Below are 72089 nucleotides of genomic sequence, written 5' to 3' on the forward strand. Positions count from 1 at the left end.
GTTTACCCTTTGAGCTTATGTGTGATACTAGTGCATATGCTATAGGTGCAGTCCTTGGACAACGGAGGAATAAATTGTTACATGTTATATACTACTCTAGCAAAATTTTAAATGAGGCACAAGTAAATTATACCACCACTGAGAAGGAAATGCTAGCAGTAGTATATGCATTAGACAAATTTAGATCTTATCTGTTGGGGTCCAAGGTTATTGTGTTTACTGACCACTCTGCTATCAAGTATTTAATGAATAAGCAGGATGCAAAGCCTCGGTTGCTCAGATGGATGCTCTTATTTCAAGAGTTTGACTTGGAGATCCGAGATAAAGCTGGAGTGGAAAATAAGGTGGCAGATCACTTGTCACGAATTCAGGAAAAAGAATTACAAGATGGTCCTGAGAGAGAAATAAATGACCATTTTCCTGATGAGAGAATAATGGCTATATTTGTACCTCCTTGGTTCGCAGATATTGCCAATTACAAGGTGATAAAAGAACTGCCTCCCAACCTCACTAGGCAACAGCAGAAGAAGTTCCTCAGAGATGCAAGGAGATTCCATTGGGATGATCCGTATCTGTATTTTCAGTGTGCTGATGGAATAATAAGAAGGTGTGTGCCAGAATTTGAAGTTCATGAGATCCTGTGGCATTGCCATGCATCAGACTATGGAGGAAACTTTGGTGGAAATAGAACCGCTCAAAAAGTTCTACAGAGTGGTTATTATTGGCCTACGATATTCAAAGATGCAAGGGATTATGTGGAAAGATGTGATAAATGTCAAAGAGCTGGAAACATTTCCTGCAAGGATGAAAAGCCTCTAAATAGCATATTAGAGGTAGAACTATTTGATGTGTGAGGGATAGATTTTATGGGACCATTTCCTTCATCGTTCTCCATCCAATACATCCTTATTGTTGTTGATTATGTCTCCAAGTGGGTTGAGGTTGTAGCTCTTCCCACTAATGATGCTAAGGTGGTTGTGAACTTTTTACGGAAGAATATTTTCGCACGATTTGGTGTACCTAGAGCTATAATAAGTGATGGAGGCACTCATTTCTGCAACAAGCAGTTTGATAGTTTGCTTTCGAAGTATGGAGTAAATCATAGGGTGGCTACATCTTACCATCCTCAAACCAGTGGACAAGTTGAAGTGTCCAACAGAGAGTTGAAGAGGATCCTTGAGAAAACTGTTGGGAATTCTTTGAAGGATTGGGCAGGAAAGCTCGATGATGCGCTTTGGGCATACAGGACTGCATTCAAGACTCCAATCGGTATGTCTCCATATCAATTGGTTTATGGGAAATCTTTTCATTTGCCTGTAGAGCTGGAACATAAGGCTTTATGGGCTACTAAATTCTTGAATTTCGAACCAACGAAAGCTCTTCAGAAAAGATTGCTGCAGCTGAATGAGCTAGATGAGTTCTGATTAGTTGCTTATGAGAGTGCCCGAGTTTATAAAGAGAAAACCAAGAAGTGGCATGATAACAAGATTATACACAAGGAATTTGAGCCAGGACAACAAGTGTTGTTGTATAATTCTCGCCTAAGACTGTTTCCGGGAAAGCTTAAGTCCAGGTGGTCTGGTCCATTTGTGGTGAAGAAAGTATTTCCTTATGGATCAGTTGAGATATCTCCCTTAGATGATGATAGACTTTTCAAAGTCAATGGAGCTAGACTCAAAGCTTATCAGGGAGGACTCGGGAAGAGAGACACTGAGGTTTTGTCTCTCATAAAAAATTGAAATTTCAAAGAGGTAACCGTCAGGCTCGTGACGTTAAACACGCGCTTATTGGGAGGCTACCCAACGTAGAAGTTGTTGTATCTAAAAAAAATAAATAAATAAAATAAACAGCGCCACTGCGCGCCAAAGCGGCGTCAGTGGGCACCGGGGCGCGGTCTCGCGCAAGGGCGCGGACCAGCACCGACGAAAAAAAAAAACATCACATTTTTTTCCCACCGACACCCTCATCTCAAATCCCTATTTCTCTATCTCTTTTTCCCAAAACCTCATTCTCTCTCTCACGCCCCTTCTTCTTTCTTCTTCTTCACATCACACACATCTTTTATCCACACTCATTCCCTTCTCATTATATTTTATTTGTTTTATTTTTACTTTCTTAAAATACTACAAGATCCTCTCACCACACACTCCATTTTCATGGCGCCCAAGGTAAAGTCTTCATCTTTTTGAATTTTTATTTTGGTTTAATGAACTGAGAGCAAGACTATATCTGAGTATTGTTTGATTTGATGATATATCTAGTATGATGTTTTGTGTATGGGGGGGTGTATTATGTATGTGTGGGGGTAAGCCATTCATGTGAATCTCTAAAAAAAAAAAAAAAAAAATTTGCTTTTATGGTCATATCATATATGTATGTGTAGATAGACATTTTGAGTCTTGTAACGTTGAATCTTTTGCTCGGTATTTTATTTGCGAGTAAATTGGGTATATTGTTGTGATATAATCTGAGATAAATCTGGGAATTATCGCTGTGTTATGGGCTAATTGTGATATTTTATATACCCTTTGCACTGGATTACTTTTCTAATTTTCAGATCTTTATGGGTAAAGAACCAGCGACAAGTGGTAGTAAAAAGAAGCGAAAAGTTTCTCAGCTGGATGAAAGCAGATTTGTGAACATGGAAGCCTAAAAGAGATTCTATGACCTTTATGAGAACAAGGGCTTCATTCATGAAAGAACCATTGATATGGATTTTCCAGAAGATAATCCCATTATGCGAACCATCCAAAGAAGGAAATGGGAGGTGCTGGTAAGTTATGTTGAACCAGCCTCAAGCTCAATTGTTAAGGAGTTTTGTGCCAATGCCGAACTGGAGGATTTAGATACCACTAGAACTTCATGGGTTAGAGGAGTTGTGGTTCCTTTTGATGCAGCCACCATTGAGTCCTACCTGCTGACAGCTTTCAGGAAAAATACTTCTTGTGAGTATACCTCCTTGTATAACAGAATGTTGCCTAGTATGGGGCGCAGGCTGTACCGGGATGAATTTTCTTCTTTGACAGAAATGGTAAGGAAAAGGATTACTCAACCATTCTCCAAATGGGACACTAAAACTGGTGGTATCCAAGAAAAGTTATGTATGAAAGGGCTGACTGGTGAATGCCATTTTTGGCATTGTTTTGGGAATGCTAATATCTTGCCCTCTTCTAATCTATCAGATGTGAATATTGAGCGGGCATCTCTGTTATACATTCTTATTGGGCCAGAAAGATTGGACATTTCTACAGTGTTATCTGATAGAATTTATCATATGGTAAAAGGGAGTAGACAGAAAGAACATTTGGGTTTTGCTTCTCTTATTCTCCACTTGTGTACCAGGGCAGGAGTGCTTATAGCTGCGGATGAGGAGTTTGATATTCAACCTGCATCTATGCTGACTTTTGCTACATACACAGATCAGTGTAATAAATCTGAGGTTGAGTTCAGAAGCAACAGCCAAAAAGCTACTAGGCCTCCATCTCCACGTGTTCCACGTATGCTTATTCAACCTCAGGTACCTGAGCCAGATGCTCCTGAAGCACATTATGATCAAGCAGCTCCAGTTGCTCCACAGGGACCTTCTCCTACTTTTGATTTTTATGGAATGCAACAGCAGCTTTCACGGCTGTCTATTCAAATTGAGAAGATTATTATGCAGGGAGAATATTTTCAGCGCTTCCTGGAGCATGCATATCCTTCTGTCCCGTTTGAGACATTCCAGCCTGTGTACCCAGAGGTTCCTCCTCCCTATGTGTATCAAAACCCTTATCTTGCTCCAGCTCCAGCTGATGTTCCCATGCCATCACAGCCATTTATGGACCCACAACTGTATCGTCCTATTCCTGACCCATTCCATGCTGCTAGGAAGATGGTCATGGAGGAGAGTGACGATGAGGATGATTGCTGTCTCCTTGCTGATGGAGAACTTGTATATTAGTTAATTTTTCTTTTCGTATTTTTTTTCATTTAGTTACTTTGTGTTAGTATATTTTTCTCTGATGTTTTAATGTGCGCATTATAGTTTCTTCTATATTCCACTGTTTGTTCTATTGTGCAGGTTTTTCTTCTTTCTTGTGGTTTAATTATTGCTGAGGACAACAATTCTCTAAATCTGGGAATGGTAGGCAGGCTTGCACTTGAGAACTGCAATTCTTCTATCAGGGGAGATACTCTAACTCTTTTAATTTTCTTAGTTATTTTTATAGTTATTTTGTGTGATATATATATAAAAAAAAATAAAAAAATTGAACATGTTTTCTGAGCAAGTCTCAGGTTTAGATATGCTTTCTCTAGTTAACTTGTCTGATTCATCCTAGGAAACATGTTTTGTATGAACTTCTGGCATGATATTGTATGGGCATGAGTAGACTTCATGATTGCTCGTTTGTCTGAATTTTGTGTTTGAATGATTAATAATGCCTGATGTTTCTTTTGGAAGTCTAGCTTGACATCATAGTTGGTGAGGTTTTGTGCTTAAACCCTTATTTTATTCTGAGAGACCTCATTGTGATAGCATTCTAGAACTTGCTCTGTTTCTCTAAGATGCATGCATTGATTGAAATGATTAAGGCAATTTTATTCTGTTAGCCATGGCCAGATAGCCCACCTGTATGAATTTTTTCATTGCTAACCCCTTTGAGCCTGAGCCTTTTTGTTCATAATTCCTGCTGATTGCTTAGCCTATATCCATATAACTTACCTTGATTGAGATTGAATTACTGATGTGTTGAAAATAAACAAAGAAATTGAGATAAGCTCCATAGAGGTCAAGTAATTAGAGGAGGAAAAATTTCATATATTCCCTTAAAACAAAGGTAGAAAAAGAAAAGAAAAAAGCAAGAAAAAGAAAAGGATGAATGTAAAGAAAAAGTAGTTGATATGAATTAATTCCCGAAATTCTGCAGGAATCTGAGTGGAGAAACTCCATTGAGTTGAATAATGTTAAAGTGAAATAATACCAGTTTTTCAATCTCATTGTTGTTTGAGCTACTAACCATAAATTCCTACCCTTAAGCCTGGCCAAGTTACAACCTGTGAAGTCCTTTTGATCAATTATGCATGTGTTAATGTTCCTCATCTTTAGGAACTTGAGAATATGATCAAGCTTATGGTAATGTTATTGCTGTGATGGATTGAGTGATTGTTACTCCCTTAAACACTTGAGTTCTGAGCGTTATATGATTATCTTGGTGAGGGGTGTTCAAGCTAGATTCTGACATGTTCATGAGAATAGAAGGCATTGTTAGGAGTTCTTTGCATTGATTCAGTCATGCTTAGCATAGTGATCTCTTGATTGTCTGTAAGATGTTGTATTGGAAGAATTAATTGTTTCCTGGATTGAGTCTTGATCCATTCACCTCGCATATTGCTAGCTCCATCATAGCCTTGTCCTCGAATATTTTGAACGTCAAGATTATGGTGGCGAAGAGTGTTGAGTATTCCTTATTTCAAAGTCTTAGCACTTGTATCTTCCACATGTACAAGACCGAAAAATCTTTCTCGTATAAAACCATCTTTATCTACGAATCTCAAAACAATAGCCATATGCTCCTTTTTAGATACATCACTAGCTTCATCAACAATAAGACAAAACTTGGCATTGGAAATTTCTTCTCGTATTGTTTTCTTTACCTTTTCAGTGAAAACATGAAGAATTTCCTTTTGAATTTGAGGGGAACTATATGATGCATTTTGAGGATCTTTTTCTAAAACAACTGCTGCAACTTCTTGATTATAGGAAGCTAAAAACTTTATCATCTGAAGAAAATTACCCCGATTAATTGAATCTAAGCTTTCATCATGACCTCTAAAAGCACATCCTTGAAGAGCAAGCCATCTTGTCACGTCCACAGAAACTTGTAGTCTCAAACAATTAGTTGTAATCTCCTGAGTAGTAAGTTTTTCAACCAATATCTCAGTATGTTGAGATAGGTTCATAAGATCACAACTTGAACTCACAGCATTTTTATGCATTGAGATAGCATTTTTCCCAACATGGCGTAGAAAAGCACAATTTTCTCCTTCATTAACCTTTTTCCAATTTCTAAATCCCTCAACAACAAATGTATTAAGTCCAACACGACCACTACCACCTGGTTTACTAAATAAATAACAAGGCAAACAAAATGCGGCATCTTTACTTGGAGAATACTCTAACCAAGATGGAAAAAAATCAAACCAAGAAGAGCAAAAATGACGTCGATTCCTATCTGGCCCAGAAAAAGGATAATTTTGAAGCTTGCATTGAAATGGACCAAGTTTAAGATAAGCATGACGAATTTCATCTTGTTGATTTATAGGATATTTATAATGGAGGGCATAGTGCAGGATCTCTTTCCAGTGAAGCAAAATCAACTTTAACTACCTCTTTATTTTCAATTCTAGGAAACTTTGAAGAAAGAGTTTCAATATTTGACAATGCAACATTAGGAGTAGATGAGGGCAAAGACTCATTATTCTTTCTCTTAAAATAAACATCAATAGTAGCCCTCTTTCCCATAATAAATACCTACAATCTTTCATGTATAAAATACAAAATAAAATCGTAGTCAGCAAACAAGCTACAAACAAGCAAATAAAATATAAATACCTACGATTCACATAAAGAATGAAATAGAAAAAATCCTAAAATTCCTAAAGTTGGATGATATGCACAGATTTCAAACTATAAAAAATAAAATAAAATAGAACAATTGTTTGATGTCTTTTATAAAATAGAACAATCAAATAGGCGTAAAGATACAGATAAAATAGAACCATTGTTTGATAGTCAGGAAACCTACAATAAAATAAAATAGACTCACCAGTACCCACCCAAAAAATAAAATAAAAAGAACAATTGAAAAAATAACAAAAATATGGATGATATGCACAGATTTCAACTATTGTTTGATGTCTTTTATAAAAAAAATGCAGATTTCAAAATAAACGGATAGAGAATTTGCCTAAGCATTTTAAATCTTTCATCCAGTGTCACGAATGCAGCTTCAGGTGCTACAATACCAGTAGTCCCAGCTTTATAGAGCAATACAATACTAGCCCCCATATCAGGTCCATGGAGTTTCCCAGTCAGCAGAAGTCGGAGTGGCATAAAAAGTGATACAGATACAGATAGAGAATTTCATAAAAAAACAAAAAAATAGAGATAGAGAAAAACCTCTGAGGAGATTTAATGGCGTCGTTGGGGTCCATGGGGTTTGTATATAGGTAATGAGAGTTTGTTAAAGTCGAGAGAGAGAAAAGTGGGTTGGGAAATAAAAATAAGAATAAAAAAAGGTTGAGTGTAGTGTGATATTGATAATGTAATGGAGAGTAATTTTATATTATAAAATTTTTAAAACAAATAATTTATTAATATTATTTAAATTTTATTTTATATATATATATATATATATATATATATATATAAATTCTTGAAATTGGGGGAGCGGTGGCCCCCCAACCCCGCCTCTGATTTCAAGCCAAACACTGTGGGATAAAGATAAAAAATGATGTAGAAAATAACGTCTGACTCAAAAGCGTTTGTCACTTTTTTTTTTGGTAAAAAAAAAGAAGAGAATATAAGTAGAAATTAAAAAGAGAATATAAGTAGTTTTTGTTCATTACCTTAGTATAAAAAGGATTTGGATTAAAAAAAATTGGTCATTTGATCATATTATTTAATCACAATTACTTATTTAAAATTATATTTTTTTTCTTTTATCTCATCATCAATAAATAAAAATAAATTATTATGATCAAATAATATAACTATATAACCAACTTTAAATCTATATAAAAGAAGGACTTTACTTCTTTCGTGTAATATGAGAGAAGTTATCGTATGTTGTGAGATAAATAAAGTAGAACCCACTAATTTAAAAAAAAATATATATTTTTATGTAAATGTAACATGAGAGATGAATTTCATGTAATATAAGAATATAATTTTCCGAAAGTCTGTAACGTTTGTATTTATTATCACTTAGCCAGAGCTCTGAAAAAGGTACCTCATCATCTTCTCATGTTTTTGTTTCATTTTTCTATTCTCATTTTTATGATTGTGAGTTAATCATTACAAATCAATTTTTTCAGGAGTTTGACAGAGCATGTGGTCCAGCGTGGCACTATGTGATAGGGACAAATTTCGGATCCTTTGTGAGTCACACGAGTGGCGGGTTCATCACACCACCACCTTCTTCTTCTTCTTTTTTACTATTATATTACACGTTATATTTAAGATTTTATTTCTCTTGTGTCACATTAACTAAGATCTTTTTTGTTCTGGATAACCCAACCCCCAAGAAGCCCAACAACCCTCTCTCCTAAACAGCCCAACCTCATAAATAGTCCAACAGCTTGGGCTCAAACCCTCTCACCACATACACGTCAGCCCTAGCATGCTTCGAGTGCTTGTCCTGAGGCGGCTCGCGTTCCTAAGTGAGACACTAAAATGTCTCACCTAAGAACCCAACCCTCTGCAAGTCGCCCCAGATACCATAAGAGGTAATCGCCCCTCTGTCGCATGTTGTCATCGCCAGGAGCAGGCACTGTATGCCTGTATCGCTGCCCACTCCTGCTATGACAGCTCTTGATAGCAAACCCCAAGAAGCGTTGACCTCCACAAGAGGTCCCTAAATCGACCAGCACACAGGGCCTCTATAAATACCACCCTCCACATACAATAGAGAGATCATCTTTTATGTACTGTTATTATGCCCATTTGTATTAAGTCATATTCTTACTCACTTATCTGCCATTGTGAATTGCTTGCTTTACACTTGGAATAATACCTTCTAGTCTGGTCTTTACCTTAACTAGAGGTACCATCCATACAACAACATTACCTCCAATGGATACATAGTGGACTTATAGATTCCAACGGTACATTTTTTAACTTTGGTAATTTGTGGTTAGCATCCAAAATCAACTAGTACATTACGGTAAAATAATAAAATCGACCCTTTTTCTCTGAGAAACTTGCACTAATCATAGATCAGATAATTACATTGATTTTTATTTTTTTTAAAAGTAACTTTTCTTTTGAAGCTATGGTCAATCTGACAAAAAAAATAATGCATTCGTTACATTATTATAATAAAGTCAAAGCATAACGGATGATGCTCGACCATTAGGGTGTAGGGGAGTAGGGAGAAAACTGGAAATTACCAAAACCAGCTAAAACAAACTTACTGCATTTACATTGCAATAAATTAACATATCCTCAGCTTACCAAAAAAAAAAAATTTAACATATCCTCGTTCTCGCTCATTCTATCAACTTTTTCTTTTTTTATGTTGGTTTTTGGTTTCGAGTAAATTCTTTAACAAAATTGGACAACTATAGCATCAATTTAGAACAGTTGCTATGAACCTTCCGCTATGCATAGGGTTGAACCTGTAGGAATCTCACTAGAAATGCGGAAGCGCATCGAACCGACACGACGAGGGAAAAGATTAACCTTCATCGTTTTGATTACCTGGAAGGGCATAGTTATGTGACCACGAACAATAGTTGTTCCCTCTATGATCGATCTTCCAGACTATCTCTCGAGGAGGATGAGATGATTGTTTGGGCAATAGTTGTTTCTGATGATCTGTTCACCTTGGAGGCACAAGAGGAGAAAACTATGAATATATACGCTTAGGTCCTAGACATAACTCAACCCTAAGCCTCATGGGCTCAAGTGTCACTGAAGCTCAATAGGACTTTAGTGACCAAAAGAGCATATATCCAACAATCTCACACTTGCTCTTGAAGATACAAACTTGAGTTCGTAAACCCAAGACCATGTAGCCCATAAGCTGTCATCATCTGATAATATACCTCATCCCTTGTCTCGAGCTAGCCTGGGGACCTACCATTTGTCATTGATCAAGGCTCCTGATAATCTTTACAAGATTATCTAATTCAGTGCTACTCCACTAAAAACCCGAACGTGAACTCCAAGAATAATGACATTTATAACATTAATATGCATTGCCCCTTTATAGAATGTCTATAATTCATTGATTAGTTTTCTGTAACCCAATCAATTATTTATTCCCTTGACTTTGATAATTTCTCTAATGGATTACATGCACTGGCCAGTGTCTTTAATATCCAAGTACCGAAATATATCAAGGGGACATTTCCTATAAATTCCTTGTTTTTTATCTCATAAATACTGATAATCAAATAATCTCACTCCCAAAACACCGAGTTATTGGCCGTCAAAAGATCGGACCTCACCCGTTGGTAAATCAAAGAATGAAGACTATTTAATTATTTATTTAAAATAAACACAGGATTAAGGGCAACTACATAACTATAGTTATCTGGAAATTTGATTCCTTATGACAGAAAGAACAACCTTAATCAAATCTCTCCTTGATCCTTTCAATGTGAATGTTAATTCACACCAATATTTTACAATGATTCGGACAAAATCATTTCATAAAATATTGCAGCCTGAATAAAGTGCCCAACTTTATTTAACGATTGTGACTCCATTCATCAATTGTGAGAACCTATGATCATGTCCTCCATGAACGTATCCATATGATCATATACTCCACAATTTGATCAGGACCTTTATGTTTGTAAATAGTGCGCAAAATAAATAAATAAAACCTTATTTATGAAATTCAGAAAATTATTTTATTGTTTCATCGTCTTACTCCAAGAGCGCAATGAAACCAATAACTCCCACTTGCTTGATGCAAGTCTGGGATCCTCCTAAGACCCAAAGAAGTAACATGCCTCTCGAACACAAATTCAGGGAAACTCTTAGTAACTGGGTCTGCAAGATCCACCTCTAATGATATCTGAGTTAGTGAAAAACTCATAGCTCGAGGTTGATTTTCTTGAGTCAATATCCACTTGAAATAACTGAATTTTTGAAAACTAAGCTTTTCAAGACTCCCACTAGAATATACCAGCATATAATCTCTCGTTCTCCAAAGATACTTGAGTACATGCTTAACAATAATCTAGTATTCCTCTAGGTTAAAAATGGTACAATCTCACTACTCCCACTGCGTGACAGATGTTTGGTTTAACGCCCAACATGATATGCATGAGTCTACCTTTGCCAAAGCATTAGATATCTTGCTCATGCATTCTTCCTTCTTAGAAGTCTTTGGTCACTCCTTAGGAAGATGAATTCCACATCTGAGAATTATAATTCTTCTCTTAGAATTCTCATGTTGAATATTGGCAAGAGTTTTGTCAATGTAAGTAGCTTGAGGTGATGCCAACAACTTATTCTTCCGGCCTCATAAGAGTTTTATACCAATAATATAATTGGCTTCCTCAGTACTTCCATACCAAAACACTAACTTAGCCAACTCTTTATGCTTGATATTACCTCCACATTATTTCTAATAAGGAGCATATCATCTACATAAAGTACCAGAAAAGCTAATGTCTTCCGTTGTATCCATTACATACAAATACACATTATTCATCAAGGTTCTCTCAAAATCAAAATTTTGATAACCTGATCAAAACTGATGTTTCAAGACCTGGATGCTTGCTTAAGTCTATGAAATAGACTTTCACAACTTGCATACCGTGTGTTCCTACTCATTTGCTATAAACCCTTTTGGTTGTTGTATGTAGATATCCTGACATCCAACTCCCAAAATGAAATCTCATAATTTAGACTTATAACAACTAAGAGAATCTGGATAGATTCAAGCATGGCGTCTGGCAAAAAATGCCTCCAAGCTAGCTTTGAAGGTTTTCACCTTTCTGTCCATCCTCTCTTTGCCTTTTATGTCCACATGCACCTTGTGGGTTTTACCCCTCTTGGTGTCTTTACTAGGACCGAACAGAGTTGAAATACAAGTCTCATTGTTCATAGCCTGAGCAACACTTGATCAACAACATCTTCTAGTGCATTATCGTAACTAGTAGGATCAATATCACTCAACAAGAGACAACTTGAGAGTTAACAAGGTTCTCTCCCACTATGAATGTACTGCACTAGACCTTGTGTATTTATAGGTAAAACAAAGAGTGGGTCAAATGATGGATCTTCAATTTCTTGAGGATCCGCTTATCCTTGATATTGTTCCTTTACATGTGATACTAATATTTCTACTAGTTTCACTTATATATTATCATGTTAAATTTCCAATCATGGTTCTCTTGTTTGTTCACTTAGAGATATATATATCCCCTCTTGAACAATCAAGGGAACAGTGGATGAAGCTTCTACAGATTCTGAAAATTCTTGATCTGAGATAAATCTCATCAAGAATAACCTAATTTAAGAGCTTATAATTTCTTATCTAGTCCTCCTTTAAGAAAATCATGTGAGTGCTCACTTAGATTATCTTGTCCTTAAGACTAAATAAGAAATCATCCCTAGTTCTCTTAGGGTAGCCAAAAGATATGCACTCTTCCATACAAGATTCCATCTCATTTGACTGCTGTTGTAGGACGTGTGCCGTAGCACCCTAAATCTGAATATGGTTTGATCTGGGCTTGCACCCCTTCCATAAATCTTTAGGTGTCTTTTACAACAAACTTTGACGGAACCAAGTTAAGAAGGTAGATTTCCTTCTCTTAGGCATCTCCCTTGAACAACATTGGCAAAGATGAATAACTGAACATGATCTTCACCAAGTCTAGAAATGTTTGATTTTTGCATACTGCAACTTCATTCAACTAACGTGTTCTTAGAGTTGACAGTTACAAAAACTATCCCCTCCTAAATCAGGTAAGACCTGAACTTACCAGACAGGTAGCCAACACTTTAGTCAGACCAAAGTGTTTTTGATTTGAACACCTATATGCTTTTCTGCCTCAGACTAAACCTCTTGGAATTTCCAAAAGCTTTAGACTTATGGTGCACTTGGTTCATCTGTCCAAATCCAGAGTAAACATTCATATAATGAAGTACTCATTACCTCTTCTGGTTTGAACGCTAATTGGTCCACATACATTAGTATGTACCAGTTCCAGTTGAATAGTTGCGCAAACCTTTTTGGCCCTTGTAGGATTGCTTGGCCACTTTACCTTCCAAATAGGACTACCATGTAGCTGTTAGTTAAAAAATTCTTGAACTTTCAGTCTCTCTTTTAACTAAAACATATTTTCTACTTGAGATAATGTGATTCAATCACAAAGGCCAAAGTTATGTTTCATTTGAAACTTTTATTTCTTTGGTGAAAATCCTTGTTCATCATCCTTTCCATTCAACACAAAAATTTAGGGGGTATAGGACAAAGGTAATAAAGACTATTTAAACAATGTACCAGAAAAAACAAGACGAAGATGAACTTCGAAATGTAACTGAGGAATCAATTGCATTGTCAACCCATGTTTTAATCAAAACAACTAACAATAATTGAATTCCTCTTGAAATCTGGAACAAATAAACAGTCACCCAAAACCATAGTCTTATTAATAACTTGTCCTACTGCAAATGCAGACACAAGTTCCCAATTTCAAGCTTAAAATATTTATGTCCATTGCTGACAGGTATGCCATGTTTGAACTACTACAAAGAGTAACAAACATAATCAGTGATTCCTGAATCAATAATTCATTCACTGATCAGGCCTTGATATGCCCATGTCAGGTTCTTTTCATCACCTCTGGACAATTTTTCTTTCAGTATCCCTTCAGTCTGCACTTGAAGAACTTGCCTTGCGGCTTCTTCATAGCAACTGGTTTGACAACTGATAACTAAGTTATTTTATTCTTGTTACCACCCTTGGGTTTTCCTTTGGATTTAACAAGACTCTTAGCAAAACCTGCACCGACTGCATTCTGTCTAGCAGAGCTGCTAGACGCATCAAACATGTCATTAAGAGTCTGAAGCATTTCTACTCCACTCTTAATCATGTACACTTTCTTCTGCAAGTATTTGGAAAGACTGACAATAATATAGCAGCGAACTACCATATCTGCTATTTCCCAATCTGAGAAATGCATCTTAGTTTCCTTAGACGCATCCTCTGCAGGTTGCTATGGCCCTTGCATTGTCAGGACAAATTTTAGCTTCCATGTTTTAGAACAATATCAAAGATTTGTTTTTCACTTATTCATAGTTGGTACCATCTAGAGGTTTTCGACTCAAAATTATTTCTAAGATATTTTCTGAAAAAACATATAAAACACACAATTACAAACAAATAATGCAATAAACAAACGAAGTGCAAGTAGATTCTCATAACTACTCTTGTTTATTGTTAACAATCCTTCAGTTTATCTTTACAAGGCTTATGATGGGCAAGTAACTTGTAAAAACCAAAATTGTTATTTGGGCCTTCAGTGCCATTGCCAGAGCCTCGATGGGAGGGTTAACAATTTTACCAAAGTTGAATGTAATTAACCATTGTTTAATTTCAAAATTATCCTTAGTGTATAAGCATTGCCGACGACGGTCCGTACAATACTTTACTAAAATTTTGAAATTATTAAGATTTAATCTAGTGAAATCTGATTATCCTTATTCGTTGGGGCTTCAGCAATAATCATTTCACTAATAAACCCACAAATGGAGCCCGCAGGTTTTAAAATTAATTAATTTTTAAAACCTTCACCCATTCAACATTTTTTGTTTGAGAATTTTCATAAGCCCTGTCGAATTCATTGTTTAATTTCAAAGTTATCTTTAATAACTTAGTATTATCGACGATGGGCCGTACAATACTTTATTAAAATTTTGAAATTATTAAAGCCCAATAAAATCCAATCATGCTAATCCGTTGGGGCCTCACATGATTATTTTATTGATAGGCCCACAATGCGCCTGGAGGTTAAATTAATTTCTTAATTTAAATCTCCTCCCATAATTATTTAGGTCCAATCTAATAAAATCCAATCATGCTTATTCGATGGGACTTCACATGATATTTTATTAATGGTCCTTATAATGCGCTTGAAGGTTAAATTAATTTCTTAATTTAAATCTCCTTCCATTCAACATAAGCAATATTTTCCAAATTCCAAGAATTATTTAATTGAGAGTATCCTTTGTTTGATTTCAAAAACTATGTAAGCAAGAGCGCCGATGAATGGTGCATCACTTAACTTATCTGAATTTTGAAATCATTAAGGTCCTAAAATCCGATCATGATAGGCAGCGTGTGCTTCACACAATCATGATACATGATTGTGGTATGCAGTGTGTGTTTAACACATGACCATTTTAGTAGACCCACAAATTACTCGCAAAATAAAAGAATTCTCTTAGGAAATTTTCTTACTAATTGTCTTGATTTTAAACTCCAAAAATAATCAATTTGATTATTCTAGATTTTACCAAAACCATAATAATTAAATTAATTTTCAAAATTAATATAACCATTAATCTAGATTTTGTTTCCAAAATCATAATAATCATAATTTTATTTTACCGGAATATTTAAAATCAAAAACTACGCGCATAAACTATCATACTAGTCGGTTCAAGACATAATAGCTACTATGCAGAAATGACATGTGATCATGCAACAATATGGCATCTTCCTATTCTATATGACATGTTATTTCATACATCATGTTTAATCGCACATATAATTCATACAATTCAATTAAAGCATTAAATAATAAATAAATAACTTTAATCTATGGCTTTCCTATAATAATCAATAAATAAATAAAATTACAACTTTGAAATTCCTTTTCCGTCCAGCCCCTAGTATCTGTCTCAAGCCCCTTTAGGGTATCTATGGGCCCACAAGCCCAAAGACCCAATCCTTTGCTAGAAACCCTAGGAGACAAAAAGGAACCCTAGCCAACTGTTTTTCTGCGCCGTCAGCCGAAGTCATCTCAACACGAAAATCCAGGGGAAGGACCGCCACGGGAAGACGAGAACACGGCCGCCGGAACCACCCAAAAAGCGTGTGGCACGCGCCCCCACGCGCCGTATCTTTCCCGGAGAGTAAAGCCCACTCTCAGCCACTTGTGGTGGCGAGTGGCGGCGCGTGGAGGCTCTACCGACCGCGATCCACCCGTCATTTTGATCGTCTTTCCGTCCTCTTTCCAACCATATATGGATCGTCCAATTCCGAGGTCCAGAGGTCCACGAAAAGTCTCGGAGAGTGTTGAATCCTCATGTTCGCAGTTTCTTGATCTCCAATTTTTACAGAAATTCAAAAAATACATAGAAATTCCAAAAAAAAAACAAAAAACAGCAAGGAGGAAACCTAATCATATGGGATTAGCATCCTTGTTACAAATCAAGAAATACACGAGAGAATCTAACCATGGATTAAAGCGATTAACCGATTAAAATTAAAAGCAATATCGAATAAGAATTGTAAACGAATGATCACCATGAAATAAATAACAAATATAGAAAAAGATGCCATATTTTCAAAAAATAATTTTCAAAAATAATCACATGAATTTATTTCAAAACTGGTTTTTTTCCTCATCGCGATCCGGCTCTTATACCAATTGTAGGAATCTCACCAGAAATGCGGAAGCGCATCGAACCGACACGACGAGGGAAAAGATTAACCTTCATCATTTTTGATTACCTGGAAGGACGTAGTTATGTGACCACGAACAATAGTTGTTCCCTCTATGATCGATCTTCCAGACTATCTCTCGAGAAGGATGAGATGGTTGTGTGGGCAATAGTTGTTTCTGATGATCTGTTCAACTTAGAGGCACAAGAGGAGAAAACTATGAATATATACGCTTAGGTCTTAGACATAACTCAACCCTAAACCTCATGGGCTCAAGTGTCACTGAAGTCCAATAGGACTTTAGTGACCAAAAGAGCATATATCCAACAGAACCATTGTATTACATTGCATCAATGCAAGAGTGTGTGATTCAATTAATTGAATATCTGACCTAAGCCACATGACGAGAGCACCTTCCAAAACCATAACATTAATGTGTAAAGAAATTTAACAAATTATGGATGTGATTCCGAATTTCTGATATGCTAAAGGCACGCCTCGGTGGCCAGACATAAAGCTCACACCTTGGGTCATGTGATAACATTAGTCTCCAAATTTGCCTTTACGATTGTGCTGCCTTTCTTCCTAAACTTTTGAATCCGTGATCAAATTACAGTCCCCAAGCATTTATTCCTAAGAAAATCAGCACCTAGCCCCGTGTGTGCATGACTGCATGGAGCATTCAATTCGGTTTTAAACGGTTGATTTTCAAACCGAATCCTTTTTTTTTTTAATATAACCAATTTTTATTTTTTCCAAACCGGTTTGAATCTAATTTCAAAATCGATTTATGGTTTATAACTGATTTTAATTTCAAACCTAACCGGTTTTAATTCAAAATCAATTTTAAATCAAAATCGATTATGAATCATAAACCAGTTATAAAGTTCACAACCAGATTTATAACAAATTCAAAATCAGTTTTTAATGAGGTGTGCTATTTTTTTTTTGAATTAAAATAAAAATACCTTTATTTATTTATTTATTGCAAGAAATATGTGAGCTATTTTGATTAAGAAAAAAGTGTGTCATTTAAAATGACACAAATTATATCATTTCATAGACACTGCATATTTGATGCATAGTATAGGATAAGGTCTGATAGTATAAGACCTGATAGTATAAGGTTTGATTGTATAAGACCTGATTGAATTTTAATACTATCCAGCGTTTGCCATGATATTGTATAAAATAATATATTATATAAGATAATATCATCTAATATTTGATAATGCACTATATTATACTATATAGGATAAAAATAAATATTTTTAATAAAAATATCATTTAATAAAGAATTTATATAAATCTTTAAAAAATGTCATATGATATTAATTTTTATAAAAAATTATTGATCAGTATGTCCAAAAAATAAATTAATTTTTATAAAAATAAAACTATTCAATATTTTAAAAATTAATATATTAAAAAATTAATTGTTATTTTAATATATTAATATTAAAATAATATATTAATTTTTTTAGAATTGCACTGGTCAACAATGTTAATACACTAACCTCTTATCAGGCCTAATCTCTCTCCTTAGGCCGGATTAAGTTATATGTCGTTTTGATGTATTAAGGGATTCTGCTGTATAAGCTTATACTATACGATGGTCACACCAAACAACTGAAAATGTCATAACGTATAGTATAAGCTTATACTATCATATCTTATATTATGATGCCTTAAACCCACAAATATTATGTCTTTACTTTTTTTTATTGGAATCCACACTTTTTTGTGTCTATGAAATGACACACTTTCCCCATTGATTAATCATGAGAAGACACTATTGATGCCATCAATCATGTATTCGTCCATATGGCAATGATCCTCACAACCACGGAAATTATTATTTTACCATAAACTTGTCATATGAGGTTATGTTACCAGATAATAGTAAAATTGCAGAATAAGATACGCTCGAAGTTATTATCATTTCCTATAAAATACGCATTTGAAAGTTAAGTCTATCTCTCTCTTAAAATGACATAATATATATCATTTAAAATAACAAACATCAAACCCGTATTTTTATGTATAAAATATAAATTTTTATATACTAACCATAGTATGTGATTCAACAGGTAACCAGACCCAATACCCGGCCAGCTCAATGACCGGGTCGGGTCTTGCTTCTGACTATTATTTGTGTTTTTTTTTCTGCTTGTTTCCCGATTAATAGACTCTTGCATTACACAGCACATGTTATACAAATTCGTTCAATTTGAATTGCCATATCATTTTTAAATATTTTAAAGTAAAATCTCACTCTTTGAAAATAATGCACGTTTCATATGACTATGAAAACGACTTCCAGATTACGAACCAAATCTTCAATATTTATTTACTATAAGTCAATATTGTTCAGCACCGATTGAATTCTACATAATTCCAACCTTCCTTCTGACTCGACTTGTAGTTTGCGGTTAGCATCCAAAATCAACTAGTACATTATGGTAAAATAGTAAAATAGACCCCTTTTTTTTCAGAAAAACTAGCATTGATCATGGATCAGATAGCCAATTACACTGATTTTTTGAAAAATGTAACTTCTGTTTTGAAGCTATGTTCAATCTGAAAAAAATAATGCATCCGTAGTTACATTATAATTAAGTCAAAACTTAACGGATGTTCGATCATTAGAGTGTAAGGTAATAGAGAAAACAGGAAACTATCAAAACCAGATAAAAATAACTTCATTCATGTTGGATAAAATACCATACCCTCGTTTTCTTTCATCCTATCAACCTTTTCTTTTCTCACGTTGGTTTTTGGCTTCCAGTAAATTCTCCGACAAAATTGGACATATGACAACTATAACATCAATTTGATACAGTAGCTATGAACCTTCCGCTATGCATTGGGTTCTGCTATGTATTACATTGCACTAATGCAAGAAAGTGATTAAATGAATTGAATATGTGACCTAAGTCACATGACGACAACACCTTCCAAAACTATAACATTAATGTGTAAAGAAATTTAACAAATCATGGATGTGATTGCGAATTTCTGATACGCTGAAGGCACGCCTCGGTGGGCAGGCAGAAAGCTCACACCTTGTGTCATGTGAAAACATTCGTCTCCAAATTGTTCTCTCCGATTGTGCTGCATTTGTTCCTGCACTTTTGAACCAGTGATTAAATTACAATCCCCCAGCATTTTATCCGTAAGAAAACTCAGCACCTAGACCCTGGCCTATTGAATAGTTATAGGACCGCTATGTCATGTGGTTTTCTCCTATTTTTCTTCTTTATACCGTTCTCTTTCCTAGAGTCATTGTCTTCATGCCTAACCATCCGAAAATCCCCATTTTCCTTAAGCTTCTTGCTAGAATTCTCCGTTGAAGCAGATTTTCTCTTCTTTGTTGAAGAGCGTGTGCTAGGCTCTGCACCGGTGTCAATTCCCCGTGGTAGTGGTTCTTCTTCATAATCTAACTGCCAGTTGCATAACATATCCTGCTCTCCATACTGTTGTTGTAATGTCTCACCAGCACCAGGAAGCAAGCTATTAAAAGTCACCTCCCCGTTCAACCCCCCTTTACGCTCCAGCAACACAGGGTCTGGTCTAATTATAGTGCCAAGAATGCTCCTGTTCGGTCCTAAGCTCAGGATGATCTTGGGATTTGTCAAAGTTGCGAAGGCCATTGCAAAAGCTGACCTAATCTGTTAAAAAACTAAATAGAATTGCATTTTATCCACACATTTGCATGCTGATGAACACAAAAAAAAACAAGATGCACATGGAAACGTTATCATTAAAAAAAGGGTAAGAGGAAGGAAAAAGAAACGGATAGTGATTTATCCCTTCTAACTACTAGGAAAAGGGACAGTAAGCTGGATCAACAAAAAATAGTAGTAAACCCGGCCAGAACTTAATCAACTCCAGAAATCAAAATGAAAGTCGTGGATAGAAAAATAGGAAGCTCAAAGCAATGGTTGCCCCAAAAACACTCTCAAGTCTTAAGAGAACATTTTCTAGACACAATATCAAAAACATCATTATGATATGTAAGATAAAAAAACAAACCTGGAAATAATTGAAGGAGTTCTTCCCAGTGTCATTCTCTGGTGCCTAATTCAGCCATAAGAAAAATTTAGTCAATTATCCATACCAATGATAATAACTTGTGTCTCAATGCAAAAAATAATACGCGCCAATCTGCTTCGTATTATATGTTGTTGTAACGGTAATGAGTATATTTCAATAGCTAGTCCTTATAGCAGTGTCCCTATAGTAGTGTCCTTATAATAGTATCCTTATAGAAGAATCCTTATTTTAATTCCTTGTTGGTAATGTTGTCAATTCTGTTGTAATAGAATTTAGTGTTATATAAAGGAGTAAGAGTAATGAAATGGATATCACAAAAATTGGACAATTCTCTCTCCCTAGTTCTTCCTCTTCTCCTCTTCTCCTCTGTTCTCTTTCTCTTCTCTTCTCCAATTCTTATTTGTGGTAGCAGCTGCTACAATGGTGCTTTCATTGAGAGCTACTCTTCCTCCATAGCTAGAAGTAACATTCATCCTCTTCCACAACAAACCATTGATCCCCAATCTCACCCTTCAATCTCACCTACCATTACAGCATGCTGGGATGCTATCACTGTAGCATTTCATGCAATTGACCAATCCCTTACAAAATCGCGTGCTAACTTTGCAAAGGCTACGGTCGACATGCGAGCTGAGTTCGCACGGGTTCGAGCTGCGATGCGAGTTGATTTCGATGCAATTCGAGCCGATCTGAAAGATATAGCTGCATTGAGGATTCAAAGGATATTTCATGGATATCTGGTGAGACGTCACCGATTAGTGAAACGCGAAACTCCTACGACTACAAACCAGTGGACGACGTCCCTTCCAGAATCGACGAGCATGCCCACAAGCTTTGCACTAGCTCCGATTGGTGGAGCATCCTCAGCCTCCAGGTCGTTTGATGGATCATGTGTTGCTAAGGGAACACCCTCGTCTATTGCAGATCCTGATTTTCAGATCTCAAATGTCCCAAACCACCCTCATCCATTCCAGGTTCCTGCATTTGAACTCCCTGTGTACGGTGTTGTTGCTCCACGCTCTAAGATCTTTGGTGTTGTGGTTCCCTACACCCTGAGTGCTAAGCCACCCTTGTCTAAGCCACCAGATTCAACTTGTCCAACGGTTTGTGACCCTAATTTGGCTACACAGAGATTATCTTGTTATGCCCACAAGATGTTTGCTGAAATGGCTGACCATGATGATACGTCTGACCTCAAGCTGCTACACTCCAATTGGAAAAATACAGAGCTACTGCTCAAAGAGACGCCTCTGCCTTAGCTCTTGCTGCATATGAAAGAAGCATACAAGGAAGCCAAGGAGGAGTTCCGCTCACAAATTCGAAGATTTACTGATATTGACAAGCAAACCAGCATTTGCATTAACAGAATTGTTTTAGCACCACTGTATAGAGCAAGATCTTACAACAGTGTTCCTCAGCCCCATGCTGCCTTATATTACTCTCAAAGAACAACCAAGGGAGGCCTTCTGATATGTGAAGCTGCTGCTATTTCAGCCAATTATCAAACCATTTGAAACGCACCTGGAATATGGTCAAGAGAGCAAGTCGAAGCATGGAAACCAATTGTCGATGTTGTTCATGCCAAAGGTGGTATATTCTTCTGTCAGATTATTCATGTTGGAAGGGTTTCCGATTCAGATTTTCATCCAAATGGACAAGCTCTTATATCATCAACAAACAAGCCACTCACATCACAAAGTAATGGCATTGCACCAAGGCACTTAAGGACAGAAGAAATTCCTCATATTGTCAATGAGTTCAGAATTGCTGCAAGGAATGCCATGGAAACTGGATTTGATGGTGTTGAGATCCATGGGGCGCATGGTTTTCTAATTGACCAATTTATGAAAAATGAAGTTAATGACAGAATAGACAAATACGGTGGATCCCTTGAGAACCGTTGCGACTTTGCAGAAGAAGTTGTTGAAGCTGTTGTTCAAGAAATAGGTGCAGAAAGAGTGGGAATAAGGTTAGCACCTTTTTCAGACTACAGTGAATGTGTTGACTCCAATCCTGAAGCATTGGGTAACTACATGGCTGAATCTCTGAACAAATATGGTGCTGTTTACTGTCACATGGTTGAGCCAAGATGGGATATTTCTGAAAAAAAAGTTGAAAGCCCTTATAGTCTTGTACCAATGAAAAAGGTCTTTAAGGGCACTTTCATTGTTGCTGGATGGTTATGCTTGGAGAGGTCATTGTCAATTGCTTCTCAGCTTCACTCTCTTTATGGTCATTCTTTTCCTATTGTCTTGGGGATAGGAATAATGATTCAAGTGTTTGCAGCAAATTCATATTTGGTAAAGACAAAGAGCTTCTCAGCCATCCCAATTTGAAGTTTACCTCTTTTGTTAATGGAAAAACGAACTCTATTGATACACTTTACTATGTCCAAATTAAATCTATAATGGTTGGAGATGAGGTTCGTAGGCTGCGAATTGTAGTTGGTAATAGTGTTTATCTATGGCAGGCAACTACATTTGGGATGTCATGTATTTTTATCTTTGACCCTGGTATTGTTATAACTCAACCTCGAGGACGAGGTTGGTTTGAAGGGGGATGGAATGTAACGGTAATGAGTATATTTCAATAGCTAGTCCTTATAGCAGTGTCCCTATAGTAGTGTCCTTATAGTAGTATCCTTATAGAAGTGTCCTTATTTTAATTCCTTGTTGGTAATGTTGTCAATTCTGTTGTAATAGAATTTAGTGTTATATAAAGGAGTAAGAGTAATGAAATGGATATCACAAAAATTGGACAATTCTCTCTCCCTAGTTCTTCCTCTTCTCCTCTGTTCTCTTTCTCTTCTCTTCTCCAATTCTTATTTGTGGTAGCAGCTGCTACAGTTGTATATTGGAAAAGTAATTTTGAGGTATTTACAGCAGAAAATGGACAAGACAGAGACTTACAAGACAATATTCAACTCCTGCTTGGGTAATCTCCAGTTCTACAGTACCAGTTATGTTTTTTAGAACTTTGGTAAGCAAATAGCATTGATTTCCAATTTTAATCTATTTCTTCACAAAATATTCAGCATAGCAATTTCTCTGACAGAGTATGGATCATGGCTTTGGAAATGGAAATAGAGACTCAAAACAATCATTGCTTTTGAAAAGTAGAGGGATCAACAAAGGGCAGGGAAAAATGCAACCATAAAAGAGTGTGTGACTGAGGGAAGATTATCAAATATCCTCCAACATAGAGACAGAAAAAAAAAAAAAAAAAAAAGACCCCAAGCTCAAGAATACAACAAAGCTGTCCAATCTCTTTACCAGAAACCAAGACTCCACTAAAACAAACTGAACAAAGAGAGAGATGCCAGAAGAAAATTAAATAGAGTAATAGACCGCCAGAGTGATTTTAAGTGATGACTACAAGCATAATAAGATTATCAATAAGGACTTGTATAAACCAAGGTAAGCAGATATATAGTAAAAATACGAGAAATTCTTCAAACTATTTTAGCTGTGCATTTCTTTTCCCCACAAAACAAATATCTATTGGAGAAATATACCAAATTATGCACAGTTCCAAACGGACGGAAAAAAGAAAAAACAACCAAACTCACCTAGAACATTTTAAGTTTCATATTGGGGGAAAAAAAAGGAAAAAAGAGAGAGAGAAAGACATCAAAATTAAACAGCTGTTTTCTTAGCTTCACTCAACAAAATTATCAAAGGATTAAATAGTAAGGATCATTCTGATACATTAACAAAAACACAACTAAAGGATCATAAAATAAAATCCACACAGAACCTAAACAATCAATCAACCTAAAAAACCAAAAAAGTTCAAATTTTGCATTCAGATACGGTCACACGAGCCAGTTGGGTATTTATTTATTTTTCCCATCCAATTATTTTCAATGACTCACAAGTTTCAAAACAAAACACTAACAACTTTCTCGTTCCTTTAGCAACGAAATTGAAACCTAACCTTCAACGGCGGTGTTTTGCGCCTCACACACGACGCGTCCACAGCGAGGAGCGATTCTCGAGCCGGAGTATCTCGAAAAACGAGTCGCAGCGACGGGTCGGAGCTTCAGGCCTGTGTATCGCGGAAACGTGGCGGAGCTCCGGCGATCGGAGAGGGAGGAGGCGGCGATCGGAGGAGAGAAGGTAACCGGAAGGGGCGCGGAGGAGCGAGAAAGGGCTAGGGTTTCGAGTTGCACGGTGGCCATTGATGCAGAGGATCACAGCTCCAGAACGAAAGAGAACAAAAAAAGAAAATGGAAGTGAAAGTGTCAAGTGTTGTGAGGAAACGAACGAAGAAGTGAGAGAGAAATTTTTTCTTTTCTTTTTTCTTTTTTCATTGAAAAAATATTTTATTTTATTTTAATTTTTAAAATATTATTATAGTGTGGAGCTCAGAAGCACAGACACGCCTTTTTACAAAATTTGCGTGTCAGACACGTATCCGACACGGACACGCTCCGACAAGCTCCGACACGCGATCAACTCTCCGACACGTTCTTTCGACACACAGTCAATTTTTTTCGACACGCGCTCAACGCTCCGACACATTTTATTTTAATCTTAATTTTATTTTATTAACTAAATATAAAAAAAATTAATTTAAAAAAAATTAAATTTTTTTTCTGTTATGATATTTGGCATGAAAAATTAACGAAGTACAAAAATTTATTTTTGTTTATATTTATGTTACGAAATTTAAATATTTAATTGGTTATATAACTTATTATGGACTCTTATATGTATTAAATATAAATTATATTACATATATTAAAAATTTTATTTAATATCAAAACGTGTCCCAACATGTCAAAATATGACATTTTTTAGAATTAACGTGTCGGCGTGTCGTGTCGTGTCTCATGTCCGGTGTCGATGTCGGTGCATCATAGGTGTGGAGAATGTGTGGATGAGGTGGTTATACACCAACACTGCTATAGAATTGCAACAAGAACAAAATCCTGGTATTTTCTAGAGGTGTTCATAAACCAATCCAAACCGATTCAAACCGCGATAACCGAACCGAAAAATCGATAACCGAATAAACCGAAAAGTGAAAACAAAAAAAAAACTGCAAATTTTAATTGGATTGGATTGATTTTCGGATAGGTTGATGAAAATCGATCCAATCCAAACCGATCCAATATATTAATTCTCCTCTACTTACTTGGGTCTTTCCTCAATCATAATCCAAAAATTTCTAAACCCAAGACCCATTAACCCATCAACTAAACTCAAGAAAAAATCTAGTCACCTCTCTTCAACAAAATTTCATATGTGTAGAGCTTCATGTCTCGTTGTAAAAAAAAACTATATTATGATTTACTAATGCTTTTGTATTTTAATTTTTTTTTTTACAAAACCAATATATACACAAAAGATGTTATTTGCACAATAATTATGAAACTAATTTTAGGATTTTGAAAAAACCGAAAACCGATCTAATCCAAATCGAAAAAAATTAGATTGGATCGGATCAGATTTGAAAAAAAATTCAAACCGAATGAATGATTACATGATCAAATTGATGGAATTGAATTGGAAGATTTTTGTTTCCAAAACCGATCCAATCCAGATCGCGAACGCCCTAGTAATTCCCTATCTGAACTCAAAACTTTGGTTTATATTCATATTGGACTTTACTTGCAAGCTTTTTAATGTTATGTATGTAACTCTCTATCTAATAACTAATAACTTTTAGGAAAAAATATTTCTACAGTTACTGCAGATAAATTATCTGTCTTTATTATCAAAACGACGTCGTTTTGTGATTGAAAAATTAAATAATTATAATTATAAAGACTATAATAATCCTGAAATAAATTAAAATTACAAAAATACCATGATTTTGTCCCAAAACGACGTCGTATTAGACTTACTGCAGATAACTTATCTGCATTAACGGCAGAAAAAATGAACCCTTATATGAAAGTGTAATTTTATAATAACTAATGATTCAAGAGTCGCAATTCGATTTTACTTGCTATTCTGACACGGCACGAAATAAATTTGACACGAATATAAATTTTAAATCAGGTTAAAATATTGGCATGAACACAACTTTTTTATTTTATGGGTTGATACAACATGACATGAATAATTAGTAAATTTATAGTGTGTCACTTTATTATGTAAGTTGATATAACAAAATATGATACGATACCACATAAATAATATATAAGAAGATTAATGCTGATCAATTACAGATTTGCATATTGACACACGGTATGAATTTTTTGGATCAATTTTTATTAACACCAACCTAATACGAATTTGAAAAGAGATTACCCAAACACAAAAGATCATATCAGAGGGTGATATTGAAAATTAACACTAATAATTAATGCACACGAAGGATAATGGGGTTATAGTAATTGAAATGAATTAGAACGTGCAATTGCCAATTAAGAAAAAAAAATGCATATTAATTAGCATAATTTATTTCATCAATAAGTTAGTATCTTGTGATATTCATATTTCCTATTTCCATGCAAGCTTCCTAAAACAACTGGGTAAATTAAAAATTTTGTTTGAAGGAAAATTCTCATATTTGAATAAGTTAAAAAGAATCATACAGTTTCAAGAAGAGAATTTGTTTTACTATTTGGGAGGGACACACAATAGTTGCAGGCAACACAACACAACACAACGCAACACTAGTCACCTAATCCTCTCTTTGGTTCAACCATTTCCTTGCTTGTGTCAGATATTCCAAACGCATTCAAAACCCACTTCTCAAAAACTCTTCTCACTCCAAAATCTCAGTGTGTCGGTGGGAAACACTCTCTCACCAACGCGTCACTTGCATCAGTTACCAAAAAAAAATCGCATTAATGTTATATTTCATATTCTTCTGAATGCATTTCATCCTCATTGTCATGTCCAACAGAGTCAACTGGTCAAAGTTCAAACCAAACCCCATACCGTATCAAACAAACACAACACAAACCCCATGTAACTTGTTCTTGTTCTCTGTCACAAACGCAAAAAAGCACTTTTCTTTCTCTAACATCTTCTTCTTAAGCCATATTGGTTCTAAAAAGAGAAGAAGGTCATGCACAGTGTGAATCCCAAACCATCAGAATCAGTGATGAGATTGGCTTCACTTGCAATCAGCTTCAACGTGAGGTTGAGATCTTCCGACATGCCTGTCCACATGCAAGAACATGCTCTGCGCTACACCAGATCATTAATCAACGTTGATCCTTCTTCTTCCTCAAAAAAACTCACAAACACTCACTTAGCCAGAGCCCTCAAAAAGGTTCCTCTTCATCTTCTCATGTTTAATTTTGTTTCATTCTTCTGTTCTCATCTTTTTATGATTCTTTCTGAGTTAATAATTAGAAATCAAAATTTTCAGGAGTTTGACAGAGCATACGGACCAGCGTGGCACTGCGTGATAGGGACAAATTTTGGGTCCTTTGTGAGTCACACGAGTGGCGGGTTCATCTACTTCTCCATTGACTCGTTTTCTGTTCTTCTCTTCAAAACCGAGGTTCACTTGGTCACTCAACCACCACCACCACCTCTTTAATTCTTCTTGTAAAATTGTTTCTTTTCACTGGAAAAATCATAGGTTCGAATTCACACTAGCTAGTCCAATTTAAGGCGAAGTGATTTTTTTTTTGGGAAATAATTTTCTCATTTTACATTAGAAAATTCTCACGTTACACTCAAAATATAGGTCCCATCTTGATTTTTTTGTCTTTTTACCTTTTGGTGGATCCCACTCATATATTATAAGTGTAACATGACAAATTTTTTTCATGTAAAAATGAGAAAATTAATTTTTTTTTTTATGTATTTATGTTGATTTTAATTAATGTACTCTTGTTGCTAACGACAACTCAGGTTGTGTCCTTGGTTGTCAAGAGAAAAAGTACTGTCCTCTAGCGTTAAAATCATGTGAACTCACTCACCGTTACCTGGCCATGTTACTTGTAAAGTATTGCATTCACAAATGGTAATAGGCTAATAATTAATAGCTTTCTTTTGGTAACCGATATATACATTATGATGTTTTTATGAAGGTTGAGGACTTGAGGGACAGAGCGAAAGTGTTTAATGATTAATTAGTTGCATGTGAACAACTTCAGTGTTCAAATTGAATCATATATATAATTATCAGCAAGCCGAAAATTTAGTTGATGGGTAAGGAACACTATGATTATAAAGATTGGTCATATTTGGTTTGGTTTCATCGTTTCGAGAAGCCTAAAAATGAACATTGTTTTTGTCATGCTCTATGTAGATAGTAGAAACAAAACACCAACCATGAGAAACACAAGTGGTTGTTAACTGAGATCTTTTTCAAACTTTGATCATTTTTTTTATTTTTATTTTTTTCTTGTAACTTGCCTCCCTCCTCTGCTTTTTCATTTTTCACCCGGTATTATTAATTCAGAACACTGTTTTTGTCCCGGGGTCCAGCATTTCTGACTATTGTTTGCCTTTTTTTCTGCTTGTTTCCCGATTAATAAACTCTTGCATTAAACTGCACATGTTAAGATAAAGTCGTTCAATTTGAATTGCCATACCATTTTTTAAATATTTAAAAGTAAAATCTTACTTTTTAAAAAACAATGCACGTGTTTAATCGTATGAAAACGACTTCCAGATTACGAACCATATGTTCAATATTGTACAGCAGCGATTGAATTATAGTTAATTCCAACCTTTTGACTTGGCTTGTAATTTGTGGTTAGCATCCCAAATCAACTAGTACATTATGGTAAAATAATAAAATCGACCCCCTTTTTTCCCGAGAAACTTGCATTAATCATGGATCAGATAGCGAATTACATTGATTTTTTTTTTTAAAAGTAACTTCTCTTTTGAAGCTTTGGCCAATCTGACAAAAACTAATGCATTCGTTACATTATAATTAAGTCAAAACATAACGGATGCTCGACCATTAGGGTGTACGGGAGTAGAGAGAAAACAGGAATTATCGAAACCAGCTAAAATTTACTGCATTCATATTGCAATAGATTAACATATCCTTGTTCCCGCTCATTCTATCAACTTTTTTTATGTTGGTTTTTGGTTTACAGTAAATTCTTTAACAAAATTGGACAACTATAACATCAATTTTTATTTTATTTTTGAAAATAAGGGAACAGAATAAAAAACAACTACAGCCTGCAGGATCTTGGGCAACTGATGCCCATAGAGTCTCTACATAACAACAGTGGCGGAGCCGGACTCTAATTTGAGTCCACGCCAAAATATTATATATATATATATATATATATTTTTTTTTTAATTTTAGCTAGTTCATATCATAATACATTTAAATTATATTAAATACAGAACACCTGAGCAAGAAGTATTAAAAAAAGTTATAATTTTATTAAATATTTCTTAATTTTACTAAAAATATTTTTGCTATACAAGTTGAAATTAGACAAATAACCTAATACAACTTGCCCAAATCTTTTATCAAAAATATTTTAAGTTTTACATAGTGCCAAATTATGAAGGGCCGGCCTGGCTCAGCGGTAAGCTTTCTTACCGTGGTGTTCCAGGTCAGGGGTTCGACTCGAAGGGGTGAGGCTTGACTCAAATTTCCCTTCCCCAGACACTCACGGAGTGGGTCTTGAACTGGGTCGGCCTTTTTTATAATGCCAAATTATAATGTTAATCCAGACTAAATTATAATTAATTATATATAATAAGTACAATTTGTTAAAATTTAGCCCGAGCCGAGATCACACTCACACTATACGTGGCTCCCCACTGCATAACAGGTTTCTACAACCTACAGGAGATTCAACAAAAATGTGGACATCCCAATCATCAAATTGGTGAGCATGAAGCTAGCCAATCAGCTAAACATATTGTCACTAGGGTATTCCAGTCTTCTTCTAAATTCTGCTAACAATTGGAGCAAAAGGATGGTGATTTCGGCAGCCTTTGTTGATCAAATTCACTGCCACTAAAGAGTCACCCTCAATCCAAACGTTCATGTAGCCTCCCTTTCTAGCAAGGTGCACCCCTTCAAGACAACCTTTGATGCAGATTTTCTCTTCTTTGTTGAAGAGCGTGAGTTAGGCACTGCACCGGTGTCAATTCACCGTGGTAGTGGTTCTTCTTCATAATCTAACTGCCAGTTGCATAACATATCCTGCTCTCCATACAGTTGTTGTAATGTCTCACCAGCACCAAGAAGCAAGCTATTAAAAGTCACCTCCCCGTTCAACCCTCCTTTATGCTCCAGCAAGACAGGGTCTGGTCTAATTATAGTGCCAAGAATGCTCCTGTTTGGTCCTAAGCTCAGGATGATCTTGGGATTTGTCAAAGTTGTGAAGGCCATTGCAAAAGCTGACCTAATAATGCCGAAGCAGTAACCAATTTGGCTAAAAAGAAAGAAGAACGAAACAAGGATTGTGAGAAAATATTATTTCTCTTTTCTTAATTTTTATTAACCAAAAAACAACTAAATAACAATAGGGTTCTCCACGCCTTAAATAGGCAAAATAAAATAACAAAAAAAGAAATAATTATAATTATGCGCAATCAAAGGAGATAACGCACAATCAACACACACTCAAACATAATCTAAAATAACAAAAGGGAAATAACTAGTAATTATTAAAATTCCCTAAATAAAGAAATAATTTATGGAAAAGCTCAATCCAAACGAGTCAGCTTGGGTGCATCATCCTCCCCTGCCAAAAAAAGATTCGTCCTCGAATCTAACGGGTCTTCATTGTTACTCTCGCACACCAGGTCCTCCTCTTTATTTTGATAAGGGGACAAAGTCTGCAACATTGAAAGTTCTAGAAACATTGTACTTCTCAGGCAGTGCAATCTTGAAAGCATTGTCGTTGATCTTCTCGAGCACTCTGAAGGGGCCATCAGCTCTAGGCTGAAATTTGCGAAACCTGTTAGCCGGAAAACGTTCCATCCTAAGGTGGATCCACACCAAATCACCTTCCTTGAAAACAACTCGCTTCATATGCTTGTCAGCTTGTTGCTTGTATTTCATGTTCTGCTTTTGAATATGATCATGGACCCGCAAATGTAACTCCTTAATACGATTGGCGTGATCCTCAACATCTTCACTGAAATAGTTATGTACTGGTAATGGTGCTAAGTCCACAGGGGTAGTTGGATTAAGCCCATAAACAACTTCAAAGGGGCTCTTGCCTGTAGTGCGACTCTGTGATCTATTGTAAGCAAATTCTGCTTGCGATAACACCAAGTCCCACTGTTTGGGATTCTCTCTAATCAAGCTCCGCAGCAAATTGCCCAAGCTTCTGTTCACAACTTCGGTCTGACCATCAGTTTGGGGGTGGTGAGATGAACTGAATTGTAGCTTTGTCCCCATCAGCCTCCAAAGAGTGCGCCAGAAATGGCTTACAAACTTCACATCACGATCAGAAGTGATGGTCTTAGGTACACCATGGAGTTTCACAACTTCCTGCAAAAACAAACGAGCTACCTGTGAAGCATCAAAAGTCTTGTTACATGGAATGAAATGAGCCATCTTTGAGAACCTATCCACTACTACCATGATAGAATCCTTATTACGCTGGGTTCTTGGAAGGCCTAACACAAAGTCAAGGTTAATATCTTCCCATGGTGCAGTCGAAACAGGTAGGGGTAAGTATAAGCTAGCATTAGTGCCCTTGGTTTTAACAATGTGACAAACTCTGCACCTCTCCACAAGTCTAGCAATATCACGTTCTATTCGAGACCAATAGAAGTGTTCGCAGATTAAAGTTGTTGTCTTGTCAACACCAAAGTGCCCTGCTAACCCTCCTGAATGTCCCTCGAGGATGATCGCTTCCCGTAGTGAACAATGAGGAATACAAAGTCTGTTGTCCTTAAAAAGAAACCCATCAACTATCAAAAATTGCAGATAAGGCCCTTCCTTGCATGTTTCCCAAATATCCCTAAAATCAGTATCATCAACATACAGCTCCTTGAAGGAATCGAAACCAACAACCTTCACCTGCATAGTGGATAATAATGAGTGCTTCCTGCTAAGTGCATCTGCAACCTTGTTCAGCGCTCATGCCTTATGTTGAATAACAAAGTTGAAAGCTTGAAGGAACTCCACCCATTTAGCGTTCCTGGTATTCAGTTTGTGCTGACCATTGATATATTTCAAGGCTTCATGATCAGAAAACAAGATAAACTCTTTAGAGATTAGATAGTGTCTCCAATGCTCCAAGCTTCGAACTATTGCATAAAATTCCTTGTCATAAGTAGAATATTTCCTTCTGGCTTCATTTAACTTCTCACTGAAGAATGCTACCGGTTTATTCTTTTGACTAAGTACACCCCCTATGCCAACACCAGAAGCATCACAATGCACTTCAAAAACATCAGAAAAATCAGGTAGCACCAGAACAGGGGCTTCAGTTACCTTCCGCTTTAGTAATTGGAATGTCGTTTCTGCCTCCTTAGTCCACTCAAACTTGATTCCTTTCAGACAATCTGTAACAGGTGCTATAATAGTGCTGAAATTTTGAATGAACCTCCTATAGAAAGAGGCTAGACCATTAAAGCTTCGGATGTCATGTATGCTCTTAGGCGTCTCCCATCTGGTAATAGCATCAATCTTTGCTGGATCCATCCTTATACCATCAACATAAATAATATACCCCAAAAATGTCACAGAATTGGTGAAGAAATGACATTTCTTCAGATTGGCATACAACTTATGTTCCCTTAAAGCCTCAAACACTTTCCTCAGATGTAGTAAGTGATGCTCAACAGAGGAGCTATATATCAAGATATCATCAAAACAAACTACAACAAAAGAACCAATGAAAGGTCGAAAAACCTGATTCATCAACCGCATGAATGTGCTTGGCACGTTAGATAAACCAAATGGCATAACCATCCACTCATATAACCCATCCCTTGTCTTGAAGGCGGTCTTCCACTCATCACCAGGTCGCATTCTGATTTGATGATAACCGCTTCGCAAGTCTATCTTTGAGAAGACCATTGCCCCATGAAGTTGATCAATTAAGTCGTCAAAGCGAGGTATGGGAAAATGATACTTGATAGTGATCCGATTGACAACCCTACTATCGACGCACATCCTCCAGGTTTCGTCTTTCTTAGGGACCAACAAGGCAGGTACTGCACAGGGACTCATGCTCTCCCTTACTACACCCTTCTTCAGTAGCTCCTGTACCTGTTTGTGTAACTCCTCATGCTCCTTAGGGCTCATCCTATATGCTGCTTTGTTGGGAATAACAGCTCCTGGCACAAAATCAATGCAATGTTGGATGTCTCTCATAGGTGGCAATCCCGATGGAATTCCACAGGAACCACATCAGCAGTCTTCTAACAATGGCTTGACCTGCAAAGGAATGTCAGAAATACTACAATTCTCTTCCATCACCACACAAGAAAATACCTCAACGGCATTAGCAACTTCTTCTTGGAAATCTGTTCTGGATAGCATTGTATTCTTTGCCTCATTCCTCAAATCAGAAGGCCCCAAAGTAATTGTCAACCCGTCCTTCTTGAAAGTATAAGTGTTTTTGAAGCCATCATGTCGCGTCATCCTATCAAATTGCCACGGCCTCCCTAATAAGATATGACATGCATCCATCGGAATGACATCGCACCACGCCTCATCAGTATATTTCTTGCCAATAGAAAACTACACGAGGCACTTCTTGTTAACCTTCACCTCACTTCCTTTCTTCAGCCAAGAAAGCTTGTAGGGTTTTGGGTGTTCCTCAGTTTTCAGTCTTAACTTCTCGACCATGGTATTAGAGACAACATCCTCGCAGCTTCCCCCATCAATGATCATACTACACACTTTGCCACCGCTGGTGCACTTTGTGTGAAATATATTGTGTCGGAGCCACAACTCATCATCAGCTACGTCAACACTCAGAACCCTCCGAACAACCAAGGATTCTCCAACATCACCATAGATAATTTCACCTTCTTCAGACCATCCATCCACCTGATCTTCTTCATACTCATCATAGGTGGGGCCTATATCATCAGCTGGCGTATCGACAAGAGTAACATACTACCGGTTTGGACAATCAGCAGCGAAGTGTCCTAAACCTTGGCATTTGAAGCACCTCTTTGCCGTAGTTCCTGTCTTGCTAGCTCCACTATTGGTCGTCACCCTTTTGCTTACTAGTTTCGGGTTAGAAGGATCCTTCCCCATGCTAGTGTTGGTTGTCGAACTTGATAACTTTCCTTTGTCAGAAAATCTGGGTTGGAATTTTGAAGTACTTCTTTTTCTTTTACACTGCTCCTCTACCTTCAAAGCTAGTCGATACACGTCCTCGTATGACCAATATTGTTGCAGGTATACAACATCTGAGATCTCAGTCCGCAGTCCTCTTAGGTAACGAGCGATCAATTGCTCATCCTCCTCTGCGATATCACAGTGCATCCGCAGACGATCAAACTCTGTTGTATATTGTTCAACTGATAGGCCTCTCTCTGCTCGAGATTATGGTATTCAACAAATGCCTCCTGCCGGTAGTGAATTAGTAAGAATTTTTGTTGCAACAGTTTCTTCATCTTATCCCAACTCTTGATCTTTGACTTCCCTTCTTTGTTTCTCTGCTTCTTAATATGTTCCCACCAAATTGAGACATGCTTCCTCAATTTGATAGCGACCAGTTTGACCTTCTGGTCTTCTGTCAAGTCTCTGATATCAAAGACTCTTTCGGCGGTGTGTAATGAGTCAATGAACTCATCTGGATGAGTGGTGCCCTCGAATTCCGGGATCTCAATCTTCACCCCAATATTGGCAAAAAAGGATTGATTTCCAGGTTGACTTCGTCCTCGTCGCTCCTGGTTCCAGTCCCAGAATGGGTTTTCGTTCATTTCCTCCTCATGAGATGATCTTTCAGATTCCCTTCCTTCATTTAACTCGTCCAACTGGGTATGGGCTAACCGTGTTGTTCGAGCTCCTGAATTCGTGTACCTTGTTCTGCCATTGCAGCAGCCATTGCAGCCATTGTGGTGTCTCGAGCGTCGATGTATGGTTGTTCGTCATCGCCATCAAGGGTGTTACCACGTCCTCTACCACCGCCGTCGCCTCGACCCCGTCGTCCACGACCTCGACCTCGACCGCCATTGTTCTGTTTAGCCATTTAAGTGACAACCAGAGCTCTGATTACCAAATAATGCCGAAGCAGTAACCAATTTGGCTAAACAGAAAGAAGAACGAAACAAGGATTGTGAGAAAATACTATTTCTCTTTTCTTAATTTTTATTAACCAAAAAATAACTAAATAACAATAGGGTTCTCCACGCCTTAAATAGGCAAAATAAAATAACAAAAAAGGAAATAACTATAATTATGCGCAATCAAAGGAGATAACGCACAATCAACGCACACTCAAACATAATCTAAAATAACAAAAGGGAAATAACTAGTAATTATTAAAAATCCCTAAATAAAGAAATAATTTATGAAAAAGTTCAATCCAAACGAGTCAGCTTGGGTGCATCACCTAATCTATTAAAAAAATAAAATAGATTTGCATTTTAGCCACACATTCCCATGCTCATGAACATAAAAAATAACAAGATGCACGTGGAAACATTATCATTAAAAAAAGGGTAAAAGGAGGGGAAAAGAGAAGGATAATAATTTATCCATTCAAGTTCTAACTAATATGAAAAGGGACAATAATAAGCTGGATCAACAAAAATTAGAAGCAAACCCAGGCAAGAAATTTTTAAGCAGTCGTTTCAAATTTATAAATAACTGTGTGATGAATCATCTAAGTTAATTTTCTGCAACTGCAAAGGCAAATGTGGTTTACTTAGTTGGAAGGCAGAATATATGCTGAACATGAACAAATAATGTATCCTGCACAACGATTATAATCATTCCTTTCACAAAATTGCAGCTTTCTTAAATATGACATGCCCAAATATGATTTTCAGAAAATGACAAACTGTCCGCGCTTGTAATATTGTTCAAAATACCGCAAAAGACAAACATGCAAGACACAACTTAATCAACTCCGGAAAACAAAATGAAAGTCATGGATAGAAAAATAGGAAGCTCAAAGAAATGGTTATCGGAAAAACACTCTTAAGTCTTAAGAGAACATTTTCTAGAAATATTATCATAGTTGTCATTAAATAAGAAAGATAATAAATAAGAGATAGGATATTGTTACTACCACTTAGTGTTACTACTAGGGGGAAAGTAGGCTGGGCTGGGCCGAGCTTTGCCCCGTAAAGCCCAAGCCTATGCCAAAAAATTTTAATTTGGCCCGGCCCGATAGCATAGTATGAGTCTAACTGTTAGCATGTCTTGGCCCATTTATAAAAAAACAAATAGTCCGGCCCGGCCTGTTGGCTTGTTAATTTTTAACTTCCAAACAGAACATGAACCAACTCCACAAAATACTCAAATTCTAGTGTGAAGAGAAAATCTCGTTTAAGGCATGAGAATTTTTGCTTTTATTGAATTTAAAAGAAGGTTGTAATGAAACTTTAAACTGCAATATATAAAAATAATTTAAAGAAAAGTTCTTTAAAAATAGTAGTCAATGTTAGCAGGTACCCCTGTTGATAAAATGATAATCAATATGAAGTGATTTTGCCTACCAACCTGTGGAGCAGCATCAAACACACAAAACTGCTTATTAAGATTCCCATCCAACTCCAGAATTGCAGCTACATTACCACATCTGTAACAAAGACGAAAATGTCTTACTAAAAGCATCAGAACACAAATAAGAACAGTCATTTTAATCGATTATGCACCTGTAGCAATAATTTGGAGCTGACCAGACAGTAACTATCTGGTTATTGAACATCCATTTATATCCTTCCATTACCAACCAGCACCACGGGGACTCAGCCCCCATCCATCTACAATATCTTCAGGATCTGACAAGAGGAGGTCACACATAGCACCATCATGAGGTACTTCTTGCTTCCGATCAATAATTCGTATCTGGATATGAAAAAAGAAGAATATATACAATATTGCTAATGTACAATCTAAGACTTTAAGACAAATAAACTGGGGTAGAATTTCTAACCTGATCCAATGTTGAAATGGCAGGAGAAAGACCACCATGAACATTGAAAATCTTGTTTTCAATTAGGGCGGACAAGCTGCAGTGTGTTTTTCCACATACAAAAGCGATTAGTGAAAGATGCAAGTTATAAAAAGTAAATATGTAAATGCAGTTAAGCAATTTGATATATAAACTATTTCCCGTTAAATCCTAAAAAAATTTATTCTTGCTTATTTTTATATATTTATTAGACAAGGCTATGAAAATAATCAGTTTACAGTTTTTGGAATCACCCACCCAAACCCTTTTCCCTCTTAAAATACACAGAAAAGGTACAAAAGCATCCTTCTAGTTTTAAATCAGTTCAAGTCCCCCAACCCAAACCCCTTTCTCTCTTAAAATAGAAAAAATATATACAATATTGCTAATGTCAGAAAAAGCAAGGACTGGGCATCACGATTCTGCAAAAGAAGAAAGACAAAGAAACAAATAAATAGACCAGAAAATCATCAATTTCATCTTAATTTCTCAAATCACTTGCAATTATAAGAAGAGCAAACCAAAACCCTAAACCCTATAATCTAGTTAGTGTTGCTGCTACGTGTGATTATGGTGAAAAGGAAAAAGTAGGGAAAATGAAAAGGAAAATGGAGTAAAAGAAAGAGAAGGACCTTCGAAGATAGGAAGATTCAAGACGAGGGAGAGAGCTACACTAACAATTGGAGAAGAGTCCCTCTTCAGTTCTCTTTAAGTCTTCACTATTCACTCAAGGAAACACGGAACTGACGGAAGTATAATGGGACTCTCGTAGGGCGTAGGCTGTGCTAAAAAATAATGAAGGTGAATAATTGGGCCAGCCTTGGAGGCTCATGGGCCAGGCTTTATAATTAACATTTCGGCCCAATTATATAATCAAACTTTTACATCAGCCCAAACCCAACCTGCCAAGTAAAAAGGCCGAGTCAGGCCAGGCCACTAATGGGCCGGACTGTAGGCCCCTGTGGGCCAGCCCGGCCCAGTTTCACCCCTAGTTACTACCAATGTTACTACCGGTTTATTTCACCATTAGATTGATTACGTTGATCAAACGGTTCTGATTTAACTTTCTAAAAACCTTCTTTCTTCTCCTTATATTTAATAATTTATTTATTTCCACATTTGTATGGTTATGATTTTTCATATTTAATGCTTTCACAAATATGGAGAATCATAACCATACAAAGGTGGAAATAAATATAACTTTTGGATCAACATAATCAATCTAACGGTTAAACAAACTAGTAGTGACATTGATAATAACACTAATTGATAGTAACAACATCATATCTCAATAAACAAACCTGGAAATAATTGAAGGAGTTCTTCCCAATGTCATTCTCTGGAGCCTAATTCAGCCAGAAGAAAAATTTTAGTCAATTATCCATACCTACGATAATAACTTGTGTCTTGATGCAAAAATAATATGCGCCAATCCACTTCACAATATTTGTTGTACATTGGAAAAGTGAATTGAGAGGTATTTACACCAGAAAATGGACAAGACAGAGACTTATAAGACAATATTAAACTCCTGCTTGGGTAATCTCCAGTTATCCCCTACCAATTATGTTTCTTAGAATTTTGGTAGGCAAATATCTTTGATTTCAAATTTTAGTCTATTTCTTCACAAAATATCAGCACTGCAATTTCTCCAAAAAAAGTATGGATCATAGCTTTGGAAATGGAAATAGTGACTCAAAACAATCATGTCTTTTGAAAAGTAGAGGGACCAAGCAGAGGGCAGAAAAGAATGCAACCTTAAAAGAGATAGGAATAAAACAAGATCCAAAGAAGCTCAAGAATACAACAAAGCCATCCAATCTCTGTATCAGATATCGAGACTCCAGTAAAACAAACTGAACAGAGGACCAGAGACATTTCAACCCATATTATCCCCAATCACACCCACTAAAAAAAGCTCCTAGTACAGAATTTCAAATGATCTTAAAACCGAGAATTGCAAATAAAAGCTAGAAGGTAAATTATAAAAAGTCCATCTTAAGAAAAGTCCATTTGCCTCGCTTTATATGATTGGCAAAAAAGAAAAAAATTCATGTTATGAGAAGAAGGAAGTTCTTGAAGGAAAACCTGTGGATCCTAAATACCAATAATAAACGGCTGTCCTTTGGTTGAAAACCTGAGAGATAACAACAGGAAAAAATAATAACTTCTAAAATCAATTGTACAGCATGATCAAAAATAACATTTCTTCACAAATATATGCACATTCCTTTATTACCCTTTACTACTCTTTAAGAAAAAGGTGCTTGCCCCATTACAAGACACACCAACATCTGAGGTACGTAGAAATAAAAAAAATGCAGCTAGTTTCCCGTAAAGAACGTGTTGATATATATAAAATCATTAATGTAGCCTCACTCAGCAGCTTAAGTTTTTGATTGAATTGGTTCTTTACATGGTATCAGAGCCTTGTGTCTCGGGTTCGATCCTCACCGCCTCCACTTTCTTTCAAGCGGAATTTCTTTGTTCGCACAGGTAGGTGGGCCTGTGTATTGTCCACCCTTCAAGCTCAGTGGACTCTCATATGAGTGAACGTTTTGAGATATATAAAACCATTAATTTAACCTCACTCAACAGCTTAAGCTTTTTGGTTGAATTGGTTCTTTACATAACCACTATCAGAATGGAAAGTTTGATAGATTTCTTACTCTACATCCCAGAAAGGAGACAGTTATCCAAACAAAGGCATGCAGTACAGAATTATATCACCTGTTTCTCTGTTTTAAAATATTAGAAATAAAAAAAAAAAAAATAATATGACAATCATCGAATAAGAGCCCTCTAACTGCCCAGCACCAAAGAAATAAATATGCAAAACTGCTGTTCAGGAAATACGCACCAAAAGAACCCCCAAGTTATGCTCTACAGAAGCTTGGCTCTGAAGAAGATTCTGAATCATATAATGGTGACAAACTTAGAGCACGTCATTGGCAAAAAGAAGTACTTTTGAGTTTTATGCAATGACAAAGATTACAATGCATTAGGAAAAAAAAGAAAAAAAAAGTGAATTTTATTTCAATCGTTGATATAGAGGTGGATCATATGTTGAATAGAAAGCCTTATAGTGAAGGCCAGTGAGCAAACAGTGAACTTTGAAAGGATATTTAAGAATCACTAACCCGCAACATGGCCATCAGCATGGCAAATAGGGAATAAGAACCAACCCCACCAGAATATACCTGCATTCATTATAAGAATCTTCAATTAGGCAATAGGCAGACTGGAATCCAGATCATTACAAGATAAGAAAGATATAACATATTTAAGAAAAACTCTACCTCATTTAGTTCTCTTTGTTGCAAAAATACTTTCAAAATCAAACACAACGGCCGTAGTGATGGCCAGTTAGCCACTGCTTCCTGCAAATTCAACGGCTCAACCATGAACAAGAATATACATAATGCTCCATCCAATACAGAATACTCAAGACTCAAGAGAATATTTGCTGTTCTGTTTCCATTTTTAATTTCCTTAAGGTATTGTTGATATTTTAACAGTGCAACGCAGAAACAGGAAGCATCCAATTCCAGAGTTGAATTAGCCAAAACAATACAATGTTGAATCCAAAGACTTCAAAGTTAGAATGCTCTAATAAAGCAAAGCAACTTGATACATAATGTAATGTTATTAAAAGGGAAAAGTTGACCGATGCCCATCTAGTTTGTTTCAGAATCACCTATGCCTCTGTGGTTTTTTTATCACATATGCCGCATGTGCTTTGTAAAAAATAAAAAACCACAGGGCATGTGTGATAAAAAAACATGCCCTTTTGCAAACCATAGGGCATATGTGATAGAAAAAAAGGGCAATAGGTAATTCTGAAATAAATCACAGGACATTGTTGAACTTTTCCCTTGTTAAAATTGATTTTATGCTTTTTTGTTATACCGTAATTGATCTTCAATCAAGCCCTATTATTTTAAATTTTTAATTAGGTTATAGAAAAGTAGAAAACATACCACGACAGGCAAGAGCGGAGATGAGATCTTGTTATGTACTAACCAGACCCAATATCCCGGCCTGCTCAATGACCGGGTCGGGTTATTTGCGTTTTTTTTTTTCTGCTTGTTTCCCGATTAATAAACTCTTGCAATACACAGCACATGTTAGACAAAGTCGTTCAATTTGAATTGCCATATCATTTTAAAATATTTTAAAGTAAAATCTCACTTTTGGAAATAATGCACATGTTTCCCGATTTCGAACCAAATCTTCGATATTTACTTACTATGAAGTCAATATTGTTCAGCAGCGATTGAATTATACATAATCCCAACCTTTTGACTTGGTCTGTAATTTGCGGTTAGCATCCAAAATCAACTAGTACATTATGGTAAAATAATAAAATAGACCCTTTTTTCCAGAAAAACTTGCATTGATCATGGATCAGATAGCGAATTACTGAATTTTTGAGAAATGTGACTTCTCTTTTGAAGCTATGTTCAATCTGAAAAAAATAATGCATCCGTTAGTTACATTGTAATTAAGTCAAAACTTAAACGTATGCTCGACCATTAGAGTGTAAGGGAATAGAGAAAACAGGAAACTATCAAAACCAGCTAAAAATTACTGCATTCATGTTGCGATAAAATACCATACCCTCGTTTTCTTTTTTTTGTGGACATTACAGGGAATCGAACCGCACACCTAATACACTCAACACAACTAGTTTCTTTCATCCTATCAACCTTTTCTTTTCTCACGTTGGTTTTTGGCTTCCAGTAAATTCTCCGACAAAATTGGACATATGACAACTATAACATCAATTTGATACAGTAGCTATGAACCTTCCGCTATGCATTGGGTTCTGCTATGTATTACATTGCACTAATGCAAGAAAGTGATTAAATGAATTGAATATGTGACCTAAGTCACATGACGACAACACCTTCCAAAACTATAATGTGTAAAGAAATTTAACAAATCATGGATGTGATTGCGAATTTCTGATACGCTGAAGGCACGCCTCAGTGGTCAGGCAGAAAGCTCACACCTTGCTTCATGTGAGAAAATTCGTCTCCAAATTGTTCTTTCCGATTGTGTTGCATTTGTTCCTGCACTTTTGAACCAGTGATCAAATTACAATCCCCAAGCATTTTATCCGTAAGAAAACTCAGCACTTAGACCCTGGCCTATTGAATAGTTATAGGACCGTTGTGTCACGTGATTTTTTCCTATTTTTCTTCTTTATACCGTTCTCTTTTCTAGAGTCATTGTCTTCATGCCTAACCATCCGAATATCCCCATTTTCCTTAAGCTTCTTGCTAGAATTCTCCTTTGATGCAGATTTTCTCTTCTTTGTTGAAGAGCGTGTGCTAGGCTCTGCACCGGTGTCAATTCCCCGTGGTAGTGGTTCTTCTTCATAGTCTAACTGCCAGTTGCATAACATATCCTGCTCTCCATACTGTTGTTGTAATGTCTCACCAGCACCAGGAAGCAAGCTATTAAAAGTCACCTCCCCGTTCAACCCCCCTTTACGCTCCAGCAAGACAGGGTCTGGTCTAATTATAGTGCCAAGAATGCTCCTGTTCGGTCCTAAGCTCAGGATGATCTTGGGATTTGTCAAAGTTGTGAAGGCCATTGCAAAAGCTGACCTAATCTGTTAAAAAAATAAATAGAATTGCATTTTAGTCACACATTTGCATGCTGATGAACACAAAAATAACAAGATGCACATGGAAACGTTATCATTAAAAAAAGGGTAAGAGGAAGGAAAAAGAAACGGATAGTGATTTATCCCTTCTAACTACTAGGAAAAGGGACAATAAGCTGGATCAACAAAAAATAGTAGTAAACCCGGCCAGAACTTAATCAACTCCGGAAATCAAAATGAAAGTCGTGGATAGAAAAATAGGAAGATCAAAGCAATGGTTGCCTCAAAAACACTCTCAAGTCTTAAGAGAACATTTTCTAGACACAATATCAAAAACATCATTATTATAAGAAAGATAATAAACAAACCTGGAAATAATTGAAGGAGTTCTTCCCAATGTCATTCTCTGGTGCCTAATTCAGCCATAAGAAAAAATTTAGTCAATTATCCATACCGATGATAATAACTTGTGTCTCGATGCAAAAAATAATACGCGCAAATCCACTTCATATTATATGTTGTATATTGGAAAAGTAATTTTGAGGTATTTACAGCAGAAAATGGACAAGACAGAGACTTATAAGACAATATTCAACTCCTGCTTGGGTAATCTCCAGTTCTCCAGTACCAATTATGTTTTTTAGAACTTTGGTAAGCAAATATCTTTGATTTCCAATTTTAATCTATTTCTTCACAAAATATTCAGCATAGCAATTTCTCTGACAGAGTATGGATCATGGCTTTGGAAATGGAAATAGAGACTCAAAACAATCATTGCTTTTGAAAAGTAGAGGGACCAACAAAGGGCGGGAAAAAATGCAACCATAAAAGAGTGTGTGACTGAGGGAAGATTATCAAATATCGTCCAACATAGAGATAGAAAAAAAAAAAAAAAAAAAAAAAAGATCCCAAGCTCAAGAATACAACAAAGCTGTCCAATCTCTTTATCAGAAACCAAGACTCCACTAAAACAAACTGAACAGAGAACCAGAGACAATTCAACCCATTTTATCCCCAACCACACCCACTAAAAAAAGCTCCTAGTACAGAACTTCAAATAGTCTTAAAAACAAGAATTGCAAATAAAAGCTAGAAGGAAAATTATAAAAAGTCCATTTTCTTGCTTTATATGATTGGCCAAAAAGAAAATTTTTATTTTATGAGCAGAAGGGTGTTCTTCAAGGAAAACCTGTGGATCCTCAATGCCAATAATAAACGGTCGTCCTTTGGCTGAAAACCTGGCAGATGACAAAAGGAAAAATTAATAAATTCTAAAATCAATTGTACAGCATGATTAAAAATAACATTTCTTCACAAATATATCCACATTCCTTTATTACCCTTTACTACTCTTTAAGAAAAAGGTGCTTGCCCCATTACAAGACACACCAACATCTGAGGCATTCAATTTGCGTCCGTAGAAATCAAAAAAATGCACCTAGTTTCCCCAAAACAAAAAAACATCATCAGAATGGAAATTTTGATAGATTTCTTACTCTACATCCCAGATAGGAGACAGTTATCCAAACAATGCCATGCAGTACAGTTCTCTCCTTTAAAATATTGGAAATATTAAAAAAATAACATGCCAATCATTGAAGAAGAGCCTCTAACTGCCCAGCACCCAAGAAATAAACATGCAAAACTGCTGTTCAGAAAATACGCACCAAAAGAACCCCCAAATTGTGCTCTCCAGAAGCTTGGCTCTGACGAAGATTCTGAATCATATAATGATCACAAACTTAGAGCATGTCATTGGCAAAAAGAAGTGCTTCGAGTTTTATGCAATGCCAAAGATTACAATGCATTAGAAAGAAAAAAGTGAATTTCAGGGTTTATTTCTGTTGTTGATATAGAGGTGGATCACATGTTGAATAGAAAAGCCTTATAGCGAACTTTGAAAGCATATTTAAGAATCACTAACCCGCAACATGGCCATCAGCATGGCAAGGAGGGCATATGAACCAATCCCACCAGAATATACCTGCATTCATTATAAGAATCTTCAATTAGGCAGACTGGAATCCAGATCATTACAAGATAGGAAAGATATAACATATTTAAGAAAAATTCTACCTCATTTAGTTCTCTTTGTTGCAAAAATACTTTCAAAATCAAACACAACGGCCGTAGTGATGGCCACCTAGCCACTGCTTCCTGCAAATTCAACGGCTCAACCATGAACAATAATATACATAATGCTCCATCCAACACAGAACACTCAAGAGAATATTTGCTGTTCTGTTTCCATATTAATTTCCTTAAACAAAAAGAAAACTGAGTGCACACCTCGTGCTAATTGGAATTTTACTTTTGAAGGTATTTTTGATATTTTAACAGTGCAATGCAGACACAGGAACATATAGGCCACAAGGACCCCATTCCAGAGTCGAAAGCTAAAACAATACAATATTGAATCCAAAGAATTTAAAGTTAGAATGCTCTAATCAAGCAAAGCAACTTCATGCATAATGTAATGTTATTAAAATAAGAATACCAAAAATATCAGCCAAGTACCACATACAAGTTAGTAAATTGACCCTACACCAAAAGAGAGTGATGCAATAGCGGTGTTATTATATGCTTCCAAGATGTTGTATATGTTTATGTAAACATAGGTTACCTTATTATCAGCTCGATCAACATAACATGCAAGGTACTCAAACTCAAGATCTTAATAAAGATCAGAAGGGAGTGAGAAAATCGAAAATCGCGAAATCAACACGGATCGTAAAGATCTTACTTAAAATATAAAATTCTATTAAGACATATATATTTATAAAATAAGATAAATAAAAAGAAATAAAATTTAAATCACTATTAAAATTTAATTAACAACTCCAAATTATAAAAAAAAAAAGTCAGTTTTTATTAATTATATAAAAGTTTTATATTGTAAATCTGTTTTAAACTGCAAATTTAAATAATAGAAAAAAAAAGGAAAGAAGTAAAGTTGAAAACTACAAATTTAAATAGGGAAAAATGTTTGTTCTTTTAAAGGACAAAATATTGTGTCAAATGGTAGTGTTTCACTTAATGTTTAAATTAAAAAATTTTCCATCAATAACCTTTCACTATCCCCCACGATGATCTTCCTTTGTGTGAGACAAGTCTCTCTCACCTTAAAACACAGTCGTTTTATTTAAAATGAAATAATATTTTATCCTTTAAAAGAACTAATACTTTTTCCATTTAAATAACAGAAAAAAGTGAAGAGGATGGAAATCAGAAACATGTGGATACAGTTATTCGAAAGACGTTTCTCTCTCTCCCCAATGGCATGAGGTTCGCTTGCAGAGGACTCTGTGGTTGCCTTCTTCGGCGCCAACCCAGTCTCTGAAAACAGCTTTGTCACCACCAACTCCAGACTACAGGTTCCATTCCGCTTCTCTTCTCACTCTTTCTCATCCTCACATATTTCTCAGACGGATGGGTATTTTCCCGTATCATCCAGAACAGGGAATCGCACGATCCCATGGTTTTACAATTCTGTTTGACAAACCTATACAATCCCATTCACTTACAATTTTGCAATTGAGTTGGCATGCCCATGGTTTAAAAACTTGAAAGATCATATGATCTTATGAGTCGACACGTGATTTTGACTACCATGATAACAAGGTTCATGTTGAGATATATAAAACAATTAATGTAGCCTCACCCAATAGCTTAAGCTTTTGGGTTGAGTTGGTTCTTTACAAGGTATCAGAGCCTCGTGTCCCGGGTTCGATCCTCGCCGCCCCCCAGTTTCTTTCAAATGGAATTTCTTTGTTCGCACAGGTAGGTGGGCCTGTGCATTGTCCACCTTTCAAGCCCAGTGGGCTCTCGTGTGAGAGAGCGTGTTGAGATATATAAAACCATTAATGTAGCCTCACCCAATAGCTTAAGCTTTTAGGTTGAGTTGGTTCTTTACAATTCATAATATAGCTTAAACAGCATGTCCATAAAAGAATTTCATGCAATTATGTTCAAATTCGCACTTATGTTCAACATTTTGTAATGATTCTTTTATGTATTGGCCAAATAATATATTGCATACTCTGCATCAATTATAAATTTAAATACTCACAACATAGAATCTAAAATCAATATTAGAAAATGCATCTTCAAACTAAGTACGGGAAAATATAAAATCAACCTGAATATACTCAGCAGCTTTGGGTCCATTGTCTATGTCAAAACTGAAACAAAGCATAATTCCTCAATGGATCAGTGAAACTGACAAAAACTTCATACTGAAATAGGTTTTAATTGTTTTTCTGCAAACAATATTGAGCAACATGACAACCACGCATCTATCTTTAGTATACAACAAAGAAACTAGAATCATAATAATTCGGTCATGACTTTTCACAATTAGCGGTAAGTGGTAACTGTAATATTACATTTTATGGTAAGAAAACTAATAGTGTGGATGTGTACTATAGCCTATGACAAATAGGTATTTAGCAACATCTTGTAAAGTAAAAAAAAAAAATCAAAAAAGATTCTCCTCATGGAATGAAAATAACACCCAGCGAATTAAGCAGAATTTTGATATATAACAGTGATACATTAATCTACAAGAGGCACAAAATGAAAAAACAACTTCATATCGTGCACATTTATCATGCCAAAGAAAAAATTCGATGACATATATAGCATTCATTAACAAAATATCCCCATTCCCCAATACACAAACAATAGAAACTATCATATCTTCTCCAGTAGTTTTAATTAGTAGTTATTTTAAGAAAATAAGGATATTCATAATTGGAATTCAACAAATATAACAAATGCAATGGCGTGCAAGTTTAACAATTCATCAAATATTGAATGTAATAAAGTGATCAGTGAACTAAAAATCTAAAATATACTTAATGATGACAAATACAGATTACTAAGTCAAATAAGCATATAACAATCAATCAGAAAAAAGGAAAAAAATTATTTAAAAAAAATCTAGTAATGCAACAAAATTTTAAGACCCAAAATCCAAGAGGATAATGTTGAACCTTATATCAAATGCAACACCACTCCTCTTTTCAACAAATTTGATAATTGGCACACGGGCCTTTCCAATGACCTGCAAAAGATTTACAAGCAAAATACCAGATACTTAGAGTATTGACAAGAATGATTATTTTTTCTTGGCAATGAAAATACTGATAATTAAGTACTCTGACCAGACCTGTATCTTTTTAGCCATGCCCCTTTGTGACAACGCCCTAGAAATTGCATTCAAGCCAATCTGTGGATTAGGTAAGCCCGTCCTCAGAATAACAACCTGCAGTTAAAGAATTTGATAGCAATGCATCAGCTAGCCAAATGCAACAGTCCATAAGGAAGATTGAGTATCATGATATCAGCAGGACTTACATCGATATCACTAGTAGGAAGATACAGCCCCGTCCTGAAAGACCCAAAGACTTCTACCTGAAAGCAACAAAAGCATACATCCATTGAAACTTAAAACCCTACAAGAATAAGATGAAAGGGATGACGCAATAGCTAAATGACTTCAATACCTGGCAGTGAGGCCATATATGTTTTATAACCTCAAATACAGATTCTATTGCCATGTTGCGTGCAGCTTTCTCTTCCGGGGTAGGTGACAAAAATTCACAAAAATCCACTATCTCTGTATACCAATAATCCCAGGAAAAATTACAAAACCATCTATAGTGATAAAACTTGAACCTATTTTGCCCTAAATGGTTTCTACCCAACACACATGCACCATCTAAAAATCTAATTGGTCCTTGAAAACAATTCAGTTCAGTACCTTTATGCAGCTGAAGCATGGGACTGCGAAATTTGCAATTCCCACGAAACCAACCGCTCTCGAGCTTCGGCTCTGGCGGCGCAATAGCCGGCGTCTTCGGCTCGGGTGTCCCAACCGGCTCGGGGAGGGGGTCTCGGCCGGAAGCTTCGCCGGCGACGTCGAGGGAGAAGAAATCAGGGGCGGCGGAATCCGATGAAGTGCATCGGAGAGTGGAGAGAGAAATCTCGTTGCGGAAAACGGAATAGGGTTCGAGGTGGTCGGAAACTGGGGAATCGGCGGCGGCGGCGGAGGAAAGAGAGAGTGGGCTGAGAATTTCGTAGACGAAGTTTTCGGTAAACTGCAGATTCTCCCGCTCCTCCATGGAAAACCAAGAAGATAGAACAATGAAGGAAGTACAAGATTGGTGATTGAAATTAGGGTTTTTTTAGGGTTTATGTTTGAAACGGAGTGCTGTGGATAACGAACCTATGGAATCAGAGGGTAACTAATTTCAAATAATAAATATCTCTTAAACACAAATTACGAGTTGCATGAGATATACACACATAAAATTATTTTAAATAATTTTATTTAATATTCATTAAAATACACATAAAAAAATGGGAAATTATATTCTTATGCTAAATAAGATTCGTATTTCATTGTACACTCACGTAAAAAGACGTGCATCTCTTTTCTTTCTTTTTTTTAAAATTGGTGGACCCCACTTAATTTATCTCATAACATGAAATAACTTCTCTCATACAACATGAGAGAAGTAAAACCCTAAAAAAATATATGATTTGATATAAACTAATATAAAGAGAAGAGAGAAAAAAAATACGTATCTTACATATTTTGTATATGTGTTTTGATAAACATTAAATAAAGTTATTTTTGTAATTTTAAAAAATTTAAACTCATTCTTATTTTTATTTTAAATTTGTCAATTAAAGTTAAAATCATTTCACATTTTGATAAATAACGAGAAGAATGTTTTTCTCTTAATTGAGATAATTATCTTTTTCAATTCTAAAATGACATCATGTTTTTATTTTGGAAAAATTAGGGCATTTGAGAATTTTATTTATTTTTAATGAATTTTCTAAAAATATTTTGTATTGTTTTTTAAACCTTATAATATTATTTTGGACATACCCACTAATTTATCGATTAATCGACTATTTGGTTAAAGTATAGTTTTTCAGTATTTATTATAGAATTATCTTCTCCAAAAGAATTGTTTTGGCTCAAATTCGAGAACCTTAATTAAGGAAAATAAGTTCTAAAGAAATATTGTTCTCGTAACATTATTTTAAGTTATAACTTTATCTTATATTGAAAATTATTCTCTTATTTTACAACAGATAATTATCTCATGCTCTTCTCATATAAAAATTGTGCCACCACTTTTTTTTAATGGGTAGTGGGCCCCATCATATCATACGTTTATGGTAAAAGATACATATCCCCAACAACAAGAGAAAATAGAACCCCATTTTATATTTTACCAAAGAAAAATTATTATTCATTGGGTTATTCTTATAAAGTGACGCTAGGGTTTCCTAAACTCCTCGGATCTCCGATGCGGAGTCGAGGAAAGAGAGAACAACGAGCGTTTGGCGTCGTTTCAGTGAGTACAAGTTGTTGTGTAGAAGGTACGCCTCCGGTTTAAGATTTGGGTATTATTATTCGAAGGGGGCAGAGATGGCTGCACCGATTCAATTTGGTGTAAGCGAGAACTCCAAAACATGCCCGGTGACAACAATGGTAGAGGAGGATGACAAGCTTCATCGGAGTACTAAAAGGAACAAGATTGGGGAGAAGGTAGAGGGCAATGCACCTGCGAAATCTAAAGGAAGTTCTGGGCTTTCATTGCTTGCGAAGCTTTGAGGATCAATGCACGATGGAAGGAAAATGGTCTATCAGGGGTTAGAAATCTTTGTTGATGATGATTGTGAGCCGCTAGATGACTCAAAAGGAGAAATTTCTATCTGGGGGTACCAATTGATTGTTGAGGAGGATGGAATCGTGAATGTCATATGCTTAAAGGAAGCAAAGAAACGTACGAGACAAGGTTGGGAGAAGGCTATGAAGATTAGGGTTACATTCGTGAAGAAGAGGCTGGAATCCATATGGGCGAAACAAGGAAGCATCATTGTGGCAGACTTAGGTAATGATTTTTATACGGTCAAATTTTCTAATATAGAAGATATGTCATTGGCCGTTACTGGGGGGTCCTTGGGTTATTTTGGGTCACTATCTCGCGGTGAGAGCGTGGGAACCTCAATTCAACCCAAGGAAAGCAGACATACTGAAGGTGGCTGCTTGGGTTCGATTTCCAGACATACTTATGGAGTGCTATGAAGAACCTTTCCTGAAGCATTTAGGAAGCCTCATGGGTAAAGTCTTAAAGGTTGACAAAACAACGGCTGGGCATGATCGAGGACAATTTGCACATGCCTGTGTTGAATTAGATTTAGCTAAACCTCTTAGAGGAGAATACAGGCTGGAAGGGGAGAGGAAAATGGTAGAATATGAAGGCTTATACTCCATTTGCCTCCATTGTGGGAGATATGGTCACAACAAGGAGTTTTTCCCTGATCTGGTAAAGCTTAAGGTGTTCCTTTCAATCCATGTCCTTGTTCCAAAACCTGCCCCCAATCCAGTGAATGTGGATGAAAGGAAGAAGAACAAAGGCCTAGGCCCTAGGATGATAGATCAGAGAATATCGATTTCAACCTGGTTTGAGAGCAGGAGATAAGGGAAAGATGGATAATTAGAAAAACACTAGCAGAGAGTTTGTGACAGCCAAGGAGATGAGCAATGGTCAGGCAAGTTATTCAGGCACAGTTGCAAGCAATGGATTTGATGTATTATCTGATCTACAGGAGCCTAGCAACTTACTTATGACCCCAAAGGAAATGACAATGGATGAAAATAAAATGAAAACAAAAAAAAGGTAAAAAGGTTAGAGGTGTTGCTACTCTGGTGGAAGGGGTTTCATCATTTAGGTTATCCAAAGATCTAATTGGGGAACTTAAGGGTGTCCAAGTCCAACCCTCTGTGACTACAAAGCCTAGATCAAAAGATTAGGTCCCTATAAAAAAACCAAGAGGCTAGGAGGAGGAAGCAAACTAAGGGAGAGAATCCTTCATATGCTATTGAAGGAGTGCAAAGTGTCCAAGTTGCCATAAGCCCTTCCCCAACGGTGTTAGCCTATGAGCAACATGTTACGAGGACTGATCTGCAACCTGCTGCAGGAATTGATAGAGAAATCATGCTTGGAGATTCAAATAACAAACCACCAAACTCACCAGACGATAAACCCAAGCTGGAAAGGAATGGACCTGTAGGTGCTTCTGAGATGGAATGTGAATCTTCAGCTGCCAATAAGTCCTTTGAGACTAGTGACACGAGTTTCCAGGTAACCTTAAATCCTGGCTCACCTTTGCAGGGTGCGGCAAAGAAACAATTCAAAGTAATCCTGACAAATTTCATTCGTAAATATAAAGTCAGTTTAGTTGCTATTGTTGAGCCTCGCGTCAGTGGGATCAAGTGATAAACCATTGGTTTACCATGGTTTTAGGCTTAATTATACAAGAAATATATCATGAATTGCATGAAAATTAGGGTTTTACACTATAATATCATAAAGATTGAATATCTAGCTAACATCTTGTAATAATTCTTATTTCAAGGGATTTTTACATCCATCAAGGCTTTTTAGAGCTAAAGGAATGCAACAAGATGATTGAAAGCCTCAAAGAAGCAAGATTACAAGTGTTTACAAGCTGCAAGAGATCGTTTTAGCGCCCACCATCACGTTTAAACGCTTTAATGAAGAAAAACAACTAAAACTCACTGGAGGAGCGCGTTTTAGCGCCCAACAACGCGCTAAAATGCCCTGAGGCAGACAAGAACAAGCTAAGATGACGTTTTAACAGAGCGCTAAAACGTCCTGAAGCGGTCAAATTCAGGCCCATGATGGATTTTGTATCTGAAGCAAGATATGAACGAGATTTCACGAAGATTAGAAGAAGAATTAAAAAAACATATTCTCATCTATAAATAGAGGGCCTTGGGACCAATTGATTCATTCATTCAACAACGGAGAGACGTCTGAAGAAGCACAAGGAGGAATCTTGTTGCGGAGCATTGTAACACTGAGGAACCAAGTCAACATCACACCAATGGAGGCTTGAGGTTCTCTTTTCTTTATTATTGCTTTTGAATTCAGTATGCTAGCTAGACTTTTTTATAGTTAAGGGTAGATGGAATCCAATTGAATCCTTATGTTTATGAGTTAAATTGTCTCTGAATTCTTCTCTTTTTATAATTGAATAAATTTATCTGCCTTTAATGCTTTCTATGAGTTTGCTCCTTATAGATTGACTTAGGGGAATTGTATGACAATAGGGATGTTGGTGCATGAACCCTGACTTGGTAAATTTATCATAATTCTTGTGATCTAGGAATAGACATAGGGCAATTGTGCAATCTTTAAATTCTTGATCTTAATGCATGTTTTCTTGGGGAATAATCGGGGAACTAGAGTTCTTTCAAGATCACATAGATTAAGGGTAACAAGGAATTGAGCCCTAATTAACTTAGAAGGAATTGATTGGCTATATTTTAAGAATATATTCTTGACAGTTTAATTCATAGCAAAAAGAGGAGATTGAGGGAAGTCAAAACCCTAAGTACGCTTGTTTTTAAATTCTTAATGAATCATTTTTCCAATTGTTCTTTTTTAATTCTAAATTTTAATTTGCATGCTAGTAATTTCTTTCAATTTCAATTCTCTTAATCCAAATATTAATTGTCCAACTAAATCGTGATTAGCGAACTAGTGCTTGAAAACCAATCCTCGTGGGAACGATCTCGTACTCCGGTACATTTTTATTACTTAACAACCGGTGCACTTGCCGAGTTGCAACATCAAGGTTGTTAAAAAATAATAAAACAATTGGGTTTTCAAAATTACATTATTCAAGATGCTTTTGGTATGTCGGGTGGTATCTGGATTATGTGGAAAGATAACTCCTACAGTGTTACTGTCGTGGAAAAATCTGAGCAATTTATTCACTCTTCTGTTTCCAAGCCCGATGTGTCTGACTTCCTCCTAACTGTGGTTAATGCTAATCTTAAACATAAGTTGTATCTACCTTTATGGGATGAGTTGATTAAAATTAGTAGGGGTCTGGTGGATCCTTATATGATAATGAGGGACTTCAAAGAAATTGCTTCACCTAGTGAAAAAAGATGAGGGGCTCCAGTTAATATTCATCATTGCCTGAAATTTGCTTCTGTAATTAATGATTATAACTTGTGTGATCTAGGGTGTAAAGGTGCTCAATTTACATGGAGAGGTCCAAAATGGCTTCATCTGGATAGAGTCTTTAAGAGACTTGACAAGGTGTGTGCTAATGCTGCTTGGAGGATTGCTTTTGAAGATGATGTTGTCTTTTCCCTCCCTAGATTGAATTCAAACCATAATCCCTTGTTGGTCTTTCTAGCTAAAATTGATAATTCAAGAGAGATAGACCTTTTTCGATTTTTGGCAGCATGGAATGAGCACAGTAGTTTCAATAGCTTCATGGAATCTTATTGGGATAAACAAAATGAGGTATATGAAAGTCTGGTTGCTCTGGTTTCACCCCTAAAATTATGGAATAAAAATATCTTTTGTAATATTGTGGAAAAGAAAAAGTTGCTCATGCAGCAGATTAATGAGATCCAAAATCTGCTCCATTTTAGATAAGTGATTACCATTGACGAGAAATAGCTTGGGTTAAGATTGGAGCTAAACAAGGTTATGGATGCAAAGGAAAGAATGTGGTTTCAAAAAGTTAGGTGCAAGTGGATTATTGATAGGGACCACAACACTAAATTCTATCATACAAAGACTCTAATTAGAAGACCCCCCTATAATATTTTGGCATTCAAGGATGATAATTGGTTCTTGGTGAAAGAAGAAAGTGCTATAATCAACTTAGTGAAGGAGTTCTACAATATTTTATTTACTGAGGAGACTGGTCCTAGACCTTGGTTCAAAATTGACTTAGCTTAGCCCCTCTGGTAGAAGATGATTTGTTTTGGTCAAATTCTTCCATTAACAGTAAGGAGATTAAAGAGGCCTTTTTCATAATAGGCCCCTTAAAAGCTCCTGGTGAAGATGGCTTTCCAGCGATTTTCCCCCCAAAAAATTTGGCATATGTTAGGCAATCAGATTTTCAAGGATGTAGCTTTTAGGTGGAGACACCCAAGAACTATTTAAACTTTGAATAAAACTCTTATGGTCCTGATACCTAAGACGGTTAAGCCTGAGAAAGTAGCTCAATTAAGGCCAATTTCACTTTGTTCTATTTTATATAAAGGCATTAGCAAGCTTGTTATTAGTAGACTAAAGCTGGTTCTTAAAAAGCTTATTTCTCCATATCAGGTTAGTTTTGTCCCTAATATGCATATTCAAGACAATATAATTATTGCCTAGGAGCTTGTTTATTCCATGAGGAGAATGAGAGTGGCCATAGGTTTTATGACTATCAAAATAGACTTAGAAAAAGCATATGATAGGCTCTGGAACTTTGTGGAGTTTGTTCTTACTGAGATAGGTTTACCGGCTAATTTGATAAACATAATTTTGAGTTGCATCTCAACTACGAAATACGACATACTCTAGAATGGTGCTAAAATAGGGGGTCTGACGCTTTCTATGGGCCTAAGGCGAGGTGGCCCAATATCACCTTACTTCTTTGTCCTTTGTATGGAAAAGTTATCCCATATAATAGAAGATGCAGTTAAAACAAAAAAAATGGAAGCCAATGGTTGTGGGAAGTGGACTAAAGATTTCTCACGTGCTTTTGCTGATGACTTATTGTTGTTTGTGGAGGCAACCACTGATCAAATGGCTACTGTGAAGGATTGTCTGGAAAAATTTTCATCTATGTCCGGAAAGAAAGTGAATGCAGCTAAAATAATTTTTTTTAAATTTTTTTATTAAATTTTTGTCCAAAATACCTCTGTCCCTATCCGTTGCTTCCCTCCAGTTTCTTCAACCCAAACGTTTCTTCCCGCCGGTTTTTTGAACGTTTTGAACCGGACCAGTTCTTACTTTTCTATTCGAACTAACACGTTCATTCATATTGAAATAAACCGGTCACCGGTTGTGCCCGTTCGCGGTCGTCAATCATGGCGGTTCACCGCCGACAGCGGTTCATCATGACCGGTCAGTGTCTATATATAGATCCTAACCTCTTCAGAAATTTCATCCAGTTTTTTGCATTGTTACTCTGTCTGATTTTTTCCTTCATCTGGTTTTGCATACCTCCTTCCATTTTCAGGTGTAATTCTTCTGGTATCTTGATGTGTTCGTTCGGGCTGTTCACTGGTAGTGCCACCAATCTTCAGACGCAATCCGTTCTATCCTGGGAGACAAGTGTCCATCAACCTTCGGCATCAGTGAGGGGGCAAATTTTCTTAAGAAGACACTTTCTGTGGGCTCAGATTTCTTACCCTATCCTGCATACATTGTTCATTATGTTCTATACTATGACCTACTGTAAGTCTGTTCCTTATTCTGAATTGCACTGTGTTTGATAATTTTGTTTTAAATTTCTCTGTTATATGGGTTCAAATCTCTTGGCGATTTTTAATATCGCCCACTGTCTTCAACAACACCTATTCCTCTTCATGGAATGCACAAAAGAATAAGTACTATTGCGTTTAACACATGATAAAGAGGAGTGTTGGTGCACAAGTCTCAATGCTATCTTTTGAAGCATCAAAAATATGTCGGAACATGTGAGAGCGATATCAAAATTGCGTATCGAGATAGTTAACATGTTTCAAAACGTTAATCACATATTGGAGTCCGAAATGTGTCAAACACATTTTTCATTAAAAAAACACGTACCCGTACTTCATAGCTACCGACTTAGTGGATTCTCGAGAAATGTGTTAGAAAAAATATGTTGTAGAAATTGATTTGATTTGTAAATTGACAAAATAAATATTTTACCTTTTTTTAATCTTGATTAATTTTTAACGTAATAGAGTTGATTTTTTCAAACAACTATTTTAACTACCCTTAAACCTTGCACTGATGGTTAAGCGTTGGTTGTTAGAATCTTGTCGTCGCTTGTTACAGGTGAAATTTTTTCTAGAATCATGTGTGTAGCTTATTAATTTTCACCACAACATATAGTCAAAGAAATTAAAAAGTTAGCGGAATCTCCATGATCAAGCATGCTGCTTATGTATCAACTGATAGGAGTTATTTAATTTAATCAATGATTTAATTTGAATCCGGCATGTAATTTTGTTAAAAATTTAATGAGAAAAGTTGTATTACCGTATAATTCTACCGATTCAAATTGAAATAGTCGGATAATTGGTGAAAAAAATTTAAATATATATATGGTGATGTGGTGATGCAACATAGCTCCTAGAAGCCAACCTGATCATTTCATAGTCCCTTGTGGCGTTGCAAATAAGCAAGATGTGCGTAAGACAAACAAATTTGGTAACCTTAGGTTTCTGTTGTGTCGGCGGAGTTATTTAAGTAGCAATTTGAAACCAATTTGTATTCTTCATTTCCAGCACATGTGCTACCGCAAATATTCAAACATGTGGGAGCCGCTACTTTAGATCATTTGTGTATTTGGAAGTCTTGTCTCATATTTAGCTTTAAACCGATCTGTTTCATAACAGTTTCAAAGATTGGGATTATAATACATGTATTTAACCGTGTCTTACAAAATCTGCCTCACAAACCGTTAATAAAGGGATATATAGGTTATGATCATTTTACACCGGTGTAATTTACGCTCTTAATCTTGTCTGTTAATCCCGCTTATATCTAAGGGCTCAAATTTTTTAATATATGTATGTATTATGTTAGACGAGAAGTCTTAAGGATGAAGCATTGAACTTTCTATAATTAGAAAGGTTTTGCATTCTAGATACATAACTGTTCATTTGCAACTATTTTAAACCCTTAAAATCCCAATGGGGTACCCAAAATTCTCAGATTCTCACGGTTTTCATTCATTCACCGAAATACAAAACACACACAATGGCTGGTTTGATGCATATGTATGTGTATGTTGTCACTTTAGATGTTCCAACATTGGTCATTGTTTTTAGCATAGTCACACTGATCTTCTTCATCTTCTATCAAATTGTCTATGGTTTATTCTACTGGTTCATGGAAATGAGGCCAAATGAATTACATGATCTTGAAGAAGGAACTCATCTAGCTTCTTATGGTGCATCTGGGTCATCTCAACATGTTACAATCTTTCATGCTCTTGTCCTTAGCAATTTGCAGGCTTGGACAATGGTGGCTGCATTAGGAGGAGATTTTGATGAGAAAAAAGGACAAAAGCTTAGAGCTTCTAAGAAATTGCCTCCATTGGTGAACTATGGAAGGCTTGAGGCAATAAGAAGTTGTAATGATTGTGCAATTTGCTTGGAAGATTTCGAAGTTGACCAGTTCTGTCAAGTTTTTCCTGCGTGCAAGCATATTTTTCATTCAGATTGCATAGACCGCTGGTTGCAGAAGAAAGTAAGTTGTCCAATATGTCGTAGTAGATGCATATAGATTAGTTGTTGTAACGATTGTTGTTAAAACGTAAGTAAAAACTTTCTCAGTATAAACGTAAGTTTTAATGTTTTTACTTGAAAAAAATACTAAACATGGTCGTATATAAAAAAGTAAAAATAAAAATGAACTAGGTTAACTTTTAACTCATGACTCGGTTTTTTTAAATAAAAAAAATCATTTTTATTTCCTCCAAATCAAAATGTACAATATCTTCTTCTAGCTATCTAGAGAGAAAAAGAAATCTTCATGCAAGGTTGCTGTTGCAGAGAAAGAAGAGGGTAAAATCACTTGTGAAAAGTTTGTATACCAAGCTAAGGTAAGTTTTGAATCAATCTATTACGTTTTATTGCAAATGAACTTGTTATAGGAGCAAGAGAAGAGGACATTGAGGACATGCAACCGATGAAAGATGATGTGTTTGATTTGAAACAATTGATATAATTTAGGAGTTGTTAAACTTTATTCTTTAGATATTTTGGAACTTGGTTGTAAGAGTTGTTAAACTCTTTTTGTGTTACTTATGTCTTATATAGTTATGTGACTTGTATCTTTTAAATATGAAGTTGTTCATTAAATTTTGAGTAGTGACTTGTGTGGTATTTTTTTATGGGTTTCGATTTTCTCATGCAGTAGGAGAAAATTTTCTCATGTCGTAGACAATCTTATGTGGGACCCACGTCTATTTAAAAAATAAAAAAACAAAAAAAATATTGCACAAAAATCGAAAGATCACTAGTAGGAGAAAACAACTATCGTACGACATGAGAAATTGTTTTCCCTTTTTTATACATATATAATTTTGTATCTTGAAATTAAATAGTAGAAATTATATGCTTCGTGTCGTTTTTACTATTTATATCGATTCGACCGATCCGATACAATTATCCCTCGTTGATATTTTGGTAGCATATAAAACCTATAATCATCGGTATAAAAGCTCTCGATTTACGAGATATGAACGAGGGATAATTGTATGCAATTTTATGTTTATAATTTTACAAAGACACTATTCTTTATCCTTATTCCATTCATCACAAAGAGCAAGGTGAATTATGCAATAGAAGGCCACTATTTAAGATTATTATTTATTAACACAGATCTCATCTGTCTATACAAATAATGGTTACCTTTTCTTATTTTTATTTTAAATTTGTCAACTAAAGTTAAAATCATTTCACATATTTGGTAGATAATGTTTGAGAAGAATGTTTCTTCTCCACATTGAGATAAAATTATCTTTTTCAATTTTAAAATGACACCATATTTTATTTTGGAAAAAGTTAGGGCATTTGACAATTTTATTTTTTTAATATAAATTTTCTTAAAATATATTGTATTTTTTTAAATCTCATGACATCATTTTGAATGTACTCATTATGTTATTGATTATCGAGCAAACATTTTTATCATTGCATGGGTTTTAAGAGTATTTTTTTCATTCTCAAAACTGAAATTCGAAATCTTTCATTATAGAGAATAAGCTCCTTACCATTTAAATTAAGAATTGTTAATCGCATAACATCTTTTTAGATTATAACTTTATCTTAAATGTTCCAAAAGATAAATTATATTCATAATTTCATTCTCTATATTTATCCTAAATTTAGAATGTGTATGACAACAATTCTAAAATATGATGTTTTCAAAAATAAATAATTTTTTTTTATAATTTTTAATAATAATATATGTTTAAAGATGATAATATATTATTTACAAAAAAAAAGAAAAAAAGATGATAATATATTTTATAATATTTGTATTTAATGAATAATATGTCGGGGGAAAAATTTTCTGTCAATTTGTTAGTGCTTTTTAATTATATCTTTTTTAATTTCTGTTAATAGATAAAATCCTGATGTCGTTGTCATGTATACTGATATGAGTGAAATAAATGAAATAGGAGCTGGACCAACATATGAAGCAAATAATGAGGTTGAAACAAGAATTGAGGCCCAACAGGGGGAAGAAGAGAATATTAATGCAACAGTGGATAGCATTGCTGAGAGGAGAACTAGAAGAGTAATTAGAAGGCCCAAAAGGTTTACATGTAATGAGATGTAGTTATATGAGAATATTATCAGTTAGTAGTTAGTGACATCCACATTGGGTGGGCAACATAACATGTATAAATAGGATCTCTTGTAACCATAAGGGGTTGTTGAATATACTCCTCAGTGAATAAAGAACGTTTCCTTTTCTCATCTCTTTCTCTCGAATCCTTTCTTGTCCTCCTCCCCTTTTCTGCTGATTTTGTACCTTGGGTAGGTTTATCCTATCAATTGGTGCTTCCATTGAGTTGTTGAACATGGCTCCCGAGACTCGAACACGAACCTTTGATGATCGATTGGATCACACACAAGCGGAAATTGAAGTTTTGAAAGAACAAATGACGAAGAAATTTCAGGAAATCGCATGCAAGCTTGATGCCATTTTTGATACCCACAAAGAACATTCAGCTGCTTCTGGCAACACATCCAACCACTCAAATCTGAAAGATAATCAAGCCACACGTAATGTCCGTCTCAAAGTACCCAAATTCGATGGGTCATGCGATCCTCAGGGTTGGATTTTCAAAGTTGAACAATTCTTTGAGTTTTACAACATTGATGCAGATCAGAAGCTTCGGATTGCACCAATTTATTTTGATGGCAAAGCTCTGGCTTGGTATCAATGGCTGCGTAAGAATACCAATATTGCATTCTGGGACTCGTTTGTCCAAGCACTTCAAGTGCGTTTTGGTCCTTCTGAACTGGAAGATTACCAAGGACAGTTATCCGAACTCATGCAAAAAGGATCTGTTCTAGAATTTCAGGAGGAATTTGAGACACTCTCCAATAAGGTACATGGTCTATCTGAATCGTTCTTACTTAGTTGCTTTGTTTCTGGGTTGAAACCTGTAATTCAGCAAGAAGTGGCTTCCTTTCGTCCTTCCACAATGACCAGAGCCATATCTTTAGCCAAGATTCAAGAGGCCAAACTATCTCTCAAGGAAATACCACACAAACCGTATTCTCCTCATCCACCCAAATTACACTCCCCACTTCCACCCTTATTACCAACTCCAAAAACAATTTCCAATCAATTCACTCCTAAACCAAATACCACTGTTCATACACCTTACCAACCAAAACCATATACACAGAAACTATCCCAAAGTCAAATACAGGAACGCCGAGACAAAAATCTTTGTTTTACATGTGGAGAAAAATATTTTTTTGGCCATAAATGCAAAGCTTCTGTCCATGTTCTGATTGTTCCAGATGAAGAGTTTTATCTTTACTCTTCTGATTCACCAACCGTAGATGAAACACAACCCAATAATTGCCTTGAACCTGATTGCAATGAGTCCATTACACCACAAATTAGCCTCCATGCATTGTCTGGCATTATGGTTCCTCAAACACTCCGTTTCATTAGTTTTATTGGTAAATCGAAAATGAGCTTGCTAATTGATGGTGGTAGCACTCATAATTTTTTTACAACCTAAGGTAGTCTCAGCCCTCAATTTGCCTATGTCTTCTGATCAACAATTCGATGTCATGGTTGGAAATGGCCAAATCCTCAAATGTGAAGGTTTTTGTCAAGCTGTACATGTACAAATTCAACAGCACATATTCTTAGTGGATTTTTATGTTCTTCCCATTCAAGGGGCATACATGGTGTTGGGAGTTCAATGGCTCCAAGTACTGGGTCCAGTGATGTTAGATTACAGCAAACTAACTATGGAGTTTGTATGGGCTGGTGAAACAATTAAATTACAAGGGAAAAACATGCTGGTCATATCTCCTTAAATCAGTTTCGCAAGTTACAACACAGAGGACATGTAGCTTCTCTATTTCAGCTAACCTTGTTAGACTCGATTCATTCAGAATTACCTGCTGACAACTGTCCTGAAGTGCAACTCATTCTTTCTGACTTTGAGGAGCTATTCACTGAACCAAAGGCACTTCCCCCTCATCGGGTATTGGATCATGAAATCCATCTCCTACCTCAAGCTTCTCCAATTAATGTGAGGCCGTATAGATACCCTCACTATCAGAAGACTGAAATTGAAAAGCAAGTCCAACAAATGCTTGATTCTGGTTTCATAAGGCTAAGCACCAGTCCCTTCTCCTCTCCAGTGCTCTTAGTTAAAAAAAAAAGATGGCTCTTGGAGATTTTGCATTGACTATAGAGCCTTAAATAACATCATCATCAAGGATCGTTTTCCTATCCCAACAACATATGAGTTGATGGATGAGCTAGGTGGTTCTCAATATTTTTCAAAGTTGGATTTGAGAGCTGGTTATCACCAACTTCGGGTTCACCCTCATGATGTGCACAAAACAGCCTTTAGAACTCATCAAGGACACTATGAGTTCTTGGTAATGCCTTTTGGCTTAACCAATGCTCCATCAACATTTCAAGCAACCATGAACCTCATTTTACAACCTTATCTTCACAAATTTGTAGTTGTCTTCTTTGATAATATCCTTATATACAGCCCCACATTTGATCTCCACTTGCAGCAGTTGAGGCTTGTACTGACCACTCTTCAGCAACATCAGTTTTTCATCAAGAGAAGTAAATGCTCTTTTGCACAAAAACAGGTAGACTATCTAGGCCATGTGGTTTCAGCCGAGGGATTAAGAATGGACCATAACAAAATCCAAGTCATGTTGGATTGGCCTATCCCAAAGAACCTTAAAGAATTAAGGGGTTTTTTAGGATTAACTGGCTACTACCGCAAGTTTATTTGTCATTATGCAGCCATTGCCTCACCTCTTACTGCATTACTAAAACAGGATTCCTTTCTTTGGAATGCTGCAGCTCAAAAGGCTTTTGAGAATCTCAAGGTTGCAATGACCACTGCCCCTGTCCTGATTCTGCCTGATTTCAGTCAAGAATTCACCATTGAAACTGATGCCTCTGATCTGGCTGTGGGAGCAGTTCTTCTACAACAAGAACACCCTATTTCTTATTTCAGCAAAAAGCTAGCATTGAGGATGCAAAAAGCTTCGGCATATGTTCGAGAGCTTTATGCAATTACAGAGGCAGTCAAAAAATGGAGGCAATATCTGTTAGGCAAGAGGTTTACTATAAAAACTGATTAAAAGAGTTTGAGGAGTCTTTTGGATCAGGTGATACAAACACCTGAGCAACAATACTACTTGACCAAGCTATTGGGTTTCGAATACACCATTGTTTACAAACCAGGAAAAGAAAACCAGGTTGCAGATGCTCTTTCAAGATATCCTGTCCTCATGTCACTCATCACAGCATCAACAGTGCAGATTGACCTGCTGGAGGCACTCAGGAAGGAGAATCAGTCTTCCAATTTTTTTCAGCAGCTCTATAGGAACATCGAAACTGATTCCAGTAGTAGTGCTCATTATAAAGTACATGGAGGGTTGTTGTTTTATAAAGGGAAGCTCTTACAGGATCCCTTATCCCCACTCATTCAGCAAGTTTTACAAGAAAGTCACTCAACCCTCATGAGTGGACATCCTGGAATACAGAAAACAATGGCCCGAGTTTCAGCTAGTTTCATGTAAGAACCCGCACCGTTAATTAAGGAATTTAATTAATAAATTATGAGAAAATAGAAAATGATTCCATAATTGACCCTAATAATTATTATGAGGCTTTAATAATTATGGTAAATGAGTAATAATGTTGAAAGTCGCTTTTTGGAAGAAAAGTGCAGATACCGGTTCTGCTAGTCGGTATAAATGCGTACCGAAAAAGTACCCCGGAAAATTATAATAAGTGCATGATAATTACTAGAATAATATGTAGGACTTGTAAAACGAGTTTCAAGTCCAAATAATGAGAACTGGTGCTAGAAACCGGTACTGGCTTTGAAAAGCGCGTACCGGAAAGGTGCTCAGAAAATTATAAGAAAAAAATGACAATTCTTGTGGGGCCGATTTCTTTAGCTCCATATCGGATGTCGCCACCGGAGTTGGCTGAGCTTAAGAAGCATATTGAGGATCTTTCGGCGAAAGATTTCATTGGACCGAGTGTGTCTCCTTGGGGAGCACTGGTTATCTTTGTGAAGAAGAAGGATGGGACAATGCGATTGTGCACCGACTACAGGCAGTTGAACAAGGTGACAATCAAGAACAAGTATCCCCTTCCTCGGATTGATGATCTGTTGGATCAGCTCAGGGGTGCTTGTGTGTATTTCAAGATTGATCTCCGGTCCGGATACCATCAGATTCGGGTGAAGCCGGAGGATGTCCCTAAGACCGCGTTTCGTTCGAGATATGGTCACTTTGAGTATTTGGTGATCCCGTTTGGACTCACCAATGCGCCGGCAGTGTTCATGGATTACATGAACATGATTTTCCAGCCGTATCTGGATCAGTTTGTGATTGTCTTCATTGATGATATTATGATCTACTCCAAGACTGAGGAGGAGCATGCGGAGCATCTGAGGATTGTTCTGCAAGTGCTGAAGGAGAAAAAGCTTTATGCTAAGCCTTCTAAGTGTGAGTTTTGGCTCAAATCAGTTAAGTTTCTGGGGCATGTGATTTCAGCAGATGGAGTTGCAGTGGATTCCAACAAGATTGAGGCCGTACTGGATTGGGAGAGGCCCAAGACAGTCACGGAGGTGAGGAGCTTCTTAGGTTTGGCAGGTTACTATCAGAGGTTCATCAAGGGTTTCTCGACGATGGTTCTCCCTTTGACTCGCCTTACCCGAAAGGAGACTCCATTTGTGTGGACTCACGAGTGTGAGGCGTGCTTTCAGGAGTTGAAGGAGAGATTGACTTCTTCACCTGTGTTGATCCTTCCTGATCCTGAGGAGCAGTTTGAGCTTTACTGTGATGCTTCTGGAAAAGGTCTGGGCTGTGTGTTGATGCAGTCTGGTAGAGCTGTTGCTTTTGCTTCGAGGCAGTTGAAGCCTCATGAGGAGAACTACTCAACTCATGATTTGGAGTTGGCTGCGATTGTTTTTGCTTTCAAGATTTGGAGGCATTACCTGTTTGGCATGCAGTTTGCGGTGTTCAGTGATCACAAGAGCTTGAAGTATCTGTTTGATCAGAAAGAGATGAACATGAGGCAGAGAAGATGGATGGAGTTTCTGAAGGACTACGACTTTGAGTTGAAGTACCATCCTGGCAAGGCCAATGTGGTAGCTGATGCTTTAAGTCGGAAATCCGTAAGTCTATCCAGTTTGACGATGGGTGACTTCGACCTCATAGAGAAGTTTCCAGATCTGAGGGTGACCACCTTGTTTGGGGGTTCACTTCTCGAGATGGAGATTGTGAGAGTCAGGAATGAGCTTATGGAGAAGATCCAAGAGGCGCAAGTGCAGAGAGAGTGTCTCGACTACGTGAAGAATCAAGACGGTGTGTCTTGGAATGAGGATGGACTTCTGTTGTTTCAGAAGCGTATTGTGATTCCTCGAGGTCCCTTGACCGAAGAGGTTATGGCGGAGGGCCATAAGGGGGAGTTTACTGTTCATCCTGGTGCTAGAAAGATGTACCAAGACCTGAAGAGAAATTTCTGGTGGCCAAGAATGAAGAAGGACATAGCTATGTATGTGTCCAAGTGTTTGATCTGCCAGAAAGTGAAGATTGAACACCAGAAGCCGTCTGGTAAGCTTCAACCTCTTGAGATTCCAGAGTGGAAATTGGAGAGCATTTCCATAGACTTTGTTATGCGTTTGCCGAAGACTCAGGTTTGCTGTGACTCGATATGGGTCCTTGTGGACAGATTGACAAAGTCTGCCCATTTTCTTCCAGTGAAGGTAAGCTTCACTACAGAGCAGTTGGCCAAGCTTTATGTTCGCGAGATCGTGAGGCTTCACGGGGTGCCCGAGAGTATCATTAGTGATAGGGACCCGAAGTTCACATCTCGGTTCTGGGAGGCGCTGCAGGGAGCTTTTGGTACGCAGTTGAGACTGAGTACATCCTATCACCCTCATACTGATGGATAGACTGAGCGGACTATCCAGACCTTGGAGGACATGTTGCGGGCTTGCACGTTGGAGCAGGGCTCGGCATGGGATAGGTACCTTCCATTGGTGGAGTTTTCGTATAACAATAGTTTCCATGCTAGCCTGGGCATGGCACCCTACGAGGCGCTCTACGGTAGGAGTTGTCATACACCTACCTGCTAGTCTGAGGTTGGGGATCGTGAGTTGTCTGGCTTGGACTTTGTGCAAGATACCACCCTGCAGATCCAGATGATCAGGGAAAAGCTGAAACAGGCGCAGAATCGTCAGAAGAGCTACTACTATGTCAAGCATCGTCCACTAGAGTTCAGTGAGGGTGAGCACGTGTTTGTGAGACTTTCACCTGTCACTGGTGTTGGACGGGCACTCGGAGTGAGGAAGCTGAGCCCGCGGTTTATTGGGCCATACCAGATTCTTGGTAGAGTTGGACCTGTTGCCTACCGGCTTGCCTTGCCTCCGAACCTGGCTAACATCCACGACATGTTTCATGTGTCTCAGCTTCGGAGGTACATAGCAGATCCGTCGCATGTGGTGAAACCGGATGATGTGGAGGTTCGGGAGAACCTAAAGACTCCCGTCGGACCACTAAAGATTCTCGATCGTGGCGAGAAGCAGTTGAGGAGCAAGATCATTCTGATGGTCAAAGTGCAGTGGACCGGAAGGACTCCTGAGGAGTGTACTTGGGAGCGAGAGGACGAGCTTCTCCGGCAGTACCCCGAGTTTCGACCAGGTATGTTTCTGATTTTAAGGTCAAAATCCTAAAAAGGTGGGGTTTCATGTAAGAACCCGCACCGTTAATTAAGGAATTTAATTAATAAATTATGAGAAAATAGGAAATGATTCCATAATTGACCCTAATAATTATTACGAGGGTTTAATAATTATTGTAAATGAGTAATAATGCTGAAAGTCGCTTTTCGGAAGAAAAGTGCAGATACCGGTTCTGCTAGTCGGTATAAATGCGTACCGAAAAAGTATCCTGGAAAATTATAATAATCGCATCATAATTACTAGAATAATATGTAGGACTTGTAAAACGAGTTTCAAGTCCAAATAATGAGAACTGGTGCTAGAAACCGGTACTGGCTTTGAAAAGCGCGTACCGGAAAGGTGCTCAGAAAATTATAAGAAAAAATGACAATTCTTGTACAATTGAGTAGGTTAAGAAACCAGAGTTTGGGATTAAAATGCTAAGCGTAGCAATTAAAGTTAATAATGTGTGTTAATCTTTAAGTGGGCTATAAATACTCTTCTTAAGGGCACACAACCCTAGAAAACTGATTCCTACGTGAGTGCATTGGAGGCTGGTCAGCTGGTGCTCTCTCCTTGAGTTCTCTTCTCCATTGTGAGCCAAGTTGTCATCTTTTACTTGGTTTCTTCACCTCCAAACACTTGAGCCTTGTGTGAGTGGCCTTTGTGAGTGTGTAGAGAGTTTTGGTTCTGAGTTGAGGGACTGTTTGAAGTCAGTTTGTGAGCTGAGTGGCCTTGTGTGAGGGTGAGAGCTTCCTACTTGGCTTGTGAAGCTTCAAGAAGCTTCTTTGTGAAGAAAGGACCAACCTTTGTGTTGCATTTTCGTACACCTTATTTCCAGAACCTGTAGATGCAGTGTGGTGAGCTCCAAGAGCCAATGATCCTCTGTTTTGAGCTTTGGTGAGTTGTACCTACCTTGAGCTTGTGTTTTAATGGGTTAAAGGTGTGATCTTTCCATGTTTAAAGGGTTAATCAAGTAACCAACTGGGGTGTGGACCTTAATCAGTATAAAGATGCATGCTTTAACGTAATTAAGTGTTAAAAATGGAACCTTGGAAGGATATCTTCAGGAAATGCATTTTCTGCATTCTGTCGTTAAATATCCGGATATGGGATTCTGGATATCCGGATATTGCATATCCGGATATGTCCAGTGAGATATCCGGATATTGCATATACAGATATGATCCCAGGGAATATCCGGATATTCTGGGATTTCGTAGAACAGTAGCTGTGCTGTGTGTACAGTAGGCTATTGGGGGTTTGTGGACCCTAGATTGATGAAGTTGAACTTCTGTAATTAATGAACTAAGTCAGAATCGTATGATTAAGGGCATATGGCTTGGTATGGAGCCTTAAGACGTAAAACGTAAGGAAATGTGTTGTCTTTAAGTTATATGCTTGTGTTGCATTATTATTGATATAGTATTGGTCCATAACAGATTGTGAATCTGCTGTGTTTGGACTTTGAGCTGTGGACTCTTGGCCTTGGGTGTTAGCTTGCAAGGTAAGCTTTCGTGTCCTCGGTTTAGCCATGTTGTGGTTCCACCATGTCCCATGGGGGTATGGTTATATGCATGCTGTGTTACATGCTTTGGATATTTGAAATGTTGTTGAGCTTTATGTGTAATGACTTTTAATATGCATGTGTTGTTTCATCTTGACGGTAAACCTGAGTATGTGGCGTCATACGAGATGGTGATCCGGGGTGAATGCAAGTAGCGTCTTGCACTATTTGTGGGTATTAGACGTATATAAATCCTGCATTTCTCTGGCCAGTAGAATAGAATTGACACACATGACATGATTATCTGCTGCATTGCACTATTTTAGAACTGATGATGATGAACTGCTTTTGAACTTATATTGCACATGTAAGTGAGCTTGGGGTGGAAGATCCTTGAGGACCCCTTGTCTTACTGAGATTTCTTATTTAGAGATCTCACCCCACGTTTGGGGAATGCTTATTTCAGGTTCCGGTAGTATGGTGACTGATGCCTCTGGCGGCAGGAGGCCAGAGCTTAGTTGATGATATTATGCTGTGTTGCTGCCATGGATGCTGTTTATGTTTTCAGCTATTTATGATTTTGTTATTGTTGAGACTGATGTTAGGCGTGTTGCCTTATTTGAGTGAGCATGGGGATTGTCCATGACACTTTATGTTAGTACTTTTAGTTTGGAGTTGTATAAACTGTTAGATGGTCCGGTCTACGTTGTTGTAGTTCCGTGACTAGAGCCACACTTTGATTATCTTGGTTATGAGGTATTTCAGTTAGCTGTTTTATTGCAATTACATACATGCGATGTTTTATTAATTGATTAATAAGCAAGTTGGTAATGATAATGAAATCATAATTGAAAAGAAAAAGATATTCCGCATTTTTAATTAAGCGCTGCTTAATACGATAGTATGATAACATTATCGGATATATACGGGGTGTTACATTTATGGTATCAGAGCAATGGTTCGAGGGAAAAGCCTGTATGTATTGCAATAGCTAGGTTGTTTGGTTGTGTCTGTCTTGTGTGTTTACTCCGTCGAATTTTATTATGATAATGCATATGTAATCACACTGCGTGGGCCTGATCAACTCATAAATTGTGTAACTTGTGCAGAGTCATGGTAAGGTCCGGGAGAACACGAGAGACTTCTGAGGATCAACCCGATCCTATCCTGACTGCATTGGCTGAGATGCAGGCGGCTAGGTTAGCCGAACAGGAGGCCACTAGATTGGCCAACGCGGCAATGATAGATGCTGTTCGGGAGGCGAACAAGATGGCGAACATAATGATGATGAAAGTCATGTTGGAGAAGATGAGGGCTGGTCCTGCTTTAGGCCAGGCACCACCGCCACCGTCACCGTCCCCACCTAGTGTTCAGGATGAGAGCCTGAGTCACTTTGGCAGTGCTGCTCATGTCGCTGAGACGAGGGAGACTCTTGTAGAGCCTGCTGAGGATCGTGATGTGATAGATCGCCGGCTGAATGCTTTCAGGAAGCATAAGCCACCTGTGTTTGAGGGGTCTTTGGATCCTATTGCTGCTGCGAGATGGCTGGTGTCTCTGGACAAGATATTTCGGGTCATGCAGTGTACAGATCCGCAGAAGCTGATGTTCTCGACTTATATGCTGGAGGGCGATGCCCATGAGTGGTGGATGAACACCTCTCGAGCTTATGAGATGCAGGGTCGTGTTTTGACATGGCCATTCTTTGAGAAGTGTTTCTTGGGCAGATACTTTCCCTATGATGCGCAGGAGAGGAAGCAGGGGAAGTTTGATAGATTGGTTCAGGGCTCGATGTCTGTTGACGAGTACTTGGCCAAGTTTAATGAGCTGGTGAAGTTTGCACACTTCAGGATGGTTCCTCCTACTCCGATGTTTCTGGATGCTAAGTTCCGCAGAGGACTTAGTGAGGTGATTGCTGAGCATATTGCTGGAGCTGCTTCGAGGGATTTTGGTACACTGGTTCAGCAGTGTAAGGACATTAAGGATGTCTGCATAGCGAGTAAGGCCAAAAGGGCCAAGGTCGACGAGACCAAGGGGACTGTTGGTTCCACTCCTGTTTCTACGTCCTAGAAGGACAAGAGGTTTGCTGGGAAGGGAAAGGGTAAACAGTTGGCGACTAGGCAGGCGCCTGATCATTTCAAGAGGACTGCTTCTCAGCAGGGGAGTTTTGCTAGGCCTCCTTCCACTCCGAGATGTGCGGGGTGCGGAAGGAGCTTGTGGGGCGTTGTGCTTCGGGGCAGTTGGTCTGTTTTTAGTGTGGCAAGGAGGGCCACTTCTCTAGAGACTGTCCGTCGTCGACGGCGAGAGCTGCAGCTGTTCAGGCAGTTCCTTTGCAGATGGTTCCGATGGCTTCTACTACGGCACCTGCAGTGCCACCTTCTGTTGGGCGTGTGTACACCTTGGATAGGCAGCAGTCGGACCGCGCTCCGAACCTTGTTAGAGGTACTGTGTCTATTGGTGGTATTGCTGTTGATGCGTTGTTTGACTCCGGGGCTACGCATTCGTTTGTTGCTAACCCGATTGCTTTGGGGCTTGAGTTGCCCATGTCTGTGCTTTCTCCACCGTTGCGGGTGACTACCGCCACCGGAGAGATTTGTGTTTCTACCACTGTTCATCGCGATGTAGCGTTTCAGTGGGATGGTCGTGAGTTCTCAGTAGATCTGATAGGATTGCCGATGGCCAACCTTGAGATTATTCTGGGCATGGATTGGTTGTCTAGAAACTGTGCACTGATTGATTGTTGTGCAAAGCGCGTGCTGATGTCTCCGTGTGATTCCACAGCTAGTTCCTCGCCATATATTTCATTGATGCAGGCTAGGAAGGCCTTGAGAGCAGGGGCATTTGGTTATGTCATGTTGGGAGGTTTGGTGAGTGGGACACAGGAGGATATCACTGGCATTCTTGTGGTGGGGGAGTTCCTCGAGGTGTTTCCTGAGGAGATTCCTGAGTTTCCGCCACAGCGGGAGATAGAGTTCTCCATTGACTTGTTGCCTGGTGTGGGGCCGATTTCTTTGGCTTGATATCGGATGTCGCCACCGGAGTTGGTTGAGCTTAAGAAGCATACTGAGGATCTTTCGGCGAAAGATTTCATTAGACCGAGTGTGTCTCCTTGGGAGCACCAGTTATCTTTGTGAAGAAGAAGGATGGGACAATGCGATTGTGCACCGACTACAGGCAGTTGAACAAGGTGACAATCAAGAACAAGTATCCCCTTCCTCGGATTAATGATCTGTTGGATCAGCTCAGGGGTGCTTGTGTGTATTCTAAGATTAATCTCCGGTCCGGATACCATCAGATTCGGGTGAAGCCGGAGGATGTCCCTAAGACCGCGTTTCGTTCGAGATATGGTCACTTTGAGTATTTGGTGATCCCGTTTGGACTCACCAATGCGCCGTCAGTGTTCATGGATTACATGAACAGGATTTTCCAGCCGTATCTGGATCAGTTTGTGATTGTCTTCATTGATGATATTCTGAT

General features: G+C 37.1%; 1 protein-coding gene and 3 pseudogenes across 3 annotated transcripts; 1 reads left to right on the forward strand and 3 right to left on the reverse strand.

The window, feature by feature from the left end:
• Positions 1–19109: 19109 nt before the first annotated feature.
• LOC133309162 (uncharacterized) lies at positions 19110–40853 on the reverse strand (annotated as a pseudogene).
• LOC133309159 (putative 12-oxophytodienoate reductase-like protein 2A) lies at positions 21722–22786 on the forward strand (annotated as a pseudogene).
• LOC133309160 (serine/threonine-protein phosphatase PP-X isozyme 2-like) lies at positions 35314–38700 on the reverse strand (annotated as a pseudogene).
• Positions 40854–42030: 1177 nt separating the features above from the next.
• LOC133309161 (uncharacterized) lies at positions 42031–49279 on the reverse strand. Of its 3 annotated transcripts, none has more exons than XM_061509897.1 (13): positions 48828–49279; positions 48571–48683; positions 48422–48478; positions 48234–48329; positions 48058–48128; positions 47202–47244; positions 45140–45220; positions 44992–45047; positions 44731–44767; positions 44404–44501; positions 44253–44301; positions 43432–43476; positions 42031–43069 (listed from the first exon to the last, which is right to left on the reverse strand). In XM_061509897.1, exons 1-13 carry the CDS (start codon positions 49186–49188, stop codon positions 42614–42616), a joined length of 1563 nt encoding a protein of 520 aa, XP_061365881.1. In that variant the 5' UTR covers positions 49189–49279; the 3' UTR covers positions 42031–42613. The 3 variants fall into 3 exon arrangements, with proteins under 3 accessions (XP_061365881.1, XP_061365880.1, XP_061365882.1); XM_061509896.1 differs by having other exon boundaries at positions 44731–44781; positions 44988–45047; XM_061509898.1 differs by lacking the exon at positions 44731–44767 and having other exon boundaries at positions 44988–45047.
• Positions 49280–72089: the final 22810 nt, after the last annotated feature.

This window comes from Gastrolobium bilobum, unplaced genomic scaffold (genome assembly GCF_033153095.1).
Source record: "Gastrolobium bilobum isolate Gb01-03AN ecotype WA unplaced genomic scaffold, APGP_CSIRO_Gbil_v1 utg16642, whole genome shotgun sequence".
NCBI classification, from domain to species: Eukaryota; Viridiplantae; Streptophyta; class Magnoliopsida; order Fabales; family Fabaceae; genus Gastrolobium; species Gastrolobium bilobum.

Coding starts and splice junctions, on each gene's coding strand:
- LOC133309161 (XM_061509896.1), bottom strand. CDS start 49,188: ATGGAGGAGCGGGAGAATCTGCAGTTTACCGAAAACTTCGTCTACGAA. Junction 48,479..48,570: donor ATATATGGCCTCACTGCCAG/GTATTGAAGTCA, acceptor TGTTGCTTTCAG/GTAGAAGTCTTTGGGTCTTT. Junction 44,302..44,403: donor TTCTTAAAGAGTAGTAAAGG/GTAATAAAGGAA, acceptor GTCATCTGCCAG/GTTTTCAGCCAAAGGACGAC.